Raw genomic sequence first — 63,007 nt, 5'->3', positions numbered from 1 at the left:
ATTATTGGTTAAACAAAGAATAATCAGATAGGCTTTACAAATTGTGTGGCCGAAACGTGTGACAAATACTCTGTAGCAACTATCCATCGGCTCGTTTGTAAGTAAACTTATTAAGAGGTATTCATTCACATGTCATAAATTTCACCCTTTTCAAGTGTCCAGTTCAGTGGCTTCAGTCACAGAGGGTGAGACTGTCACCACTAGCGAATTCTACACATGTCATCACCCGTGAAAAAACCCCTTGGCCACCAGCAAGCAGTCAGTATCCACATTCCCCTCCCCCAGCCCCCAGAAACCTCTAACCTCCTCTCCGTCTCTACAGATTAGTCTATTCTGGGCATCTTGCATAAATGAACCCTACAACATGGGGCCTTTTGTGACTGGCTTCTTTCACTTAGCACAATGTTTTAGGGTTCATCCATGCAGCCTGTGTCGGTTCTTCATTCCTTTTTATCATAGAATACGCCCTTTTGTTTACGCATTCAACCAAGCGATGGCCATTTGGGATTCCATCTTTTGGCGATTAGGCATAAGGGGGTTCTGAGTATTTGCATACAAGTTTTTGTATAAATGTAGGCTTTCAGTTTTCTTGCCTACGTACCTTGGAGTGAATTCGCTGGGTCATATGGCAACTGGACATTGGACTTCTTTTTAAGCTTATTTATTTTGAGAGAGAAAGGGAGAGCGTGAGGGGTAGAGAGAGAAAGAATCCCAAGCCGGCACCCACTGTCAATGCAGAGCCCGACACAGGGCTCAGTCTCACAAACCAAGAGATCACAACCTCAGCCGAGGTCAAGTCTGACACTTAACTGACTGAACCACCCAGGCGCTCCTCAACATTGGACTCTTTGAGGAACTATCAGACTTCCCACCAAAGCAACTGTACCATTTTTCACTCCCACCAGCAATGTATAAGAATTCCAATCCCTCCATGTCCTCGCTAACACTTGTTGTTGGCTATTGTTTTCAGTTTAGCCGTCCTATTGGGTGGGAAATAGTATCTCAGTGTGGTTTTGATTTACAGTTTCCCAATGAGTAGTGACATTCGGCATCTTTTTATGTGCTCACTGGCCATTTTTATATGGTATATGTTCATTTTAAGCATACAAAATACAAATTGATAAATATGGTATGATCTCAAGATGGTTCAGAAATGCAGAGGGGGAAAAATCTTTCGGGAAACATACCAAAACATCAATACTGACTATCTTTGAGTAATGAGATTATGGCTGATTTTTATTTTCTTTTTTAATCCCGTCTACATCTCTCAATGTCCTACAATGAGTATGAACCACTTTTATGATCTGAGACTAAAGGAAGGAAGGCATAATAGGGCTCTTAGATTGGGATTCCATCTTGACATTCGTCTGACCACAAAGGCACTGGGTAGTTGTGTATCATGGCCAACAGCGTGACCTTGGATGTCACCTGGCTGAGTCTCCTTTCACTGGAACCCTCGTGACTTGAGGGAAGAAGGCATGCATCAGAGGAAGAATGGCAGGGGATATTGATGAAGCTAGGGAATGCTTCTTGCTGGAGGCCAGGGAATAGGGCTGCTGCATTTCGCATGATAGATCTGCTGTGGGCCAACCAGGAATGGGAGAGATTTCATCCTGACCTGCAGATCCATTTCTGCCTATTCTCTGTACTCAAATCTCCCATCAGTCAACAAACATTTCCCAAGACAGCACCGGGTTCTCATTCTCCTCCCTCCCGCCAAGGAAGAGGGTGGGGGAAGGACTGACCACGAGGACGTGTTACATCAGGGGCCCTGATGAGTGGGGTGCAGCAGGCTATGGGCTCAGGAAGGCACTCAACAGAGAACATATGGGAAACGCCTAGAATAGAGAACACTCCACCCCAGGGGAAAATAAAGAAAGGGACCCAAACAATTTCCAGAAGAACAATCCCAAAAGGCTAACAGGCACTAGAAGAGATGCTCACACTCATTAGTTATCAGAGAAATGCAAATTAAAACAACAATGCGATGTCACTTTACGCCCATTTGACTTGCAAACATTAAAAAGCTGGGTAACGCCAAGTGTTGGCGGAGCTGCTGGTGGGGGTGCAGATTTTGCAAGCATTCTGGAGCGCAATCTGGCTCTGCTTCGTCACATAAGCAAAGGCATAAGTGATGCCCCACACTTTGGCTCCTGGGTGTGTGTCCCGGAGACAGGCTCACTTGTGCAAGTGTATGAGCAGACATGCATGTGAATAGTCACCTGCAGGGTGGGAGCAGGGGAAACAGGACAGGTCACATGTGGGCGATGACACCGTGTGGCACCATATGGCAGTCAGAACAAGAGACCAGATGAGCACACAACAACACGAGTGGATGTCTTAAAGCATAGTGTTGAGGGGAAAATGTTAGAAGCAGGATGAAGCATATAACTGACAAAATTTATGTAAATTAAAAGTATAGACACACACACAAAATACGACATATTTTGCAAGAACACACAGAAACACAAATATTCACATTAAACACATTGGAATGTTTGCCTGTGGGAGGAGAGGGGTGGGAGTGGAGATAGAGACAAGGAAGAATAAATTACACAAGAAGATGCTTGCACGGGCGAATAATGGAGACGTAACAGGAAAGAGGAATGATGAAGGTCCTTCTGCACCAGAGGCCAAACAAAGGCTGTAGACCCCTGCCCTGTGGAGGCGCATATATTCACTCCAACGAACTCTTGTATCTGTCCATTTACAAGTTTATTGGCTCCTCTGGCCTTGGGTTATGGCCCAGACTCTAGCAGAAGGAATTGGAGGAGAATGGAGACGGAGGAACCAAGGAGGTCAGAGGTAGAAACACAGGGACCTAGGGTCAGGTGTAGGACAAGGTAAGAGGGTTACCCCTGCCCAGGGCTGGGCAGCAGCTGGGGTGGGGACATGGCCCAAGGGCTCTCGGAGGCACTGGTGTCTCTTGCTTCTACAGAGGGAGGGGGGGCTATTGTAGCTGCCCGAGTTCAGGTGTGGACTCCAGTCACGTGATGTGGCCAGCCTAGCATACAGATGTCAACACCTTCACCCCAGAGCGGGAAGGCATCGTCCACTTGGTGAAGGCCCTCCGGGCTGGCAGCAGCTCAGGATCATGGCCATGCCACCTCCGTGAGATCTCAGTCCTCACCTCCAGGGACAAGGGAGAGGATGTTAGGAAGGCCCCACTGCTACTTCTGTGCTCCACCCCAATGGGACTGAGGGTACAGGGAGAGACCATGCAGGAGAAACAGACTTGTATTCCTGGGAGAGGAGAAGCCATGGTTGACTCAGTAGCCACTGCTAAGTATTGTCTCTGAAAGATACTACTTCCTCCTTCCTGTGGATATTTCTGGCCATTCCCTTTAGCTCTTTTCTCTAACTTTTAGCACTGCCTTTGGGTGGGTCCAGTTAAAGACATTTTCTATGGATGCTTTCTTCAGTTTCTGGGCAAATAACCACACTGTCCTCCATGAGTAGCTTAGACCATCCCCTGCTCTGGGATTCACTCCTGCCCTTGCCCACTGAACTGAACTATGGCCCCTGGGAACCTGTCCAGGGGATATAACCTTAAAGGAGAAAAGACTCAGAGCCCCGTCTAAGGAGCTACAGGTGAGGGGACTGAGATTCCTGAAAGAAAAGCAACTGGGTGGGGGTGGGGGGCATGGGAATCTGTATTGTCACATCTCCAAGGGGCTGTTGGAAGGCAGAGGGGGCTGAGAGTCTGTGACCCTCCTGACAGAGCTAAACTTGGGCTATAGTGAAAGACAAAAGGGAGACAGGTTTCTGTTCAACATAAATGTGGGTTTCCCCACAGGTGCCTAACAACAGAAGAGCTATTGTTAAGTAGTAAGCTCCCCATCACTAGAGGCATGTAACTATCTGGTCTCCAACATGACTTCTTGGGACGGATCCCTTCACAGCTCTCCACGGAAGCCACTTTCCCAGGTCCCACCAGCCTCAGCTAGGGCTGTGCCTCACCCTTTCAATGTCTGCAGGATCCATGAGCCACCACACAAAGATACTGCAGTCCTGTGTCCGCACCCAGACACCAGATAAGACTGTGTGAGACTCACAGAGGCTGGGGTAGAAGTAAAGAGTCACAGGGGAGGGAGCCAGTCTGGGACAGAGGTGGCAGGTGGGGGGCGAGCGCTGTTCCACAGCTGCACCCAGGTCTCTGGCAGAACAGAGCCCACAGCAAATCCATGCCACCAGAGGGAGCCCATGACTCTGCCTGAGCACATAGCGGGGCCTGGCTATCCAGGGCACTCAGCTAAATTCTCCCACCTCTCCCACAAAGCAAGTCTGTCCTAAGGGACAGATGCAAGGTGCCTTCTGGGTGGGATGTTTTAATTCTCCTCTCTCTGCCATCTTTCCATATTTCTATATGTGTATCAGCACCATCTATCTATTCATGGGTATGTCTATCTCTGCTTGGTCTGTTCTTTCCATCCATCTGTCTCTTCCAGGTGTTTCTCTCAGTATCCCCAGCTCTGCTCTCGATCATCCTCCCTGTTGCTACACCTGACTCTATTTTCCTTGTTCCCTTTATGTCTGCCTCTGACTTTCTCTGTTCTTCAGTCTCTGCTTTCTCTGTCCCTCCCAGAGCTGACTTATTCCCTCCTCCACTCTCCTTTTTGTTGTTTTAGAAACACAGAATTGGGGGATCCTTTTAGACTATCCTGGTCCTAAATGGACAGTATACTTGGTCCAGCCCAGAGAAGGGATGGATAAAGGATGTTTATAGGAAGCAATCAGGTTCAGCTTGATCTAGAAGCTCAGGACAGACTAAGCTTCACAGAGGATCACAGGAGTCAGAGTTTGGCTTGAGCTGGGATTTATAGGGCCTGGGAAGAAGAGAGGTGGCCTCAGGTCTGGTGGAAGGGAAAACTCAGTGACTAATGATAGCTGGAGAGATATATACCTCTTGGTTGAGGAAGCAATACAGGATGGCAACGATGAAGCCCTGTGGAGCCAAAGAGAAAGGGCCACATCAGAACTTGGTCTGACCACAAGGTGCCCAGAGTCTTTCTACTACCTTTTCCTGTGTCCACCCCCAGGCTGTGGCCTGGGCCAGGGCTTTAGGAAAAGGGAAGGCATATGCATTCATCTCTATGTGCCAGGCACATTGTCTCATGTAATCATCAAGCAAGCCTGCCAAGACTATACTGTTGATCCTGTTTCTCTGATTTCCTTCATTTCTCTATCACCCAGTATTGAGCACAGATCCTGGCACATAATAGGTGCTCAATAAGTGTTAGATGCATGAATAGATGGACAGATAAGGGGATAACAGATGCATAGGTGGAGGATGGATGGATGGATGGGTGGATGGGTGGATGGATGCATAAGTGGATGGATGGATGAGTAGATGGGTAGGTGAATGGATAGATGGATGGACAATAGGTAGTTAGATGGATAAGTGGGTGAGTATAGATGGGTTCAGGGGTAGTTGAATGAACAGAGATGGATGGATGAAAGATGGACAGACAGATAGTTAAATAGATAGAGGAGTGGCTGGAAGAAAGAATAACCAGCCTAGTAGCCTTCAACCTACCATGAAGTCAGTCAAACCTGTGGGCAGCACCACCTCCCTCCTGCCCAAGGACTTAGAGGGAAGAGTGCCTGTGGGGGCCCTCACCTGGAAAGAGCCCAGTCCCAATTCCAGAGGGAGGCGGATGCCCAGGCCAGCACTGTCGGGCAGAAAGTTGAAGATGACATAGTGAATTCCAAACAGCGGGATGAGGAGAAGCGTTGACTTAGAGAGACGCCTGCAGGAGAAGACGAGCCCTAGGCACCCAAGGCTGGAATAAGAAACTCCCACGTGCCCCCTGCTCACTCCCACTTCCCATCAGTTCCCCATATGGACTCTATGCACCAGGCACCCCGGATGCCTCGTCCCCAAATACACAGTGAGGTACAATGCAGGGCTTCCTTACTTCAGGACCATGGATCTTGCTGTCCTTGCTGCCGAATGCTCTTGTTTCGATTGACTCCAGTCAACATCTATGCATCTTTCAAAGTCTAGTTCAACGACCACTTCCTCCAGGAAGTCTTCCCTAACCATACCTTACCCCCATCCCCTCATCTAGAAAGGTTCTCCTTCTGCAGACTCCCATAGAAATGGATCCCAGGACTCATCAACCCATTTGGCCTGATAACTGGACGTTTGCCTCTCTCCTCCCTACATTGTGATCTCCTAGAAGACAGGGGCCAGATCTGATCTTTTTCTGGAAGCATGGCGAGGAGCATGGACCAGGCCAGTGAATGAAACAGAACCACACCAGCTCTCACTCCGGTTATGTCTCAGGCATCCCGTCATGCACACACACGTTACCGGTACTGAGACTGGGGGTGGAGGCTGCCCTGAGCTGGCTCCAGTTTCCTCAGCAGGATGCGGATAATATTGAGGAAAAGCCCAAAGTTCACCTATAAATAGAGGGGCAAGAAGGCAAAAGGCAAGAGTCAGGGGTGCCCCTGCTGGGATGGGGCCTCTTTGGGAATCGGAAACCCCAAATCCTTGAGACACAGGGATGTGCAGGTGGGTGGGTGTACGGGTCACTGCTCTAGAGCTTGTATCCTGGAGCCTGGGAGGTCCCACGTGGAGCTCAGGGGCTGAGGAGCTCTCGGTCCCCCTCGCTCTCCAGCCCAGGGATGAAGGGTGGGAGGTTGGGTCCGGTCATTCTGCCTCCAGCATCTCCCATGGTCTACTCTGGCACAAAGCAGGTGTCCCTCACTTTTGATAAAATTGGGGGAAATGCACACATTCACCAAGGCCACGCAAACCGGCCCCCGATGCCCTGTTTTCAACACAGGAGCAGGCGGTGGGTTCAGCTACAGCCCTCTTTCCACGCCCCACACCAGCCTCGCTGCAGTAGTAGATGATCTACAATCAGGGCCCCAAATTCACCACAACTCTGAGCTGGAAGGAGCCCAAGCACTGGTGGGGACCACCCCCCTAGTTTTACCAATGGGATATGAGGGCCCGAGAGGGCCTCACAGAGAATCTGGCAGAGCCAGGCTGAAGAACCCAGGTATCCAGATTCCCAGCCTGGAGTCATGTTTCCTTCTGTACAGCAACCCCTCGGCGGACCCAGGGAGAATGAAGCAGAGGACGCTGGCTGAACTGACCCCAACAGAGAGGACGATGGGCCCCTTGATGATCCACCAGTAAGGGGAGCTGTCATCCAGGTCCCAGCACCTAGGAAGAGGACAGGCTAAGACTGATTGGGGGGGGGGGGGCTGCCAAAAATACAGTCGCTGAAAAGCCCTTTTCTGTAGTAATCCGGCACCTTCCTCCTCTCCATGCCCTTCCAGCCTTATCTCCTCCCTCAGGCAGTTAGGCCTCCTTCCAAAGGGGTGCACCAATCCGTGCTGGGCTTACCCTATCTCTCTCCACCTAGCTGCTTCTTGCTGGCCCCAAAACTTCTCCTGTTCTAGGAGGCCCCTATTTACTGTGCTTCCCAACCCCCACCACTGCCTGAGCCCAACACCCTGAGAATCTGAGGCCCCCTTCCACCCCAGGACATGTCCCTTCCACGCTATCCACAACAGCCTACCCATCTCACACCCAAGCCTGGGAGTTCCCTGAAGGCAGGGCTGGGGTCTCCTCCTCCTCTCCCCAGCTTGGAGAATAGCCACACTGCCTGACTGTCCAGCCCATGCCCCAGGGGACCTGGTGCCGTGTGCTGAGGTCGCCACCCACACTCACGCAACATCCTCAAAGGCCACCTTGCAACACACCCACATGCCAGTGAAGAGCAGGGGGAGCCCTGTTGGGGGGCACAGGGGAGACACAAGTAAGGAGTCTGCATCCTCGGCTTAGAGACCTGCCCCCACCTGCCACCACCACCACCAGCGACCCAGGGCACCGGGAAAGTGGGACCAGAGGAGAGCCCAGGGGCTGGGGAGCTGGCCCCTACTTGCTGGAGGATTACAGGCTGTCCCTTCCCCTCTCTGGGCCTTGGGTCATCATCAGTAAGCTGAAGGGACCTTTGGATGAACTTCCTGGACATTCCCAGCCCTCCACTAGCCAACCCTGGTGCTCACCCCAGCCAGCAAGAACCAGCCACCAGAAGGCCCTCCTTGTGCTGGGCGACTTGGAGGCTAGGAGGCAGGTCAGGTACACAGCTTCCACCAACAGCCAGCTGAAGTTGGTCATGGTGGCAAAATGGGCGGTGGCCACGGAGACCTTGCACAGAACCTGTGGGCCGGGGGCCTGGGTTCTTCAGAGCTGGGTACCCACTGGAGCCCCTACCCCACTCAGGTCCCTCAACCGTAGGCTGCCCCAGAGGAGACGTGGTAGTATAATGTGGTGATTAAGAGCACAGATTTGGGATCTGGGTTCAAATTTACCACATATTAGCTGGGAAACCTCCCCATAGCTCAGCTCTTCATCTGCAAGCGAGGTCAAACTTCTAGAGCTGCGGCTATGGAACACCATTCATTCCTGCAAACATACAGGCACTCACCCATGCATACATTCATTCATTCAGTGCATGATTCGCTCTCTCAGCGCTGAGAAACACCGCCTCTGAGCTCAGATGAACCGAGTTTGGCCCCAGTCCCACTTGCGTACAAATGGGACTAAAATGAAAATGTAAGTAGGAAATAAAAGGTGGTAATATATGTAAAGCGTTTAGTGCAATGCCTCTACCTAAGTGCTCCATACACATCTATTATGTCTGTTCTAAGTTCATTAAGGTCATTGTTGGTTTGTCCGTTTGTGCATCTGTTCATTTCTGGCAGTTTTAGTGCGCCTGGTGTGTGCTGGGCCTCCACACTGGCCCCCAGCTTCCTTTTATTTTCATTCTCCGCTGCTTCTTCCACCTCCCCACCCCCATCTGACTTCCCTGGTTCTTGGACATGCTCCTGTCTGTGAGAGTCTGTTCACCCTGGTCCCTCCATTTAACATGTCTTCCCCCTTCCCTCCAGCAGCTCCAAAGCCTTCCCCCTGAAGCCCAGCTTTCAACCTTCCCTCCCCCACTGGGTGGTCCCATAATCTGGTGCATTCTGCCTCCCCAGGCACCATGGGTGCTTCTTGAGGGAGGGACCCAGTTCCACCCAGCCCGGGGCAGACCCACACCCAGCCACAGACAGGCACCCTAGGGGGAGGTACAAAATGAAAGGACTGGTGGGGTGACAGATGGGCTAGGTTGGAGTACAGAATAAGGCATGAAAGGGGAACCCGAAATATGGGAAATGACACAGATTGGCCCCAGGGTCCAAGAAATGGGATGGGGATTTAGAACCTGACTCTGGGGAGGGCAGGAAGGGAGAGGGTGTTTCCTGTTCTGTGATTGGCCATGGCAGAGCCCCAGAGTCAGCCTACAGGACCAGGTGGGCTGGAGGGGCCCTCCACCCCTGCATCTAGGTCTCTAACACAGCCTTCCCTCCCCCCCACCCCCACCCCAGCACCCTCCAGCCCCAGCTACTACAGTGGAGAAGCTGCAGTGATCCGTGTTCTCGCCGTGGAACAGGGTGGCGTCCTTCAGGAACACGGCTCCCGCCTTGAGGATAAAAGTGGCAAACAGCTGGGTGTGAATGTAGTTCCGGGGACAGTGGAGCCTCCTGGAGGGGCAAGGAGGGATGAGGGTGAGCATGGTGGCAGGCGAATTGAACTGACTTGGGTCAGATCAGGCTGGACTTGAGAGACTTCAGGGTTAGCCATGCAGGACAGCTGGCCAACCACGGCCCTAGGCTCAGCGTAGGTGAGAGGACAGAGTACCGGTCTCTGCCTTCAGGGAGCTCATAGTCTGGGGGACAGAGGCAGAAATGGCAGGAGACTGCCCAGGGGAGTCCCCTGGGTGCTCAGAGAGATGAGGTACATCCCCATGAGATAGAGAACAGCACAAGCCATGCTATGGGGCTCAGACTCTGAAGTTGGGGCTTGGGAGGGGGGCTTAAGAGGGGCAATGGTCAAAGGGTTGGAATAGTCAAGAAGGGCTCCACAGGGGAGGCCACGAGGATTCTTAAAGCAGATGGGACCTGGGCTTTGAATTTTGACAGATATAAATACATCAAGAAGAAAGCAGGTGGGCATGCCAAGCAAACAGAACAAGTTCCATAAGAGCAAAGGTGTAGCCACTGCAGTGAGCCCTCAAGTGTGAGGAGTGGATGAGAAACACTCTGGCAAAACAAAAGGAAAAGCGAGGAATGGCCATGGTGCCTAGATCCGGGAACCTCTTGAACATGAAGGCAAGGAATGAGGTTTGGCAATGTGGACAATAGAGAGGCAGCAAAGGCTCTTGAGCAGGTGAAGACGACCGCGAACCTGAGAGCCAGCAGGATGGCGATGGCCACGAAGAGGGTCACGGCCGAGATGCTATGGCCCAGGGTATAGATGATCTTCACTGCGGAGAAGTAGGATTTCTGGGAGAGTCAAGACAGAGAAAGTCTCAGCAGCCGCACTTTCTGGGAAAGGGAGGCTTGGCAACCAAGCAGGTGAAGGCTGTCCATTCTACCCCGGAACTCCCCATGGGGGGGCAGGGGCGCCCATGAGAACCCTGGCAAGCTCCCTCCTGAAGGGAAGTGTTGGTTAAGCCTGTCTTGCACCTGACCTTCTGGTGAGATGGGGTGGGGACAGGGGTGAGATGACCAACTCTCAGTATTTCTGGGGGTGGGGGGTGGTGGGAGGGGGACAAGGCAACAGAGAAACTACATTTTCCCAAGGAATGACAAAAGCCCAAGGGGAAATGGGGCTTGTTTATCCTGCTGCCTCACCATCTTGGGCATACAACATTCCCCAAAGAAAACCACAGGGACAGCCACAGGGAACAGTTATTTCTATGACCAAGTATTTAGATTGACCAAAGTCCAGCCTGGACACCATCACCCCCACCCCAACATGGAGATGGAGGGTGCGGGCCAAGGGAGGGGATTAGTGACCCCTGAGGGATGCAAACAATCAACATCCACATCTATCTTTTCATCTGAAAAATGGTCAGACTCATGCCTTCCCTTAGCTGAGGGGAAAGATATAGCGGATTGTGGGCATGGAAGCACCTTGCAAAGGCCCCACTCAATTCAGGCACGTGGGATGTGCACAGTACTCCACAGACTGGGGACTAGAGAAGGGAAGGAGCTTTTGCAGGACTACTAGGAGCCTTTGTTTCCCTGGAACCACTCAGAGCTCCTGTCCCTGAGGCCTGGGCATGGAGAGGGCACGCCAAAGAGAAGGCAGCCAGCCTATCTCCCACTCTGCCCTCTGCCTCCCTCTCCCCTAGCACAGGTGTCACCCTTGAGCAGATTAGCAACAGACCAGGGCTCTCTCTCTTCCAGACACTGCCATCTTCTGGAAACTGCTGTATTTAATATGCCAACCTGCTGGCTACAACGGAAATGGAGGCTTCTACAGTTGTGCAGTCCACCATCCATACAGACCTCCATGGTGACCTTCCTCTAAGATGCCAGGAGCCTCTTACCTCCTCAGTCAGCAGCTCTAGGGGCACAGGGCAGGCCACAGGGTAAGGTGGGAAGGGCTCAGACCAGCCAGTGATAGTGCAATCCCGCTTCACAGCCCCTGCAAGGCATGCCGAGGTGAAAACAGAAATTGGGTTAAAACTCCTACTCTTTCTCCAGGACAGGTGGAGGAGTCATGGATCATCCAGTGACCCTGGCACGGTCTGCAAACAGCTCCTCCGAATGGCAGAGAGAGGGTAGCCTTCCCTCCAGGGACCTGGATTCCAGGTCCAGCCCTTCCAGACTCCCCCCACTGGGCAGCTGGTAGCATCTTAGCAGTCAGACAGGCTCCGCTGCTCCCCTCCACCCCCACGGCCAGCCCTCCTGCTAAGATCCAGAGAACGTTTACTCGGGGTCCGGCTCTGGGTCCAGCACTTCCATGCCGTGCTCACCAATCCTTACCCCTCGTGAGGTTAATGTTCTTGTTTTCCCCAGGTCACAGGTCAGAAGCTGAGGGTCAGGAGGTTGACTGACTTGCCCAAGGTCACACGGGAAGAAGGGAAATGGTGTTCAAATCCAGATTTACTACGCCCAAAGCCAGGGATGAGCCTGCCATATTCTGGCACCATCAGATGAAACCACCTCGAATCCCCCCACCTCACCACCATGCCCAGAACCCTCACCTGGCTCTGAGCTGAAGTGAGAGAAGAAATCTGGGCAGGGGAGAGTCACCCACTCGCCAGAGCCTACCATTGGCCAGCACAGCAGTCCATCCCAGGTCCTAGGGCAGCCTAGATAGATGGGAGCAGAGCAGACTCAGGGGACAGACCCATCCAGCATTCAGAATGATGAGGCTGGAGGAGATAAAGGAGTCTAAGAAGCCACCCCCTCCCTCCCAAGCACCCTACCCAGAGTGGTGTTGGGCACCCCTTCTGCTGCTTGTAGACACAACCTCTCATCCTTTCTCAACTGGGTGATGAAGTCACACTCTGGGTGCACATGGCCCAATACCTGTAGGAAGGAGTTAATGGGGTAGGCCAAGCCAATTAGGTGCTCCTTTTGGTTCTCTGGTGCAAATGACCTTAGGACAGAGACAAAGCCTGATTCATTTCTGTGCCCCTGCTCCTAAGCCAGGGCCTGGCTCATGGCACTTATAAGCGTACTTGGTGGAGGAGGGACAGGAAGAAGAAAGGAGGGAAGTGGGGAAGGTAGTAGGGGAGACAGGGATGAGAGGAGGGAGAGAGGAAGAGAGAAAGATGGAGGTTTGGACAGATGCTTCCCAATGTCATGTCATGGAAGTAAGTTCTGAGACACACTAACCACAAGTCTTCCGAGGATCTCATGGAGCTGGCTGAGTCAGTGAGCCATGTATTAGGGCCTTTCCTCTTTCCCTGCACTCCTTCTCCCTGACACAGTCCTGCATAAAGTACCTTGGTAGGCTGAACAATGCCTTCCATACACACAAAAATGTCTATATCTAATCCCTGAAACCTGTGAATATGCCACCTTACACGGCCAAAGAGATTTTTGCAGCTGTGATTAAGTTAAAGATCTCAAGATGGGGAGATTATGCTGGATTATCTGGGTGGACCTGAGGTCCTCATAAGAGGAGGCAGGAATGTCAGAGCCAGATAAAGAGATGTGATAATGGAAGCAGAGGGGCAGGGGTAGGGAGATGAGAGAGAGTGTGCACTTTTACCATGGGGTGCACACAGATGAGAGGAAGGAGGCTCCCTCACTGCAGAAGGGAGGGCAGAAGTTACCTGCATGACAAAAAAAAAAAAAAAGGAGGGGGATAGGCAAAATAGGTAAAGGTTAGTGGGAAATTCAGGCTTCCAGTTATGGAATGAATACCACACAGGAAGGAAAGGTATAGCACAGGGAACAAAGTCAATGGGTTATAATAGTGTTATGTGGTGACAGATGGTGAGCACAGCATAACATACACTTATGAAATCACTATGTGGTGCACCAGAAACTAAGCTAAAAACTAAGGTATCATGTGTCAACTATACTTCAATTAAAAAAAAAAAGTTACCATATTGCACCCAATACTCAGCCCTCGACAGATCAGATCCCAGTCAATGCGCAACAGCCCTAGAGGGAAGATATGGTCTTCTTTGTCACAGAAGAGACAAGTGAGGCTCAGGAAGGGTGAAGAACTTGCCTGGACCACACAGTTCCTTTCACCATGCCAGGATTCAAGCCCAAAGGCTGTGCACTTGGGGGCAGGTGCCACACTGTGCTTGGAAGGTGTGGGAGCCCCTGCACACACATGCTGTCACACACGCACACACACACACACACACACACACACACACAAGCCAGTGGAGGAAAAAGGAGAGCTCAGCCCATGTGGGCTGAGCTTCCCACCCAGTACCTTGTATGTCCTGTCCTGGTCCCTGTGTCGCTTGCAGTAACTCCTAGAAAACATGCTGCGAAATCCCAGCACATTCAGGGAAGGCCCCTGTCCCCCACCCAATTCTGTAGCATATCAGTCTGCCAAACGCTTCTCCAGCCCCAGGGCATATCAAGAGAAGAATAGTCCCCCAGAATGTGGGAGGGGAGCAGCTGTTCTCCACATACTGTTCAGGCCCACACCCTCTTTTTTTTTTTTTTTTTTAATTTTTTTTTTTTCAGCGTTTATTTATTTTTGGGACAGAGAGAGACAGAGCATGAACCGGGGAGGGGCAGAGAAAGAGGGAGACACAGAATCGGAAACAGGCTCCAGGCTCTGAGCCATCAGCCCAGAGCCCGAGCCCACACCCTCTTAAGAGGCAGCAGCCAAACGGGAGCGTGGCCCCTGGGATGCTGGGGAGAGGGAGAGGTCTGGAGATTCTGTGGAGGACTTCGGGATGGGTAGCTCAGAGAAGAGAGAACGTGGGGGAGAAGGAGAGGCCCTAACTGCCTCCCCGATTGGGAGTCATGTCTTGGACAGACAGAGTCTCTGTGGCCCCCAGAGAGCACAGACGGGCCTGGGGGGAAACAACAGGAAACTAATTCAGCTCAGCCAGGTTTTCATAGTCAGAGCTACCCAGAGACAAGCAGCTGCCTGGGGAGGGAAAAGCAGGGGACGGGAGGGAGGAGCACCCATCTCAGGAGTTCTCCCAGCCACGGCCTCCGCAGCCTGCTTAGTAGGAAGAAACTTGTGTGGTGGGGAAGCCAGTGGGGATCCCCACCAGGCTCCAGCTGGACCCCCCCCCCGGCCACCCCCCGTATGGCCCTGTGGCTCTCAGGTCTGCAGCCCAGCAGGAGAGGCGGGGGGGGGGGGGGTGCCTACTCACAATTGGTAATGGACTCAGCAAGCAGAGGATGTAGGCAGCCCACGCCCTGCTGTCCATGGCGGGGCTCACAGGTGGCTCCCTCAGTCAGGTCGTCCTCGCTGTAAGCCTCGGGCCTCTTCCCTCCCCACCGTCCCCTGCTGCTGCTGCTGCTGCTGCCACAGCTTCTGCCTCCCCTACCCTGGTGGCTGTTTACACAGGCAGAAGCCAGCAAAGGGGACAGAACCAGCTAAATATTCACAGGATTATAGGACACTGTGCATAACTCAGCCCCAGCCCTGGAGCGGGCCCCCATGTCCCCAACAGGGAGGGGCTGGGCACCCCACTCCCTTCCGCTCCGTCTTTAAGTCTGCCTGTATGCCTGTCCTAATAGCAAAGGTCCAGAGAGGTGACGGCCACAGGCACTTCTTGCCCCGGCAGTTCAATATTCTTTACCGTTTCCTCCTCTGAGCCCACAGTGGAGAGAACACCCTCAAATGAAAGAGGCTCAGAGGAGAAGAAGACCTGGGGCCCGACGTCAGGGAGCCCTCGGTTTAGTTGGTGAGCCCAGCTTCATCCACAGGGCTGAAGGGTGGGCTCGGGGCTGTGGCGATGCAGCAGGGGTTGAGGGTAGGAATGAGCTTAGAAAAGGAAACACGGTCATGAAGCCCCTGCACGGGCTGGCCAAGAAGGTGTCCTATCAGCAGGACCTGGCTTGTTTCCCCAGAAAGGATGCCAGCCTGGAAGGCGGGGTGGAATCTACAGACATCGAGGCTCTAGACTTCACCCAGGGGCTCGTCAGAGTCTCCAGAAATCTTTATGGCAACAGGGGGAAATGAGCCCGAATGGGAGGTTTGCAAGGGGATTCAAGGAGCTAGATCACCCTGAGTAGAGCAAGACAACTGTTATCAATAGCAAAAACTAGAGGACTTACCATAGCTGCTCAAATGATTTTGAACGTTTGGAACCTGGTTGTTTTTATTATTGTTTTAGACTTTAAAACATGGAATCCCAATTGGCCGAGCTAAAGACAGTGTTCTAGGTGACACCGGATCTCGTACAGCAGCTGGGGATTTGGAAGCACGCTGTATCTCCCAGGGCCCTGAGTGCCACTGTCCCTGGTGGCTCCCGACATCTGTGTGCAGGTCTGCAATCCCAGAGCTTGCTGGTGACGGCAGGCCTGTTTACAGCCCGGACGCGAATCATGAATGATGAAGCCTCCCCCACCCCCGCCACGTCTAGGGTGAGGTATCATTTTACATCAGCGGGGCTTTATTTTTCCATTTGCATTCATCGCCGACACAGCGTCGAAGAAAAATATTTTGAAAAGAAAACATGCCCCACCCCATGCCCCAGACCCACCTGCCCTTTCCCAAAGGAGTTTCTGTGCTTCCCTGTGAAAACGGTGCGGGCAGGAGGCACACACACTCGGCTGGTCCTCGGGATGAAGCAGAGCTGGGCGGGGGGGCGGGGAAGGCCAAGTGAGGACTCACAGGTGCCAGAGCAGCGCTCTGAGGAGGTGTGATTGATTTAAAGGGAAAGCTGAAAAAGCTGAAACCTACCGTCCATCAGCTACAAATAAGCAACAGCGGGAGCACGCATGTTGCCACCAATCACGGTGGGTAATTAGCGTCAATGTCATTAGCATTAATCACGGTTCATAATTGATATGACACTTAATAATTATTATGTTCTAAATGGGAGCAATTTCATCCCCCAGGGAATATTTGACAGTGCCTAAAGGCAGTCTACGTGATCACAGCCAGGGGTGAAGGGTGGGGAGGAAGAGTGGCAAGGTGTAACTGGTGTATAATGGATTGAAACCTGAGAGGCCGGTGAACGTCCTACAACGCACGGGGTGACCCCCACGACCATACAACAAATTATCTGGTTTTAAAGGTCAATGGGGCCAGCAGGGCAGCTCAGTCAGTTAAGTGTCCGACTTCAGCTCAGGTCGTGACCTTGCGGTTTGTGAATTCGAGCCCCATATAGAGCTCTGGGTCAGTGCACAGCCCGCTTCAGATCCTGTGTCCCCCTCTATCTCTGCCCCTCCCCAGCTCATGCTCACCCTCGTTTTCTCTCTCTCTCTCTCATAAATAAGTAAACATTTTAAAAAATTAGAAAAAAAAAAGTCAATAGAACTGAGGTTGAGAAACCCTGATCCAAGGATCTCCCAAGTCCATTGTCCTTCTGAATAGACCAGGGTCACTGAACTCCCGTCTTTAACTATCTCTGTATCTACTTAGGCTCAAATTCTGCCTCCGCCACTTGCCAGCTGTGTGACCGTGGGCAAGTTATGTAACCTTTTTGAGCCTCAGTTTCCCCACCTGGAAAAGGGGCATGATACCCTCTTTAGGGTCAAGCTAGGCGTGACAAGAAAAGAAACAAGAAAAGGCATATAAACTACCTTACACAGAGCCTAGCTCACAGGGGGACAGTCACTAATAGCAGCATGTAGTAGCAAAAAGGTTAGAACAATCGATTCTTTCTTTCTTTGTATGGAAAAAATAAGATTAACTCTCTAGCTCACATTTACGAAATATAGATTCTACAATGTTTAAAGCCCTAACTATAAAAAAAAGCAAGATTTTTTTCCCCAAGAATGGAAATCTATTTTTATGACCTCAGAAGAAAGACAACTTTCTTATATAAAAAATAAAAACCACAAAGAAAGGATTAATAAGTTTGACGACATTTACATTTTAAAAAAATGTATGCTCCAGAAAGGACACCACAAATAAAACTGCAAGCAAGCTGCATACCTAAAGAAATATCTGTGACCAATAATGACAAATGTCAAAAACATTTAAAAAATCTACAAATCAACAGTAAGGAGAAAAACAACCCAATCGAAAAGTGAGCCAAAGATATAAGCAGGCAATTCAGAAAATAAGTAAATTACAGGACCAATAAACAGATGTGGGGATGCTCAACATCACTAATACTCAAGAAAATGAAAATTAAAATAATAATGAGCTGCCCTTTCCACCAATCACATTGCCTAAAATGTTAATGGCTAATGTGATATTTGCAAAATGATGTGGGCAGCTGATACTCATGCTTTGCAGATCGAGTGAACATTGGTGCACCCATTTTGAAAAGAATTTGATATGATCCTCTGGTTTTTAAAGTTTATTTATTTTTGAGAGAAAGAAAGAGCATGTGTTCAAGTTGGGGAGGGGCAGAGAGAGAGAGAGAGAGAGAGAGAGAGAGAGATTCTTAAGCAGGTTCCACCCCAGCAAAGAGTTCACCTGGGATTCCGTCTCACCACAGTGAAATCATGACCTGAGCTGAAATCAAGAGTTGGACACATAACCAACTGAGCCACCCAGATGTCCTGATCTTTTAAATCTGTGCATAAACATACTCAAAAACCAGAAGCTCCATTTCTGAATATTTGCCCCAGAGAAAAGTATTACATAGTAAAAACCAGATAACACAAATGTCCAATGATAATGGAATAGCAAGAGAAAATGTGATCTGTTCATATAGCAGAAGACTATAGAATATATTATTAAATACTATTAAAATACTATTAAAAGGATGAAATAATCTATTTGTATTCACATGGAGAGATTTTTTTTTTTTCAACGTTTATTTATTTTTGGGACAGAGAGAGACAGAGCATGAATGGGGGAGGGGCAGAGAGAGGGAGACACAGAATCGGAAACAGGCTCCAGGCTCTGAGCCATCAGCCCAGAGCCTGACGCGGGGCTCGAACTCACGGACCGCAAGATCGTGACCTGGCTGAAGTCGGACGCTTAACCGACTGCGCCACCCAGGCGCCCCGAGAGATTTTTTTTTTAATGTATTTGAAAATTTCTGCTTGCAGCCAAATCAGAGTAGCAGAGACGAGTTTACCCTCCTTCTGCCCTAACAATAGGACATCCAGGAGCTCCTGGGTGGCTCAGTCAGTTGAGCGTCTGACTTTGGCTCAGGTCATGATCTCGCAGTTCTTGAGTTGGAATCCCACATTCAGGCTTGCCACTGTCCGGGCAGAGCCCACTTCAGATCCTCTGTCTCTCTCTCTCTCTCTCTGCCCTTCCCCCACTTGTGCTCTCTCACTCTCTCAAAGATAAATGAACATTTAAAGAAAAAAGAATCTTTAAAAAAAATAGGAAATCCAAACAAAATATACAAAATTTTGGGTTTCAATAGGTGAAGAAAAAAGCACACATGATAATCCCAATTGATGCTGAAAACGCATGTGACGAATTTGAACACCCTTTCAAGACAAAAACGCTCAATATGCTAAGACTAGAAGGGCACTTTCTTAACATGATAAAGGCCACAAATGAAAAACCCACAGTGAACATCATGCTCAGTGGTGAAGACTGGAAGTTTTTCCCCTAAGATGAGGAACAAGACAGATGTCTGCTTTCGCCACTTCTATTCAGTGTAGTACTAGAAGTTCTAGCCAGAATAATGAGGCAGGAAAAGAAATAAAAAGCACCCAGTTTGGAAAGGAAAAAGTAAAATTATCTGTTGGTAGATGACATGATCTTATTTGCAGAAAACCCTAAAGAATACACACACACACACACACACACACACACACACTACTAAGGTTAATAAACACTTAAACAAAATTGCAGGATAAAAATTGACATGCAAACATATGTTGGTTTTTTTGTACATTAAAAATTAAACAATCTGCAAAGAAATTACGGGGTGCCTGGGTGGCTCAGTCAGTTGAGCGACCCACTCTTGATTTCAGCTCAGTTTGTGTTCTCACGGTCATGAGATCAAGCCCTGAGTTGGGCGCTGTGCTGAGCATGGTGCCTGCTTGGGATTCTCTCTCTTCCTCTCTCTCTGCCCCTCCACTACTCATGTTCTCCATCTCTCCAAATAAATAAATAAACATTGAAAAAAATAAAATTAAGAAAACCATTTCATCCACTTACAATAGTAAATAAGACGTTTTAAAAAAATTTAAACAAGGAGGTGAAAGACTTTTACAAAAAAAACACAAAACAAAACTGCAAAACATTACTGAAAGAAATTAACGATCTAAAGAAAGGAAAATATGTCTTGTGTTCATGGATTAGAAGACTTAATTTGCTAAAATGACAATACTGCCCAAAGTAATACATAAATTCAATGAAATCCTTATAAAAATGCCAATGGCATTTTTTTTCAAAAATAGAAAAATCCATATTAAAATTCATATGGAATTTCAGGGGAACCTTGAAGAATCAAAAGAATATCGGGGGAAAAGAGTTAGAGACCTCACACTTCCTAAGTTTAAAACTTACTACAAAGCCACAATAATCAAAACAATGTGGGACTGGCATAAATATACACATCTGGACCAATGAAATAGAATAGAGAGCCCAGAAATAAACCCATGCATGTATGGTCTATTGATTTTTGACAACTCTGGCAAGACCATTCAATGGGTAAAAGACAGTCTTTTCTACGAACGCTGCTGGGAAAACTAGACTTCCACATGCAAAATACGAAGTTGGACCCTTACTCACACCATATACAAAAATTAACTCAAATAGATAAAGACCTAAATTTAAGAGCTAAGACTATAAAACTCTTAGTGGAAAACATAAGGGAAAATCTTCATTACCTTGGATTTCACAACGATGTCTTAAATACAACACTAAATGCACAGGGAACAAAAATAAATACATTGGATATTACTAAAATTAAAAAATTTTGTCCGGCAAAGGGCACAATCAAGCGAATGAAAAAATCCCACAGAATGGATGAAAATATCTACAAGTCATATATCTGATAAATATTCAAAATATATTCAAAAAATATTCAAAAAATATAAAAAACGCTTATAACTCAACAACAAGAAAATAAACAACCCAATTCAAAAATGGACAAGAGACTTGAACAGACATTCTTCAAAGATGATATACACATAAAAAGAAGCTCAGCATCATTAATCGTTTGGGAAATCCGAATCTAAACCACAATGAGATATAACTTCACACACATTTTTTATTTTCAAAAATGAGAAATAACAAATGTTGATGAGGGTGTGGAGAAATTGGAGTCTTCATGCCCCACTGGTGGGGATGTAAAATGGTACAGCTGCTGTGGAAGACAGTTTGGCAGTTTCTCAAAAAGTTAAACACTTCTATCCCTAGCCATATATACAAAAGAATCGAAAGCAGGAACTCCCAATAGGATTTGTAGATCGAAGTTCATAGTGGAATTATTCACAATAGGCAAAAGGTGGAAACAACCCAAGCATCCATCAATAGATGAATGGAGGGGCGCCTGGGTGGCTCAGTCAGTTGGGCATCCGACTTCAGCTCAGGTCATGATCTCGCGGTTCGTGAGTTCGAGCCCCGCATTGGGCTCTGTACTGACAGCTTGGAGCCTGCAGCCTGTTTCGGATTCCGTGTCTCCCTCTCTCTCTGCCCCTCCCCTGTCCATGCTGTGTCTCTCTCTGCCTCAAAAATAAATAAAACATTAAAAAAAATTAAAAAGAGATAGATGAATGGATAAACACAACGTAGTACATACACACAATGGAATATTACTCAGCCACACAAAGGAATGAAGTAGTGATATACACTTCAACATGGACGACCCTTGAACACATTATGCTAAGTGAAAGAAGCCAGTCACGAAAAGACAAATACCGTATGATTCCAGTTATATGAGATAGCTAGAGTAGTCAAATTCATAGACACAGAAAGTGGAATACAGGTTACCAGGATCTGGGGAAATGGGGAGTTGTTACCTAATGGATGCAGAGTTTCTGTTGAGGATGATGAAAACTTCTAGAAATAGACAGTGATGCTGGTTGTACAACATTGTGAATACCTAATACTTCAGTACTTATGCCATTAAACTGTATGCTTAAAATGATTAAAAGGGTAAGTTTTATGTTACGTACATTCTACCACAATTTTTAAAATGAAAAAAATAATTGATTATTTTTTTTCATTTCAACATTTATTTATTTTTGAGACAGAGAGAAACAAAGCATGAACGGGGGAGGGTCAGAGAGAGAGGGAGACACAGAATCTGAAACAGGCTCCAGGCTCTGAGCTGTCAGCACAGAGCCCGACGCAGGGCTCGAACTCACGGACAGTGAGATCATGACCTGAGCCGAAGTCGGACGCTCAACCGACTGAGCCACCCAGGTGCCCCAATAATTGATTATTTATAGCAAAAGTAATAAAAATGTATTGTGGGATTTATGGCACATATAGAAGTAAGAAGTATGAAAACAATAGTCAAAAATGAAAATGGAAGAAAATGGAAGTGTATGTTTGCAGTTTGTATATACTCTGTGAAGCAGTGTAATATAGTCAAGGGTATACTCTAATAAATTAAAGATATACACTGGAAATCCTTGAGCTGATACACAGACACACGCAAACACACACACACACACACACACACACACACAAAACAAAGAGAAACAGTTAAGCAGCCAATACCAGAGATATACAATCAATCGTATAAAAACTGGTTAATCAAAAAGAAGAAGGAGGAGGAGGAGGAGGAGAAGGTGGGGGGAGGAAAAAGGAAAGGAAGAAAAATGAAACAAAGCGTACAGTACAAATAAAGAGAAAATAGCAAAACTGTAGAGGTAAATCCAACAATATCAATGAATACATTAAATGTAAATGGACTAATCACCCCAATTAATGAGATCGGTAGATTGAGAGAAAAATCAAGAAACAGCTAGAGACAAATCAAGAAACAGCTATCTGCTACCTGCAAGAAATTCTTTTTAAATAAAGGCCCAGGTAGGTTAAAATGTAAATAATGGAAACCACAAACTACACATGTATTAGGTTGGCTAAAATTTAAAAACTGACAAAACCAAGTGCAGACAAAGATACAGAACAACTAGAACTTCTGCATGTTGCTGGAGAGAATGTAAAATACTACCACTTTGAAAAACAGCTTAGCAGTTTGTTTTAAAGTTAAGTATACACTTGCCATCGATCCTACTTTTAGGTACCTATCCAAGTGAACACTTGTATACAATTGTGTATAGCAGCTTTATTCATAATCACCCAGAACTGGAAGTGACCAAGATGTCCTTCAACAGATGATGGTAAACAAACTATGGAGCATTCACGCAACAGGTAATAACTCAACAATAAAATGAGACAGGCTATTGATTCATGCAACAAGATGGATGGATCTTAAATCTACTTTAATAGGTAAAAGAAGAAAGCCAAGCCCAAAAGGCTACACACTCTGTTATTCTTTGCATGACATACTAGGGGAGAGAAATGACTGGGCCAAAAAGATCAGTAATTACTAAGTATGGGGGGTAAGAGAGGAGTCTGATTATATTGAAGCAGTATGAGGGAATCTGGTAAGTCAAAGAAGTGCCTGGTATTATAATGTGGTGTTGGGATATATGATTCCATGCATGTCAAAAATGCATTGAACTGTACATCTCAAGGAGTGAAAATCAACCAGAATGGCAGAGGTGTTCAGGATGTCATCCAGTCTATGGCAAATGAATCTGCCTGTATTACAAATATATGACACAACCACACTCTAGGGAGTAGGAGAGAAAGGGGTTGGCCTAAGTGTTTGCCTGGACACTGTGGGGGTAAAGGTGAAAAGTACCACACATGAATTCTGCACTCTATTTGGTGAATTTGTTTTTCACAAAGGTATGGGTTAGCAATCCTGAAAATACATTGCATATGTATAGTAGGGTGGAGAAAATAGGTAAATATATTGTAGATGATAAGATCCAAATGAAGATACTGTGGTTAATGAGAGCCAAAGAAGTTACAACTAAGTAAAGAAAAAAAAAGCCAGAATGAATACACAGGGCTGGATTGGGGTCAAAGGTATTAGTATAAAATCATGTTTCCCTTTAAGGATAGATATAGAGAGACAGGAAGAAAGGTATGTATGTTAATAGGTAGGTACATACATACATGGGTGTGAACATATATGGATGAGTATATGTTTATATATTTTCTAGCTCTGTCCAATGAGAGGGCCCAGTGTCATCCTATATTGGATCCTGGAACAGAAAAAGGACATTAGTGGAATCTGAAGAAAATGTGTAGTTTAGTTATTGTATTGTATTAATGTTAACTTCTTATTTTTGATAATTGTACCATGGTTATATAAGATGTTAAAATTAGACAAACTGTCTGCACTACCTTTGCAATTGTCCTGTATGTCTAAAATTATTTTAAAAAAACTTTTTTATTCTTTTAATGTTTATTTATTATTGAGAGAGAGAGTACAAGCAGGGGAGGGGCAGAGAGAGAGGGAGACACAGAATCCGAAACAGGCTCCAGGCTCTGAGCTGTCAGCACAGAGCCTGACGCGGGGCTTGAACCCACGAGCCAAAGTCGGACATTCAACCGACTGAGCCACCCAGGTGCTGTTAAAAATTATTCTAGGGGCGCCTGGGTGGCTTGGTCGGTTAAGCGTCCGACTTCGGGACTTCCGCTCAGGTCATGATCTCACAGTCCGTGAGTTCGAGCCCTGCGTCGGGCTCTGTGCTGACTGCTCAGAGCCTGCAGCCTGTTTCAGATTCTGTGTCTCCCTCTGTCTCTGCCCCTCCCCTGTTCATGCTCTGTCTCTCTCTGTCTCAAAAATAAATAAACGTTGAAAAAAAAATTTAAAAAAAATATTCTAAAATATAGCGTTAACAAGAGACATAGTTAAATTAAGAAGATGAAAAGGCAAGCCATTAAACGAGAGGAAATATTTCTAAAATACATATCTTATAAAGAAATCATACCTACTATGCACAAAGAATTCCCACCACTTAATAGAACACAACTGGATTTTAAAAGAATGGTTAAGATGTGAATAGTTGCTTCACCAAAGACGAGATGAATGACAAGTAAGCACATTTAAAGATTCTCAACAACATTAGCCGTCATAGAAATATAAATTTCACCACGGGGTCCACTATGCACACACTAGAATAACTACAGGGAAAGAGAGGGACGGTTTCTTTCTTCCCCCCATTGCTGTGGGGATGTCAAATGGTACAGGCTCTCTAGGGAAGAATTTGGTAGTTGCATATAAAGTTAAACATACACTTATATGACCCAATAATCTTACTTCCAAGTATCTATCCAAGAGAAACAAAAACATATGTTCACACAGGACTTGAACCCAAATTTTCACAGGTTCATAGGGATGGAATGTGAGGAATGGTCGAATGGAACATTTGCATTAACTCCAATATTGCAGTGTTTAAGAAAAAAATTTTGTGCACCCCACGTATACAATTAAAGCTAAATTTAAAAGATGGCTCGTGTTTAGTTTTTTCTCTCACCTGATGGGTCTGTCTGTCCCACAAGCAGGTGGGCTCCTTGAGGGCAGGGACAGGTGGGTTCTTCCCAGAGACCCTAGGTATCCCAGCACAGGGCCCAGATCCAGCGCCACTGAGGATTTGCCGTCGCTCCTGTCTGGTGCCCCCTGGTGGTGATGGTGAGCAACTGCTGCCTCTTCTGATGCCAGCAGGCCTGAGCAGGCTGCAAAGTGGTGTCTCCCGGCATGCCCAAAGCTGGGGCTGGGGTCTTGTAGCTGGTGGATGGGCCTCAGGGACGAGCTCCTGTTGGATATTTGACCCTGATACCCCTTCTGGGGTATGGCCTATAGGCACAGGGTACTTGAGCAGGCCCTATTCCTGCCCGAGTGTTAGCCCCTTTTCTTATTCCCTGACTCAGCCCTCCCTTCCCCCAGAGACAGGAGCAGTTGAGCACAGGAGTAGGGTCGGGGCCTCAGAATGGATCCCTATAGACAGAAATCCCCGTCTTCGGCCCTCTGAGAGGGCACCTCACCTAACTGGGGCTCTGCAGGGGCTGTGGCTGCTGGAACCATTGGCCGCTCTCACGCGGGCTCGTGATTCAGCTCTGCATGGGGCCAGGGTCAGAGCTCAGTCTCTGCCCAGAGTCAGAGTTCAGCCTGCGATCTATTTGGGGTCTGGGTTAGACCAGGGTTGAGACTCAGATGGGGGGGCGGGGGAGGGAGTCAAGGTCAGAGCTGAGTTGGGGGGCTGGGCCAGAGCTCAATCTCTGGTTGGGATCAAGAAGAAAACCAAGGCTGAGAATTCTGGGGGCACCCCTAATAACGCTGCTTAGATGCTTTGGGGTCTGAATGGTAAATCATTTTCTGTTATGAGGCTTTTAGGTCAATCTCACAATCCCAAAGTGATTTTCCTGCCCAACAGAGATTATGGCCCTGCAGGAGCACCTACTAAATGGGGGGCAGTGTGGGGTGGGGCAGGGTGAGGTGTGGACAGGCAGGGATGCAGGTAGAGCTCTGGCCTTCAGCCAGGCAACATGAGAACAATGTGACACTTTGTTTTCCTCCCACCAAAGAAGGTGCTTTGGTTTGTGCATGGATAACTTATTTCTTTATAAACTTTAAACTTCACCACAGACTTTGCCCTTCTTCTCCTCAGGCAGGCTTTCTCTAGCCACGCCTGACGAGAGGGGCTGTCTGTGAGGGAGACAGACCCAGCTGTCCCTGGCACACACCCAGCATGGATAATTGTCCTTATTTTGTAGAAGGGGAAACTGAGGGGCTGGAAGTTGCCTGGGAAATTGTCCTCTGAGTTGGGACTGGGATTCAAGTCTCCGGGTTCCCAGCCCCAGATGCTGCCTGTGCCCCAAGGTGCCCACTGTAATTCACTGTATGATTCTGATTCAAATGTCTGGTGGCTTTTTTTTTAAGTTTATTCATTTACTATTTCTGAGGGAGAGAGCACAAGCGGGGAAGGGGCAGAGAGAGAGGGAGACACAGAATCCGAGGCAGGCTCCAGGCTCCGAGCTATCAGCACAGAGCCCAATGCGGGGCTCGAACCCATGGACTGTGAGATCATGATCTGAGCCGAAATCGGACCCTTAACCGACTAGGCCACGCCAAGTGCCCCTTCGGTTGCTTATTTAGGTGTTGAAGAGGTCATGACACCCATGAAGTTGCTGGAAGCAACTTCCCACCTGCTCTCCCCCCCCCCCAGATAAAATCCCTCCCTTCCCTGCCTTCTCCCCTCCCCTCTCCCCACCCCCCCCCCACCCCCCACTCTACCTACTCAGCCATCCAGCTCTTTTCTCTGGGCACCTAGCACTGATGATCCTGTGCTTTCATTTGCACACCAGGGTGGCCTAGTGCAGTCAAGACAGCAGGGCCGGGCCTGGGAGGCACACAGAGAAAGCAGCTCGTCCCCTGCTCCTCAGGCCTCCTTCAGAGGTGCTGAGCCGTGGGTGGATACAGGAGGTGCTGGTGCTCGGTTATGATCTGAGGGGGGCCTGCCCTGCGGTAGGAGGGGGTGGTGAGTTCAAGGAGGACCCAGACGGCCGCCCCCCTCCCAGGGCCTTCTTCTGGCCTCTCTCTGCAGCTTGATCTGCACCCTCCCCACCCAAATCAGCTTGGCCCCACCCAGACCCCTTATTTATAAACCATATGTCCCTGTGTCCCTGCCTGCCTCTACTGTTTGTCCAAGGCTTCAGCTGCTTCCCCTGATAACCCGAGGTCCTGGGGAACTGGGAGGAGCCCAGGGCAAGCAGAGTTCAGGGATGCTCAACTGGGGCCCTCCCTCTGCTCAGGAAACTTCAGGGGCCCCCATGGACGTTTCAGGGCTTGATGCATAGAACTTGCTCAAACATCGGTAGCTGCCCCCATTTAAAAATCTAACTTCCGGGGCTCCTGGGTGGCTCAGTCAGTTAAGTGTCTACCTTCGGCTCAGGTCGTGATCTCACAGTTCATGAGATCGAGCCCCACGTTGGGCTCTGTGCTGACAGCTCAGAGTCTGGAGCCTGCTTCCAATTCTGTGTCTCCCTCTCTCTTTGCCCCACCCCCGCTCACACTCTCTCTCTCCTTCAAAAATAAAGGAAGATTAAAAAGAATTTTTTTAAATCTAATTTCCACTGTTGCCCCCAGGAGCAATTCCAGGCTGCTTGGCCAAACACTTCAAAGTCAACTGAGGAAATTTAAACCCAGAATGGGGTGGGGAGGGAGGGGTCACTGGCCCTCACTCACACAGCAAGGCAGTTTGAAGTTCTCTCTACCTCACCACACTCCCTTTCCACCCAGACAGTATGGAGAAAGGGAAAGAACTTGGGCCCAGACCATGGGTCTGAGCCCTGACTCTGTCCTCTCTAGCTGTGCAATTTTGAATCGGCTCCCTAACCTCTCTGATTTATAGTTTCTTCATCTATAAAATGTAAGCATTGTCTGTTTTGTTCAATAGTCAGTACCCAGAATAGTGCTTGACAAACAGTAGGAGCTCAGTAAATACTTCTCAGGTGAATCAACAAGTGAATCCCTAACCTCTCAGCTCATTTATGAGTACCAAGCAAAGCAATACGTGTGAGGTTCCTGTTCAGTGTCAAACACACAGCAGGACATTCCAAATGGGTTTCCCTTTGCCTCTTGACTGATCACTCTGAGGGCTCCTGCTGCCCTTCTGACCCTAGCCCAGGATCCCAATCTCCAAAGCCTAGATCCATCTTGAATTACTCAGGCACCGAGAGCCTCGGCCTAAGGAGTTTTCTCGGCACGCCAGGCTGGCCTCCTCTCCAACAGCCCCTCCAGCACATTCCCCCCAATCCCCTGCCCGCCCCAAGGTCCCTCCGCTCGCTGCCTGGGGAAACGGCTTCCCTGGCTGCCCCTCGGGGTCAAGCCTGCAAGCCCCCATCCCCTGGGCACCCCTTCCCTCCCTTCCCCTTTGTTCAGGGAATGTTTTCCTCCCCCCTGTAACTGTGGAGGGACACGGGTGGGCAAGCTGAAGGGGCTAGTATCTGAGCCAGGAGCCAGGGGAGTGTGGCCACCGTGCCTTTGGCACCTGCTACACTCAGGGCATCTCTAGGGGCTGTAAAGGCCTTTGCAGAGATGGGTTAGGACCATGTCACAGGGCCACGGAAAGGCTGAAATAACCTGAGGAAATGGCCTCAGTAAAAGGCAACCAGAGAGAGGCGAGGGTCAGGGAGCCATAGAAGAGCTCCAGCCCAGCCAAGAAGGCGCCCCCCACTCCCCACCAGGTGACTTTGGGAAGGCACCTTCTCTCTGGTCTCAGTTATCCCAGCTCTTTCATGAGGATGGCAGTATGGGTGTGGGGGTTTGAGCCAATTCCCTACCGCCCCTGACGGCTCTCTGGCTTCCTAGCATCATCACACCTGGGTGCCCCACCCCCACACGTAGAAGTGGCTGTCCCGGGACTCCCAGCCGGGCCAGCTAAGGAGTCCCTTCCCAACCCCTCGTCACTCCATCGGGCCCCAGAATCTGCCCTGTAGGGCCCACGAGAGATTAGCAGACTGCAGGAGGAAAGGGGGGTGTTGTAGCTGGGCTTTGAAAATAGTCCCCCCGGGAGTGCTAAGCCTTGGGAAGGGGCCTCTCTGGCTTCCCCCAGAGTTGGGTTGAGGCGCCCAGATGGTGTTTCCACCTGGATAAGCCCCAGGGCGTGTGGAAGGAGGGCCAGGCCCGTGAGGGCTCCTGCAGACCTCCTCCTCCCTCGGGCGGGGACTGGGACTGCACCTCAGGTGGCGCTACCAGGGCTGAGTGGCGCAGGAATGGGGGTGCCTCACTGACCCACCACGGGCTTTCCTCCCAGGGCTGTGCTGTGGAAATGCAGGGGGGGGGGGGGGGGTGGTGCCTGGGATCCCACAGCACGGCAGAGACACAGGAAAATGGGGAGGACAGGCAGCAGGTGCAGGAGGTCCCCCACATTCAGCACCTTCCAGAGGCGGGCTCCTGGCTGGCCGCGGGGGGACGTGGAGACTCCCCAAGCATGCTGGAGCTTCTGACGACAGACCGACGGCCTCGGTCCCTGTGTGCGTCTCCACAATAGAGCTAAGCAAGCACAGAGCCCAGGCGTCGTTAGGACAAGGCTGAGATACGAGCTGGGGTATGAATAAGACCCCAAAGCCAACGTGCGGGGAGAGATTCCAGCTGCAAGGTTTTAAAGGCTTCGGAGCCAAATCCTAGACCTGGGAGGGCTTTTCAGGACTCTCAACGCAATCGTCACGGTGTGGATGGGAAAACTGAGGTGCAAAGAGGGGAAGGGAGTCATCCGAGGTGCTGCTGCTTTGCTGTAGCCGGGAAGGAGCCCTGGTGTCCCGAGCCCATCCTGACATCCCTAGATTGGCCTGTTTCTGGAGGCTCTGGATGAGCTTGGGCTCACCCCCAGCCTCTGCCACCTTTGCCCATGGCTCCAGGAGCTTGGCATGGAAACCAGCACAAGCTGGTTCCAGCACAAAGGAAGGCCAGTCAATGATTCATGGAGGCTCCTTTCCTGGAGACCTTCTCTGGCTATACCCAGGCACTGCCGCTGGCTCCTGTACAAGTGCCCCAGGGTGGCAGGACAAGGCAGGTGGGGATTAATCAGTGATGGGCCAGAGGAAGTCGCTCTGGGGATGGGAAGTCACAGCCCATCCCCAGTCCCCAGTCCTCTCCCTCTCTCTTTTTTTGTGACTCTCAACCTTTGTAATCTTTCTGCCTCTCTTGATAACCGACCACCTCTATCTCTCACCTACCCCCCTCCCTCTCTGCCTGTCTCTCACGCACACAGGTTCAAGCACACTCTTATCTGCCTCTTCTTTCCCCCATGTCCCCAGCACCCTGACTCTGAACTCAGAACATCTCTCTCCTCCTTCGTCCCTCACACCTGCCCTCATGAGATGTCTTGATAAACTTAGCCATCCTGAGGATTTAAATAGCAGAATCCGAAAGCTGCAGGGCCCTCAGAAATAATGCCCAGGCTCACATTTACTATATGTTCTATAGAAAACCCGTTCTTCAAAACAGTAATACAAGTTACTTCCAAAAGAAAGGTCTGTGGACAAATAAGTTTGGTGAACACTGGCCTCAATAAGTGTATTTTTAATTGCAGGCCTTGTCAGAGCCTCTACTATAATTTCTGTGATGAGTGATACGGTCTCCAAACTTAGCCTAATCACCGTGAAAACCAGTCAACAGCTCCAGGAGCTGGGGTTCCCATTCTGCAAGGACCAGAGGGAGCAGGTGATCCATCTAAGCTCAGGTGACCTACCTGAGCCATTCACCCAGCCCTTGGTCAAGCATGTGGATAACACCGGCTGGTAAAAATCCCCACGGCCACTAAATTCGGTTTCAAATCTAACTCTCTAGGATTTCTCATTTTCCATTTCCAGAAAATCTCAAGGGCAGCCTGCGGTGACTTCACATTTAGGGAGAAGGAGGGAAATGGGCGGGGGAGCTAGGAGCCCTCGGAATTTTCTAGAACTAAAGCTTCGGGCCTCATGGAGGCCTTCCTAGGTTTGGTGTCTCTAGGTCCCACATTCCTGGAGGCAGATGCAGCTGATCCTCCCAGCCCGGGAGGTCACTGCCAGCAGCGGAAATTCTTGGAGTTCGTCTCGGATGGAAGGTGCCACTGGCCCATCAGTCACAATCCAGGCGCATCAGTGACTCCCGGAACTTCACGAATAGTTTAACAGAGCCATCCTCTCCCTAGAGCCCAGGAATCTTCTCACAGGGTATGGAACAGAGACACCTCTTCAGGTCTGCAGGAGAGAGGAGTGAAGTGAGGCAGGAGACAAAAAGATCCAGGTGTCCAGAGGCCCGGGAAATGCCTGCGCTGCCCTGTCTTTGTGAGACTCAGAAATGAGGGTGAATGTAGGAAACCATGAGTGCTTATTCCAGAGTCGCAGGCGCCCGCTTGACAGCCAGCAATGCCAGGTGGCCAGCTGAGGTTAAGGGGCCGTGTGCCCTATGACCACAGGAGAGGCTGCCTCTCCAAAGGCAGCCTTGGTCAACGTCCTGAGCCAGCAAGACACGAACCCGGCTCGACCCTCACCACATCTTCTTCAGCATGGAACTCACCTCCCAGTGTCTGGCTTCCCAAGGAATGTCTGCTGAGGAAACATGTTATGTGAAAATAGAGGTTGCCAGTATTCTTATCAAATATATAATTTAGTATACATTTCTCACTGGAAAAAAAATTCTCACCGACACACGAAAGAAAAAGAAATAAAGAAAGAAAGAAGAAAAAGAAAACCCCCACCACAGTACCTGCTGTCTAACTATCCAAGCAAGCAGCCCTGATTTGGGGAGGGAAAAGAGGGTGGGGGCTGGTCTCTACCACCCTCCCAGGAACTTGCTTTTTTCCCAGAAGGCAGTTCGACATCCACTGCCGGGAATCCAACAGATACCCGTCTACTCTGCGGGCCTGCGTACAGTGCCCTCATATTGTTCAAAATCTCAAGCTCCATTTAAGGGAGGTTTCCTAGGAGTTCAAACAAATAACAAAAGTTGTTGAGTCGGTCACGTCATCACCTGGCATTGTAGCCTGCACAATCCAGAAGACCCTGCAGCAGGTTCCTCCGGCAGCTGAGGCCTTCCTGGTACCTGCTTTAGGGGCTTGACATCATTGTCCCTCACACACACACACACTGAAGTGATATTCAGAATACATGAACACCCTCAACAGGCAACTTTAAACAGGTGATTACAAGTAAGTTTCTTGGTTTTGTAAGTTTCATTTGTTTGGCTTTTCCATTTGAGTTCCTTAAAGGCATAAGTTATTTCTATCTATTTATGTTGCATTATATGAAAAATATGTTTAAAAAAACCCCAAAACCTTGTGTTAAATAAGGGGGCATATTGGCCACATCTAGAATGTTCCAGACTGCTATAAATGGTAGGCTGCCATCCTTGAGAACTTTTGCATTTTTATGAATTTGGGGGGTTTGCTTTTGGGAGCGGTCTGGACTCATTTATTGAATTCTTTGAGAGTCTCTTTCTCTTTCTCTCTCCTCCCTTCCTCCCTCCTTCCCTTTCCTTTTTCTCCTCAAAGACAATACCTTTCTCCCTCCAACTTATAGATCTATTTGCTTACTAGCTTGTAGAAAAAATATATGCCAGTTTCCCCTTAACAAACACAAGCCAGGCCAGCCTTTTCCAGCTAATATTCTACATGGGGTCAGGCTGGCTTTAGGCAAACCAAGTATAGCACCTAGTGGACATGACTGTGGGCTGAGGACATTCCTCCAGCCTTTGACTATGTTGTAGGGACTGGTCGTGGGCTAGGCTGCAAAACTGGCAGAGTGCCGGGTCTGTGCACTTACCCAAAGCTGCGCCATGGTTCTCCCATGAGTGAGAATTGCTGCGAAGGTTCTCAGGACAGATCAGAGGACGACTCCAAATATAGTAGTATTACAGGAGTGCATTCTCTCTCTCTCTCTCTCTCTCACACACACACACACACACGCACACACCCACACTTTCTAACTTAGACCTTGGACCTCTGTATATATGAATTGCATATTTCTCTCTTTACTAGAGACGATATGCAAAGTATATAACAGCCACAGTGGTAATCCAGCAGAACTACCCCACAACTTCAGTGCTAAATAAGGTCCTTGAGGCCCCCGACTGATGGGTTAACCTTTTAAGCGCTGGGTTATGGAGAGGTCCACAGGAGACGAGGGATGAGAGAAGGCACAGGGTAGTCAGAGAGGCCAGATGTGAGGAGGGGTACATGAAGAGCTCCGAATAGATGAAAGCATTTTGATATTTAAGAAGTGGTGAGACCCTACTGACCCATATGGCTGGAGATCAGTTTGTCCTCATCTCGTTCCCCGTCAATACACTGGAAAGAACAGAAAAATAAGCAAAATCCTATATGCAGAGAATGTGATTTTATTGGAATGAAGTAGAATCACCTGAGCAGAACGAGCTCGTTAAAATTTGGGGGTACACTTCAGCAGTGGCCTCTCTGCACACCCAGAGCCCAAAGTGTTGGTGGGAACCAACAGTCACTTAAGGTCTGGGGATGATGGCCCCGTAGGCAAAAACCTCACCGGCCTTTCCCACCTCGAGAATTACCCCCTTTTCAGCACTAAGGGAAGGACAGTAAACATCACCACCTGTGGGTCCTCAGCCCCTAAGAATTGCCCCACCCTGGCCCCCAGCTCACAGCAAATTCCATTCATCGTCTTCATTGTATTCTAAACCTAAAGAAAACAAGGCATCGTGCCCAGCAGCTCGTCCATAAAACATTAATCACTATCCCCCTCCTTGAAAGGCTCCTGACCAGTGAAGGTGTGACCTCCAGGAGTGATGGAAAAATCCTAATGGGTCAGCACGAGGCTGGGCCACGCCAAGGGAAGGGGCCCCTGGCATCAGTTCCTCCAGTGCTTTTCCAGACCAGCCCCTGGCTTTGGTTCCAAGGATGCTGAGGACCATCCTGAGAACCCCCAAAGGGAGAGAACCATCCCCAAAAGGGACCATGGTCCTTGGGGCCAAGTGGCAAACGGCTGCCTTGAGCCACCCACACCCTTTCATTTGGGCCCTCTTCGAGCCCATGTGGGCTTTTGAGGTGGATAATGACACTGGGATCAGGGCCTGAGTCATAGGCCACCAACCCCATCGAGGCTTCATGGCATCTATGTCTGACCAGTTGCTACTGACCTCAGTCCAGAGCAATTCTTCTCCCATAGACCATTCAGCACCCCGCCAGGGTCTGGAAAGAGGAATCCGTCTGATTCCTGGAGGAGAAAGGGAAATATCAAAAGGGAACTATGGGTCTACAAAGATCCCAAATTCCTGGATATTTAGAAACCCAGAATGGATAGACCCAGTGCTTGAGGTCATACATATGTGTAGCACAAAGGCACCTTCAGGTTGATCTGAACATCCATCACAGGCCTCTGGCTGATGTTCCCTCAGAAGGGCTTTGGAAAATTATGCAATCCAGACCCAGGTTCCTTGGCCTCAGAACTGGTGGGGCAATTGTGGAAACACAACGTTTTGCTCTTGTGAGTTTCATGAAGGGACAAATAATCTAGGACTCAATGGCTGCCAAATTACATCCTGCTTCCCTCTGGGCCAAGTGCAGAGGGTACAACCTTCCGGGCCCACTGAGCCACCTCCACATGCAAGTCTCCATTGGATCATGGGGGAGTCCAGTGGAGGAAGCCATCTGTTGTCTAATCTCAGCAGGGACGCAGCTGAAGGGGTGTGATAGATGCTCTCCACCAAAGCACTTCACGTGTGTAGTCACCTGAATGCTCGGCAGCTGGGGACAAAGGCTGAGTCATGGAATCTTCCAGGAAAGTTACTCTCTCCATTAAAGTTTGATGAAGAAAACAGACAAGGGCTCTGGTTACCTCACTCCAGTTCCAGTTTTTCACCTTTTTTCTGTGCTGGGTTGGGCAGAACATGAGCAGAGCAGAGTGGGGATGACCCTTGGGGGTTGAGGTACCTGGAGCACTGAACCCATGGACTGGAAGATGAGAGGAAGTCCGGGACAGGCAAGCCCCAAAGGTTTTGCCCCAGGCCTGAAAGGGCATCTGAGGCTCCTTCAGAGTGCATCATTTTCCCTCAGGGTACAGCTTTGCCCTTCCCCTTCTCATATACTATGGTGACAGAGGGTAACCTCTGAACAAGCAAGTTTATCAGATATTTTCCTCCAGATAGAGGGGCAGTCAGGCCTAGGGGCTTCTGGGGAGGCTGGGATAGGGCCATTGTCAGTGGAGCTGCCTGGGACCAGGTGGTGCCTGTGTGTCTCAAGCAGACACCATGTCCAGCTGGATCCAAAATGAAATGCACTCTTCCTGGTGCTGGAGTCCCTTCAGCTGGCCATTCTCCTTCCTGCTTCTCACTCTCAACATCCTGCAGGTAGAGGAAGACCGGCTGCCTAGTTGGACCAGAGCCAAACTTCATGGAGGTCATGACAAAACAGGCCAGCACCACATAGTGGAGGAATCTTTGAAACCAGAAGCCAGTCTTTGGAACCAGGCAGAGCATATTCAAGTCCCAATTCTTCCACCAACTTGCTTTATGGCCTTGGGTGAATCATTTTGTCTTCAGGGGCCTCAGGGGCCTCTGTAAACGGGGGCAGGCAGTCATCTCTACCTTCCAAGGGTGTTATAAAGATTAGAAAGACTGTATGTGAAGACCCAGGGAAGTTTCTCACACAAAGTAAGTGCTCAAGAACTACCAGTTCCCTGATCTCTTCTTTAGGTCCTGTCTCTTAGCACTAGGGTTGTAAACATTATAACTAAATAATCCCTAAGCAAGGCCCTGTCCTAGATGGCTGGGGGTGGTGAAGGAAGACCAGGGATTGAGGTAGGGTTCCCAGGGCCCCTGGTGGGGACTGAGAGGGCTTCTCACCTAGGGAGATGGGTCAAGATAAGGAGACAAACCAAGAAGGGCTGTGAGAGATAGCCTTGGCACACCCTCACAGGTGGGCCTGGGTTGCAGTGGGCTAGCCCATATCCTGTTTTCATGGTATAACCATCACCCTCCACTAACACCAGCCTGTCCTCAGCCTGGGAGGTACAGGGGCACTTTACATGGGCTGACACAGCACAGATGCCCTTTACAGGGGCCCAGAAAACACTGGAAGAAGAAAGCTTGTTCCAACGGTACTGACTCAGCAGCCATCACTGGGGTGACCTAGCCCCTGGCCCTGTCTAGACACCCTTGCATTACCATCAGCCAGGCCTCCACCAGAGGGAGGCAGCAACCACGTGTCTCCCGGGAGCAGTGTTGGGATGCCAGGATCTTTGCAGACACCCCTCCCCCGATCAGCCCACACCTCTGGCCTGATGAGATTTCTAGAAGGTTGATGGTCCTCAGAGACTTCCAGATTCTAGGCCTCTGTGGGATCTACAAGCCCGCTAATTGGAATAGGGCCTGTTCCCTATTGTGGGGCCCTCAGTTTCCCAATATAGTCCCTGCTTTGAGATACCAGCCCTAAGTGTGTATGCAGGGGGCAGAGAGGTAGATATCAGGAGTCTGTGTCCAAGTCTCAGCCTCACACAGACTTGTCTCACTGAGTTTGGGGCATGTCTCACTGAGCATCCACCTCCCTTTCTGCCAAATAAGGACAACCACACCTGCTGTGCCTCCAACGACTGAGAGAGGCCCCAAATGGGGGAAAGGGTTTTGTGAGTTCCAGAGGGCCCAGAGCAGCCTTGGAGCTACTTGGGGACAGGTGAAAGAAGCATAGACAGAGGGGGCTTTTCACGGTTCCCTGTCACCCTCAAGGCAGAGGCCAGCCTGCTCTGACCTCGCTTCTCTTCCGCCTTGGGCAGACACCTTAGGATCTAAAGCTACAGACTTCTTCCACAGGAAAAGTGCACATCCTCACTATGTGTGGTACATGCTTTATGGGGGCTGAAAAGCCCACAAGGCCTCAAGGGACTGGGCTGCTCCCCGCTCTTAGCTTCCATAGGTCACCACCCTTCACCGGCCACCTGAGCATCACCTATGCCGGGCACAGCTTCACTCGGTTCTGATGGCCAAGCTCCCGGCAAAACCTTGGGTCCCATTACCCAACACAGGTGTGGGTGGGGTCAGAAATGTGAGTGGAGGGACAGAGAGAGGGACAGCTGATCTGCCCCTGGTGCTCCCTGGGCCGTGCTCCCAGGAGGGCAGAGGGACTGATGGGGCTGTCACGCTTCAGTCCTTTCAGGCTCCAGAAGCAAAAGTGGTCCCTATTAGGTGCAGGACCCTGTGTTGCTCAGATGGAGTCCTGTGAGGCTGTGTCCACCCACTGAGAGCAGAGATCCTGAGGGCAAGAGGGCAAGCAGTGGCTCCCCCCACCCAGACTGAGTCCCTAGAGTGGGCATCGATCTCCTCTGGGAGCCAGAGATCCTTTGTTGGGAACACGGTACCAAAAGAAGAAAAACTACAGGAAGCCTCGATGACCTTGCAAGTCATTTTCCTTTATTGTGTTAACATATAATGAAATTCCAATTCCAAAGAAACATATATGCAGAGCAGACAGATGCAGAGTCTGGTATGCAGCAGTGAGAACCAGGCAGGAAGTGGGTCTGCCCCCTCTCCCCTCCAGCACAGCCCTCACCCCTCCTGGCTTCTAACCACCGCCCAGGCAGAAACCGAGCAGCTGGGAATAAGAGGGGTCAGTCTCACGGTCCAAGGAGTAGCCAGAGACATGGCCTTGGTTGCCAGGCCTGGCCAAATCATTAACTAGCTGTGGGACCTCGGGCTTCAGTTTCCTTATCTGTTAAAAGGGCTAGAAGTCCCTGCTAGGGAATGGAGTGTGTAGATGTTGTGACGGGTTGGTGACCATTAAGGGTCACCTGGTTGTCCTGCTGCTTTGGGATAAACTGCAGATTGAATCACTTGGGTTTTGTCACCATCGTGGCTCCAGGCATGCCGGGGGACCTGCTCTGGCCCTGTGGGATTGAAGAGACCAGGTAGATGGCTGCCCCTGAAGCAGACCCTGCACTCTGAACTGTCCCTGGGCTGCACTGGTAAGCTACCTCATCAGGCCAGGGCTGACTGTCCCCTCCAGGTAAATGACAAGGGAAGGCTGTGCCTGGGGTGACACAGGGAGCCTGTGCAGGTCTCCCGGCTGCCCAAATGCCTCCAACCAGGACTTTAGCAATAAGGGGGGCAGGGATCTGCTCCTCCTCTCCCCTCGTCATTAGCTGAGGGCTTGGAAACCCCGCTAAGAGTCCAGCAAAGCCCATTCGCCTCTGTGTGCTGATCCGCACCACGGTCACCTGTCCTCAGGCTTAGGGCTTCAGACGACCAACTGCCCTTTAAGAAACACACACCTGCATAAGCGTGAGCTGTGTCTACACCGGCAGGAGGAAGTGGAGAACCGAACAGTGATCAAGATGATGCAACAACAGGTGAGAAAGGTCAACTAAAGCTCAGTGAAGAACATGGGTATTCCTCCTTTGTGCGCCCGCCGGCCTCATTCCGCGATAGCAGACCGTGTCCCCACTGCGTGGGGGTCAGCCCTGCTCCCCCGGGAGCCCTTCTCACGGCCTGGACTGCCTCTGCTTTGAAACATGTATGCATGTGTCCCTGTGTTCATACAGGTGTCTACGATAGCTACACATTTGGGAAAGAACCAGGGCAAGTGGAAGAAGGGCTGCCCCATACTACATCTTCTAGAACCCACGGAGTATCTACACTTACAGAACAGAGAGGCCTCAGGCCCGTATGGCTCTCCCTGACCCTGCCACTTTGCAGATGGGGTCACTGAGGCCCCGAGACATGGACGATCCCAAGGTCGCACAGCGAGTTTGGGGGGTGGGGGGTGCAGGTGGAGCCAGAAGCAAGCCAAACTGCAAGAATGAAGCCTGTGTGCCACTTGCCCCCCACCCCTGCACCTCCTGGGATCTCTTCCCCTCAAAGCACCCTTGGGGACAAAGTGCATGTTTGGGAAGAAGGAGGGCCACGCCCAAAGGCACAAAGCAATAACGGTGGCGCCCCAGACACCTGCAGCAGGTGAGCTGTTGAGCAACTCTGGGATGAGAGGGATTTTCTGGCATACCTTCCATCACACTCTGAGGGGACACCTTAGCAGAGTGGGTCCCTCTCTTTCACTTCCTCCGTGACTTCAAGGGAGTGAGTGGTTGGTAAATCTTGGTCCTCAGGAAGCCCAGAGGCCAGGAAACAGAGAAAGAGGAAGAAAGTGACAGAAACAGCCCCAAATCAGGCTTGACCACGCAGTTCTGGAGGATCTTTGGGAAGTGACGGTGGCCAGCCTGTCAGAGTGTCTAAGACATGGATTTCACCCCTCCCCTCCCTCTGCCCGCCCCTGCCCCGCCCCCGCGTGGGTGCCCGGGGCCAGGGCCTCTCTATTTCGGCTTCATCTCCACCCTGGAGTTGATGTCGTCGCCATCCAGGTCATACTCCTCCACCTGGCCGCTGGTCCACACCTTCACGCGGTCTGTGAGGTCACTGCTGCGCGGGGCCAGGATGAAGTCGTAGATGAGCACAGCCAGGGCTCCCCCGATGAATGGCCCCACCCAGAAAATCTAGGAACAGAGAGGGCATGCTCAGAGGGCGTCCACTGAAAGCCTCCTCTCCTGGGACGCCTTTCCTGAGTCCACCCTCCCCCCACCCCCGCCGACCCCATGGCATGGGTTCTCCCACCGGTGCCTGGGTTTAGAGGCAGGTGGTGTTGAACCCCAACATCCCGATTCCAGTGCCCCCAGAGCTGGTCCAAGCCAGGACTGTGGTAGCGGGCATCTCCTTGCCTTTATGTGCCCCAACTCAGGGTGCCTGGTGTGACCAGACCAGCCCCTTCTTCAGGGTGGCCACGGCCCCACCCTCCCCAGCTTTGGAAGGGCCACAGGAACATCTAGTTTGATCAAAGGTTGGTCTGAGACAGAAACATCCACAGTAAGAACAGCTATGTCCATGGAGTGCTGACTCTGTGCTAAGCTCAACCTATAGGCGGTGAGGCCACTTGTCCCAGTGCTACCCCCAGTGGGGGGTGCTACGATGCCCCACTTCACCGCTCAGGAAATGCAGGCACCACGAGGGCCCGGAGCCCGCCCCAGGTCACCCTGAATGGGGTGCCGCTGGGATGCTGGCAGGCAGCAGCCCAGCCTGAAGTCTGATCCCACCACCCCCATGTCAGGCCTTGGTTGTCCAATTTCCTTGGCCCTGTCTGTCTCCCACAGCCTCTGTGATGAGGGAGGACGCTGCAGGGTGGAGTTGGAACTGCCATTCGGCACCTCCACCTCCCAGGGGATGGTGAGACCCCTTACCCAGTGGTCCTTGAAGTTATGAGTAATCACTGACGAGCCAAAGGACCGGGCGGGGTTAATGCCGCAGCCTGTGTAGTCGATCTGCAAGGGGAAGGTCAGGGAGGCAGAAGGGGGAGAGCCAGAGAAACACAGACAGAGGGAGAGGAGGCGAGGCAATGACACACAGAGAGAAAACAGGGGGGTAACAATCAGGCTCAGAAAGAGGGGCACGCTGACCCAGAAAGATGGTCAGGGGGTCCCTGTGCTGCCCTCTCCTGAGCAGGACCCTATCCCCAGCCCCAAAGAGCTGATCATCCCACCCCCCTACCCGTGAGAGGGTACCCCGACCACCTCTGCCTGGCCCTGTTCTCCCCACCCTACCCCCAGCCAGGAAGACCCCACACTCACCGCGAGCAGATGTCCCAGGGCCACAGAGAGGCCGATGGCGAGGGGGCCCGAGCCCCCGAGATCACGGCGCCTCCTGTCAGTGGTGGCCAGCACACAAAGCACCAGCTGCAGGGTGCCGATGATTTCGATGCCCAGGCCCTGGCCAGAGTTCACACCAGGGGCCAGCTGTTGGAGAGAGGGACAGGGAGGTTGGGTGAGTGGGCAGAGGAGGGACTCTGTCTGAGACCCGCCCCCCGGGCCCAGGCAACTTGGTGTCCTCAAAGCCCATGACATCAGCCCCTGGCTAGGCCCAGAAGGGGCCAGGCCCCTCCCGAGAATACACCTCTGGTAGTGGACACCAGGCTCTGTCCCTTCCACGACTTTGAGGAGGTGCCAGCTCCGCCCCTGGTACCTGCCTCCTCCCTGCAGCACTCTGCCTAGAGGCCAGAGAAGCCTGGGGTGAGGCAGGGCATCTGCCCACCTCCAGCCAGCCAGAGTGCCCTGCGGGTACCGAAGCCATAGGCAAGGGGCAAGCCCCACACATGGGAGGAGACGGTCAGGGATTCTCAACCCTGCAGGGAGCAGAGAAGCAAATGGCTGGAGACATTGCTTCATACCCCAGAAGTCCAGAACATTCCACCCCATCTCCTGCTGCATCTACAACTCCCAGAGTTGAGAAGGGTCTTCCTCAGTTAGCTGGCCCCAGCTCCCTTAGTCTCTCTCCCTGTTCTGGTCTCCCGCGCTGCCCTGCCCTGTCTCCTACCCACCCTCTGTCTGTCTCTCCCGGTTCTGTGTCTCTCCCATTTCTTCTCAGCCCTGCCTACATTCCCCTCCCTCTCCCTCCTGGAACCCCCCCCCCACCAACTCCCTGGCCACATAGGCCCCGCCACCACCGTCTGGCTACCACTTGCTTTTGGGCCACTTTTAGAAACATGAGTCATGGAAAAAGAAGGGAATGGGAGCCGTCATGAGGTCACCGGAGCCCTCCCTCTGCAGCTGCACCAGGGAGACCCCTCCCCAGGGACCCCTGCACCCGCCCCTTTGTGGGGGTCCCAGGGGCCAGGGGCACCCGTACAGGAGAGCTGGGCCACATGAGCAAAGGCTCACTGGCAAAGATGCCTGGATGTGGCCATGTGGGCTGTCTTCCCCCAGGGCAGGGCTGGTGTGCCCAAATACGCCTGAACTTGAAGCCTCATCCTGGGGGCATGAAGGGGGCATCCTCCAAAGCCAGAGGGCATTTTTACAAAACTCTAGGTGGGGGGCCCTCCTCCACTCCCACGCCCAGTTTTCTCAGCCCCACCCTGAGGCCATCTTACAAGAACAATTCTCTTCCCGCCTTTGTCTGCAGCCCTGGGTCACAGGGAAAGTGACTCACATCCCCTCCCCTGTGTTGCAGCCCCAGATCTAGGCCTTTCCTGGCCGACCCCAGAGCTTTGACCCCTCAGCTCAGCCAGCCCGGGGGGCAATGCCCAGTTTTGTTCCCATCCCTGTGTTCAGGTCCTGACTCTCCTACTTGTGCTGCCATGGCCATGGCCTTTCCTCAGTCTGACCCTCAGTTTCCCCATCTGTAAAACAGCTTTTCCTGTCCACCTTCCAGAGTGGCTAGAGTTTCAAAGGCAATGGTGGGGGGTGTCTCGGGGCATCTGGAAAGGGCTGCTGAGGCAGGAGGGATCAGGACAGTTGTGGCTTTGTTCTGGTTCTTTCTCACCTTATCCCCAGGACTGGGGGACAGCCAGAAAGGGCGGGGCCCTGCACAGGGTTGTGGAGGCCGGAGCGAGGCCTGCCTGGAGCCAGGACAGGCTCCGTGGAGGTGAGGTTGGTGTGACCGGGCCAACTTGTACAGATGCCCGTCACACTCACACCTGCTGCTGCCCTCCTGCTCTTCCCGCTCTCTCCTCTGCTCCCCAGCGCCAGCCTAATTGCTAGCTGGCCGGAGTCCTGAAACCAGGCCTGGCATGCTGATTAATGGAGCCATCGTTCTAAGTGGTTCCTGCCTCCTATACTCCCCATTCCCCACCCTCTCACAGACTGGGCCTGGGCGAGCTCATCTCCTCCCCCAGTTCTTTTTTTTTTTTTTTTTTTTTTTAAATTTTTTTTAACGTTTTATTTTTGAGACAGAGAGAGACAGAGCATGAACGGGGGAGGGGCAGAGAGAGAGGGAGACACAGAATCTGAAACAGGCTCCAGGCTCTGAGCAGTCAGCACAGAGCCTGAGGCGGGGCTCGAACTCACGGACAGAGAGATCGTGACCCGGGCCAAAGTCGGACGCTTAACCGACTGAGCCACCCAGGCGCCCCTCCTCCCCCAGTTCTTAACGAGGTCTGAGTATCCCAGGCCCTGCTCTGCCCAAAGGCATGCCTTCTCATGTAAAGTGAGCAGAGCACAGGAGCCGGGGGCCATGCCCAGCACTCTTGAGTCCACAGGAAGCAGGAGAGGTGGCCACCCGCCCTGGGAACTCTGGGTTATACCCCCTTCCTGACCACCCAGGGCGTTTAGCTCAGAACCACGCAGGTTGACGATCTTCCTCTCCCGATACCCATCACCACCACCACTAGGAAGCCTCCCCTGATTGCTTCAGTATCTACTGGCTACTTCTGCTTTAACCACCAACGCACTTGTGTGACTTACATCTGGAAAAACTTGATAATTCAGAACTGAAAAGGATAGTTAAAGGTCTGTTGAAACTTGATGTCCAGGAAAAGTAGGTAAACATTCAAAACATGTTACTGTTTACAACCCATTCAATTGGAAACAATTGCTTAAATAAGGCTAATCCCAGTTGTGGTCACTTGGTGTTGGGAAAAAAAAAATATGTCTGCACATCCCCAGGTAGTTTTGCCCAGCCGAGGCTTTATATTTCACTGATTAAGCCCCCTTCCAAACAACAACAACAACAACAACAACAACACAGTTTTATGAATATAAGGATAAACAACAGAATAATCCACACATTTAATGTGAAGTATCAGAAAGACGCCAGCTCTGCATTTTCACATCAAATCCACTTACGCCCACTGTCAAGGCCCAGTTCAGATCCCACCAGCTCCAAGAAGCTTCCTCCTATCCCTGGCTGAAATTAATTTCTGCTACTACCCACTCACGCTGTTAACCCTCCTTCCTCCTCTGTAGGTCGTCCAACCCCTGGCCTGGGAGCTTGGTGAGGACAGAGTAGGGAGACTTTCCCATCTTGCTGCCCAGGCCTCATAGGGGACACTTGCTGAATAGCGACAGAAGTAGCAGATGATGCTAATTTTCCAGAACTTCTATCCTCTCTAGAAGCAGCCTGGAAGGGAAGCTCTCTGGTCCAGTGCTAGTTTATTTGCTTTGTAGCTTGGAGACCAGAGGCCAGTCATTAGTTTTTGTGGGTCTTACAGGGCAGCCATGCAAGCCTCTGTAAGAGAATGGATGAGGAGGCTGAGTCCCAGGGACAAGATAGCAAAGCCAGGATCTTTGTCCCAGCCAATGGTCCCGATGTCTACATGCCCAGCCAAGGGACCTGCTATTCCCAGCTTGGTCTGAGGAGCAGGCAGAAGATGGCTGTCTAGCTGCCAGTGTGCCCCAGCACCCAGGAGAGGGGGGGGGACAGGGTTGACCTGTCTAGACAATGGGTCCCTAGAACCATCCCTGCTGCCCGTGGACAGACTGACCAAGGTAGCTTCCTAGGCCCAGGGCCCCAACTTGACCTGGGCACCCTGGTGTCCCACCCTTGGGGAACAGCAGGCACCAGGCCTGGCTGCACTCTGAGCATACACTCTCAAAGAACAGGGGAGGGGAGACATCGAGGCCTGCCCTGCTCACCCACTGCCTCCAGGACTCAGCACTCACGTGAGGGGGACCTCAGTGGGTCCCTTGTGTCACTCCTTCATGGATATTCTTGTGTGCATGTTCCTGTGGGTATCCACGGCTGTGTGTGCCTCCGTGTATGTTTGTATGTAGGTGACCAGATGTGTCCGGGTGTAACTCTCTCCTTTTCCTTTTCATGAGACATTAAGAGGCTTATTACAAAATAATTGAACGAAAAAGTCTATCAGAGAGCTACATAAATTCGAAACCTGTATGCGCCAAACAACATAGCCTAAAAACAAGCGACAGTTGACAGAATATAAGGAGAATTTGATCAGTCCACCACCAGAGTGAAAGAGTTTAACAACCCTCTCGTAGAAACTGATGGACTGAAGCAGTCAGACAATATAAATAGCACAAACAGGAAGGATTTGAGCCACATAATTAACAAGTTTGATTTAAGGAAACTCTGTAAAGCCATCCACCCCAAATTTGAGAATATCCACTCTTTTTCAGCCCGTGTGGACATTCAGACGAACTAGTCAGGTATTGGCCAGTGTATCTCAACTTTCTCTGAGAATCCCTATCACACAGGGTGCCGCCTCTTACCAAGGTGGGCCCTGTGCATCTGGGGGTCTTTGTGACATGTGGCCCTGTATGTCCGTGCTGTGTGTCTGATGGCATTTCTGAGTGTGCAGCCCTGTCTCTTTGTATCACACAGCTACACACAGGGTCCACTACTTGGCTGGGGAAAGGGGAGGAGGAGGAAAGGAAGCCCCCTTGAGGGACAAAGAGTCACAGATCTCAAAGGGCCCTTATTTGCCCCCAGAAGCCATTTCATCTTCCTGACAAGAAACAATACACAAAGTAATGGCTTCCTCCTTCCCTCCCTCCTTCTTTTCCTTACTCCAGGGCAGTCCCCATCCTCCTGCCAGGGAAAGGAAGAGGCTCCATTGAGGAGCACTTACCCCACCTTCCTAGGATCCCAGGGCCCGAGTGGAACCACCCAGGCTTGAGGATATGCTCTCTACACCCATGTGTCTATGCCCCTATGTGCCATGTAAGTGTGTGTGTTGAGGGAGAGGGGACGTTAGTGAAGTGTGAACACGTGCACTTTACAGAAGCAGAAATAATCAAGGGCTGGGAGGCAGGCTGGGGGCATGGTCTTGCCCTGCCGTGCTATACAACCTCACAATCTCAATGCCTCTGTGGCCTCAGTTTCCTTATCAGTACAATGGAAGCCTCGGCCCAGATTTTAGCCCCGGACAGTCTCCAGGATTCCTCCCTGCCTGACATGGGACCCCTAGCCCCAGGACCCACAGTCACCCTCCCGGCCAGGATCCTGAGTGCAGGATTCCCACAGAGCCATCTGACCTGGGGTCTCAATACGGCACACTGTTGTACCCCCACACAGCCAGATGCCCCCAGAGCTGGCTGCGGGCAGATTCTCCTTGCACACCTAACGATAGGGAGCTTACTGGCTTGGTGGCAGCCCCTTCCTGATTAAAAAGAAAAATTGCTTCTTTGCACTGAGCAGACACCTACCTCTCTAGTTGTCCTGGCGGTGGAATTTCAGGCACTGAAAGGAGCTGCTAATGGGAACAGGGCATTTTCCAGGCTTTTCTACCATTTTTGAGTTGGGGTTCTTAACCCCACAGAACTGCAGCTCCTTGGTTACATAAAGAGAACCCCTCACTTATCCCCCTAAGCATCAATGTGGGCAAGGAGCCCCCCCCCCACACACACACACACACATCCCTGGGGAGAGGCCCGGGCTGAGGGGACAATGGCCATGACAACATTTTCCTGCCAACACCTGCGAGTGTGTTGGCTCAGCCCCAGCTATTCAGGAGACCCCAGACCCACTGGCGCTTCCAGAGGGCAAGGACCATGGCCCCCAGGGAGGCTCTACCAACAAGAACAGAGGGCTCCTGAGGAAGCCCTGAGCCAGTCCCTGAGGGGTGGACATACGGCACGTTTAAGCCACCTGGGGAAAGCCCTGGCGGCCAATGCTGAAGGAACCCTTGCTGAGTGGGGCCCTAGAGAAAGTGGGGAGCACTCTCTGGGACTGAGCTCAGGTTAGAGGGCCCTACATGCAATTGGCCCGCAATGAACTAATGGCTCGAGGTGTGAGAGGAAGGCTGTGACCCAGGGGCGTGAGGGTGAGGCGCGTCCCCTCAGACTGAGGCACTCCAGCGGGCCACGTCCCCTCTCGTGGCACTGCCCCTTCGGACGAGGATTCGCAGAGCGAGCCCTGGTTAAGGCCAGGTATTGGGGTGGGCAGCCTGGGGCTGGCAGGGCTGCTCCGAGGGCCCCCACAGGAGAAACAGCCTCAGAATTTTCTGTGGCGAGGGAAGTCTCCACCACAAAACTCCTGCCTCTCGATGCCCTCCCCCTCATCTGGTTCTGGCTGGAAACAGTAATTATATGTCCCAGCTGTGGCACCACCACCCAGCCCCCAGCCCCCCTCTCTGGGCACGTCCGTCTGAAAACTGGCTTCCCTTTCCCCAGCCCACCCCCAGCTCTGGAGGAGGCAGAGGGGCCCTCAACCCTGGAAGAACCGGTGGCCCAGCGCGGGGGTGGGGGGGAAGGGGGCCAACAGGGAAGGGACAACCCTCTGGCTCTGTGGTTGGGGAAACTGGGGAAGGGGAGAGTTTAGGGCTGAGGCCAGGCCCAGGCCGTGACCTCCCACTGCCGCCTTGCCTGTGCTCACAGCCTGTGCCGCCCTTTCTCTGCCTGCAACCCCCTTTTCCTGCCTCCACATTCAGGTTCCCCATGGAGCTTCCTCCCCGAAAGCCTTCCAGGTCCTTCCCACCGCTCAAAGGCAGAGGGGTTCCTTTGCCGCTCTGACAGTCCCAACACCTCTTATCACACCTGCCTCCTGCCCCATATCGTGGGCAGCTGTGCGCGGGGCTTATCTTGCTCGCCAGGGTCTGCCAAGGGTAGGGCGCTGGTGACTCAGCCCCCAGCTCAGCCCCCAGCAGTCCCATTTTGGTTTGCAGGGAGCATGGGTGAGTGAGCCAGAGAGGGGAGGAATAAAAAGAGCCAGCTAACAGTCAGGACTCCCAGGTCCAGGAGCATCTTGCATTTTCCAGAGCCCAGCCACGCCCTGCTGTGTCCCTATTTCACAGACGGACACTGGGGCCACACAGGCGAGCTTGTTGGCCTGAAGTGTTTCAGTGTCTGACAAGGACAGAGGGAGACCGGGACACCAACCCCTGCCTCTGAGACTGTTCACTTTGGGCCTAAATTGGGGTTTGGCTCTTAGAACCAGCCAGGATCCTATAGGCTGGACAGAGGCCCGTGGTCTCTCCAGGGTGCATCCCAAGTCCTGACTCAGTGAGAAGAGAGTTGTCCCACCATGCCACCAGGGGCACCCCCTGACTCACTCCAACCACTTCCTGCCTCCTTTCCCTATTTTCCTTTGAAATCTCCATGCCAACAAAGGGCCCCGCCTAGGTTTGGGCCAGGGTGGGGTCCGTGGCCCAAGGGGCTATGGGAGCCTCCAGCAAAGCCTGGGGGAAAGAATGTGTCACTTGCTGCGTAGACTGGTCTCTGCCCCTCTCGAGGCATTGAGGCCGCCTGCCGGGTCCCTTCAGATCCCTTCAGATCCCAAGTCCGGTGTCCCAGAGGAGGCCTTGAGAGAGATGCTCTCTCTGTTTCTAGGCCTAGAACTTGTGCTTCTGGACCCCAAACTTCCATTGTGTGGACAGGAGAGTGCCTGCACCCCACCTCAACACTCAGTATCCTTGTGTTCAGTATGGCCCCTCTTAGGCTCCTCATAGCCAGACCCTCCTGGGAAGGCTGATAAATTCAAGTCTGCAAAGTGAGCTTGCTGGTGGTATGGGCAGGGCCGAGAGAGATCTAGAGACCTGGGTTCCTTCTTGGAGTCTCAGGGTCCTCAGCTCCAGTGAAACTCAACAGGTGAGCAAGAGCAGGCCTTGAACACGGTGTGCTTGCCTCTGAGACCAGGGCTGGCCCCTGCATGAGCTTATCCCTTTTCCCCCCCTATCTGCAACATGCCCAGCCCAGGCATCTGGGTAACTCTGCAAAATGGAGGTCAGAGAAGGGAAGGGACACTGGATCAGGGTGTGGCCAGATCAAAATGACACCGTGGGTGCCCACCCTCCCCCACATCTGCCCGTGATGCCTGAGTTAGAGCGCAAGGTCTGACAACAGATGCCTGTCCTGCCTGTCCCTTGAGAAGGAGGGTCAAGAGGGGGCAGAAGGCCTGAAGAGATTCAACCCCTCCCCTGCGAGGCCCTTTTCCCCACCCCCTATCGCGCCCAGCCCAGCCCTAGTGTGAACCTGACCCTACCCAGGGGGCACGCTCCGAAGTCACCTGGCTCTGCCCCTCTGGAGAGGCTGAGGCTTGGAGGAACGTGGCCTGCCAGAGTTCTGTCCCTTCTACCCACCTTGGCCACGTCTTCCCTGACTAAAGTCTAAACTCCAGCCTGTAGGCTAATCTTCAATCTTGGGCTGAGCCACAGTTAGCTCCTCGGAGGGGGCTGGGTAAGATGTCACTGTGACACAAGAAGTGCTAATTCCCCCGTGGCAAGGCCATGCCCTCACCAAGCCTCCCCCAGCCGAAGCACCCGGGTCTGAACTTCGGCTGGGAAGCGAGAGAACGATTGCTATATAATCACCCGCCGAGGAGCCCTTGGCCGGCTCCCTCGCCGTCCCTACACCCGCCTGCCCTGCCCGGGCCTGGCCAGCCTCCTTTCTGTAGATCTGATTCCTCCTCTGTGCTCCTTCACTCTCCCCTTCCCTGGGACGGCACCCTCCAAGCCTCCCTCAGCCTCTCTCAGGCCAGATTCCCCCCTGCTGTGGCCCAAGCCAGGTCTGAGTTTGCACTTGGCTGAGGGTCTGGAAAAGCCCAGGTCCGCGACAGCAGGCAACTGCCGCCAACGGCCAATTAGCTGTGCTAAGCGGCCCGGGAGGAATGCTTCTCAGCAGCTGCCACCCAGTCGCCAACCTCTGCTTACCACCAGCGCCCCCAGCCCAGACCCCACTCAAGCCAGGAGCAGTGGGCACACACAGGTACACGCACACACCCCCACCCACTCACGCAGTGGCCCTAACTCTCCCAGGCACACTTCTAGACACAGACGCACGCGGGGGCACACAAGCTTACACAAGCTCAGAGACCCATGCCAGCATCCACGTGCACACACCACTCACACACACACACACACACACACACATGCGCGCCATGCCTCACAGTGCCCGGCGACAGAGAATGGAGCCCAGACAGGAGGCAAGATGTCCCCACGCTGGCCGCCACCCCACACTGCAATCCAGGAAAACCACCTGCAAACAGCCGAGAGAGTGTTTTCACCCCCGATCTTTGTCCACTCCCTGGGGACCAAGGAGCAGGAGGGGCTTTTTCCTTGAAGGCAGTTCGTTCGGGGCCCTGTGTGACCGTGGGGCCGCCCACCTGGGTCCTGCTCACGCACTGGCAGACCTGACACGGACATGCCCGGCATCTAGGTCAGGGCAGCAAAGGGACAGCGGACAGCGGCTCCTGGGGGCCAGGCTGTGGGAAGAGGGAGCTGGCTGCACAGGCAGAGCGGAGGGGGGGCCGAGAAACTACAGCCGAAAGGTGCAGCACCGTGGGCCCGAAGGTTAGCTGCCTCCAGAGCTTATTCCCCACAGTAGGTGCCCACAGGGGACATTGGCAAGACTATTGTTCTCTGGGTCTCGGCTTCCCCCAGTGCCTGGCAGAAAGCAGGCTCTGGGCTGCAGGTGTAGCTGAGCACCAGGCCCAGCTCCGCATGACCCCCAGAAGCCTCTTGTCCCCTCGGCTCCTCAGTGTCCCCATCTGCACAATGGGTGGAGGGGGAGACCTATGCCATCTCTGCCCCGTTCCAGAGCCCTGGTGCCTGGGACGACCTCACATACCTCGTTTCGGCCGAGCGAGTTGTCCGGCAGGGAGGAGGTGACGCCCGAGAGGATGGCAGTGGCCACGATGGCCCCCACGCACTGGGCGATGATGTACATGATAGCCCTGAGGATGCTGATCTGGCAGCTGAGCAACAGCCCCAGCGTGACGGCCGGGTTGAGGTGGGCGCCACTGATGTGGCCCACGCTCTGGGCCAGGGTGGCGATGCTCAGCCCGAAGGCCAGTGACACCTTCACGTTGTCCTGGGAGGCACCTGCTGTCTGGTTGTTCTTCACCGGGTAATTGAAGCCCAGGGCGGAACCGATGCTGATGAAGACGAAGAGGGTCATGGCCAGGAACTCGGCCACCACGGCCCTCCAGAAGAGCTTCTTCTTGAACTCGCTGGCCATGCTGGCAGGGGGCTTGGCTTGAGACCGCTGCCTGGTGCTCAACTCCCTCTGAGAGCTGAGCCACAGCCCGGGCTGGGCCTATTTATAGGGCCCCGGGGGCAGGAGAGGAGGGGGGAGCACAAAGGGAGGAAGGCCTCTCCTCGCTCCTGGCCCGCCCCACACTGCACGGGCCTCCTCTCAGCGATGGATGCAGACACAGCGCTGCTGTCGGCCTGCCAACTTTTTTCCCTCCCTCCTCTCCCTCCTCCCTCCCTCTCTCCCTCCGCCCTCGGCCCTGCCCAGCCCAAGGAGGCAGGCAGGAGGCAGCCACTGCTCTAATAGGCTTTGGGAAATTCCTCCAAGTTGGCCCCACTCAGGGGGCCACAGAAGTCCAGGTGTCCTTGCCCTATGTGCAAAGCTCAGGGGGTGCCCGCAGGCAGAGCCAGGAGCACTGGATGGGGCAGGCTGGACTCAGCAGGTGGACGGTGCCTTCCCTGGAGGCAGGGCACCATGATACTGCTTGCCTGGCATCCCCATCCCATCCCAGGGTGGCGTTAGTCCGGAGTCCCCGGGTCCAGGGGTCCCTGGGGGCATTCTGGGCCTCCTGCATCCCAGACTAGGCCTGGCCACTGGAAGTCACTTTAGGGATGTCCCGGGCCCCAGAGCCACTGGCCAGGTCCAGTTGATGGGGGCTCAGAGGCATTAAGACTCACAGAGAGCTTGTCTGTGGCCCACCCTCCACTCTGGGGTCAAGGGCAGGCTTTGGGGGCCTTCACGCTTCTGGAGAAATTTGAACCAATGATTTCAGGGCAGGTGGGGAAAATGGGAGCAGTCTAGGACTTTCCTCTCAAAGGCTGCAAGCCGGCAGACCACTGGGGAGAGAGAAGGGACGGCAACCTAGCCTGGAGACAGGAAGGAAAGAGGAGAAAAGACACAAGATAAGGGGAGAGGCAGAGACACAGACTGAGAAGGGAAGACAGACAGACAGATGGGAAAACAGGGAATGAAAAAGTAAAAGGGGAAGTAGAATCCCAGCAAAAGTGGAAGTGAAAGAGAGACATCTCCAGGCCAGGCCGAAAAGGAGAGACAGACAGGGAACACAGACAGAGGGTGAAGAGATAAACTAGAAAGAGAGGAGACAGGACTGGACCCAGAGGCAAGATACAAAGGGGGAAAGATGGGGGAGGGGACGAGGCTGCTCTGCAGACCCCTGTGGTCCACCCTGTGCCCTCCCTGCACAGCCTTAAGCCAGAGGCCCAAAGGCAGCTGATAAACTGTGCAAGCAACTAGACTCCCACGGGCAGGCAGCTGCTGCCCGTCCGCCAGCCTGGGGCAGTCAGGGTGTGCAGTTAGGGACAGAGCAGCCAGGTGGGGCCCTGGGAGGCAGGCAAGGCCCGGCCCAGGAGGGAGGGGCCCACTCTGGCCCTCTCCTCCCACCTCCCGCCTACCCGTCCTCAGTCCTGCTCCTGAGTATTGACTTCTCCTCAGTTTACAGGTGGCAAACTGAGGCCCAGCAAGGGGAAGGACATCTCTAAGTTCTGCATGTGCCAAGGGCAGGGCATGGATGGGCATGCGGGTCTTTGGCCTCGTGTCCAGGGTCCATCTGCCGAAGATGACACCATGCCCTGTTGGCCACCCTTTTGCCTGGCTGCAGCACGCGCCGAAGCCACCCTGGAGCGGCGACGAACCTCCCAGGGATCAGCCCGGGATTTGCCGGGAGCAGGAGGCCCCCTGGGGCTGGAGGTGGGGGGAGCCGTGGCCACCTAAGTGCCTGTAAGTACAGGATGGAGTGGATGCAAGGCATGGAGTTGGCACGGTGGCCGGAGGGCCCTGCACACTCAGCAAGGCCCGGCGGCCGGAGGTCATCGGTGCCTTATTAACCACCCAAGAGAGGGAGCCAGCCGGACTGGGCCACTTCCCGGAACCTCCTCCACATCCTTTCCTCTGGGCAGCACTTGCTCAGCTCTCCACACCCCAGGAGGCTGCTGCCTTATGCCTGGCCCGGGCCATTTCCCACGACCCCTCCGGCCCCCTGAGCGTCCTGGCCCACATCTGTCCCTGCCCTCCACTTGGTGCGGGGAGGAGTTCAGATGCTGGCAGGTATGCCTGGAGGCTTGAGGCAGGCAGCAGGGGGAGAGCTGGCACCAGGCCCACAAGGGCCACCGGACTCAGGTTCGTGCGGGGGTGCGGGACTTCCTGCTCCGGTTTCCATGACAGGCTCCACGGGCCGGGTCAGGATCCGTGAGGAAGCACCGTGTGCTGCTATGCACCTGAGAGTCACCTGGGACATTCTCATTTATCCACCAAATATTTACTTAGCGTGCCTCATGTGCCAAACTTCTCTGAGCACTGGGGTGACGGCTACAAAGCAGACCGCCCAGCTCCCTGTCCTCCTGAAGCCTGTGTTCTAGCATGGGCAGGCTCCATGTGGGCACTCCAGATGGTGGAGTTTGCAGCTGTGCAGGGCACACGTGCATGAGGGTGTACTTGCTGGGGACCTGCGTCCTTCTGGAGCAGGGCACGACATGGGGGGTTCCGGAGTAGCAAAGCACTTTCGCCTAGGCAAATTAGGCACCCACCCATCTCAGGATGATATGAGGGTCCTCGAGACAACACCCCGGACATCCACTGCATCTCCTGCCCCCTCCCCCATGCCCACCTGGCCTCTGACTTAAAGGCCACCCACCATTATACTCCATTCCTTTGGGCAAAGGCATTGCCATCACCAAGAGAGGCCGTCAGAGTGCAGACATCTCTAGAACAATGCCCACCTCCTTCACCCACCATCTCCCATAATGGAGAAGGGCCTGTGTAGCCATGACCTGACCATATCAGTGCAAGAGGGAGAAATGCCACTGCAGCCCAAGACCCAGGAAGGCTGCAAACCCCATGGCCTTCTTCTCCCTGGTCTGCCACAAATCCTGGCTAACCGGGAAATGGAGGAAGGGAGGAAGGGAAGGAGGGAACAGTCTCGGGCTGAGGGCTCATCTTCACCACAGCCCTGGGATGCTCAGATGTTAAGGGATTGGGCAAAGAATGGCAGAGCTAGGATTAGAACTCAGGACCACCCCCCCCAACCCCGGCCCAATTCCCAGAACCCCAGTCTGGTTCTCTGTTCGCCTGTCAGGAACGGCCCCTGATGGCCCTGATTACCAGACGGAAAGCCAAGTTCTGATGGCCCAGTAACAAGGACAGGACCGAGAGATCCAGGCCCCAGAATGGGCAGGGAACATGGGGGCAGAAAGGAAAGGGCCATCTCCAACCTCTCTGCACAATTGGGACAGGGTGAGGGGTGGATGGAGAAGGAAGCACTGAGCTAAGAGTGGACACTCAGAGTGCTGGGAGAGACCAGAGCCACCCCTGAGCCCTACAACCCCGGGGAGCTTGGGCTCTGAGGCAGGGTGTTACCCACACCTCAGCTCCTCCCCACCGCGTGGCCTGCCTCCGTGAGCTCCGTGTCCCTCCCACGGACAGTGGCACAGGCCCAGCCTCCAGATCCCACAGGCCCGAGCCAGGCTACATAAGGGGACACTGCTCCCCTCCCCAACTCCTGAGCCCCGGGCGGGGCTTGAAGCCACTCAAGGCCGGGCACTGTCTGGCCCTTCAGGAGCAACAGTCTGAAATCGTTTTACCAGATGTGCCTTATTTCTGACGTGCCCGGCGAGACCCACTTTCCAGTCAGAGCTGGCTATTTCCAGGACAATCCGGGCCATAGCTTCACCAAGATCCAGCGGGAGAACCTCAGGCTTTGTCCAGAGATGGGTGCACAGCTTCTCAGATGCATGGAAGATGGGGGGGGGGGGGGGTCCCAGGCTGCATGGGGGGAAGACACCCATGGGTGTGGTCACAGCCGTCACTCTTTCAGCCAGAAGCTTCTGTGGAGCCCCGCGCAGAGGGGCTGAGGGGAGTGGACCCTCCCTACTGGGCGGGGCAGGGGTTTCCCACCCACAGGCCTCGGTGTGGGAAACAATGACTTCATTCCCTCCGGGAGGCCCACCAGGAAGATGGAGCTGGAGGCGGAAGGGAATTCTGACAGCAGACTGGCTTTGACCATGCGGTCACCATCAGCTCACCAGCATGTTGGATGAATCTTCCAGAATCGGTCAGGCTTTCCTGAATTGAGGCAGGGTGCGCTAACAGAGGGTGGGAAGACAGGACAAAGTCCTGGGGAGGGGGTGAAACATAAAAGAATGCCTTCTCCCACAGAATCCCTCTGCCTCCTCGTGGCTCTGCCCCTCCCTCAACAGGGTGCTCGGTGCATCCCTCCCCTGAACTTGATCTAGGACCTGCCAGCCCTGGCTCTTGGCTGCACAGACGGGGCCTGTCCCCCACCCCTGCCCCCCCCCACCCCGCACCACTGCCTGGAAGACATGGGCCAGGGAGGCAGGGGCCAAAGTGGGGACTCTACATTAGTGTGGAGTCATCCGTCCAGTGAGGCTCAGCCAGACGCCCACCCCTGAGCCTGGGGGAGCAGAAAAGGGACCGAGGCCCAGAGACCAAAAAGAAGACAGAATGTCCCCCACACTGCTCAGCCCAGTCCTTAAGGCTCTCCACTCTCCACCCCTTCCCAACTCCAGACAAGGTCCCCGGCTCCTGTGCCACCAGGCTCCCTGTCCCCGGATATTTGCATGTCCTCTCTTCCTCCTGCTAGGCACCCTCCTTCCTTCCCCTTCCCAGCGGCACCTCCTCTCCTGACCCCCTCTTCCATGGCAGCACCCTCAGTTAAGGCGATGCACCTTGGCCCCCCACACCCCTGCCCCCACCCCATCCGCTGATGGCCCTGCTGGTGAAGCTGGGCTGCAGGACAGGGCTGGGGTCTTCTCACCCCTGGCCCACCATGCCCCCAGCAGAGCTGAGCTCAGGGGATGATCCAGGAGATATCTGCACCCTGACCATCCGATTTCCCTGAGAGACAAGCACCCACCTCTCAAAGCCTAGAATTCCTCCCTGACAGATAACTCCTGGCCATTTAGGCGTCACACGATCCCCCTTAAATCAAAACCGGATTTAGCGGGCCACCAGTGATTCACCAGGGGCAGAACAATTTAGTAATTTTAATTTTCCAAGCTACTTCTCCTCTCGCCGTCTTCCCCCACCCCTGCCTTCCCTGAGCAATACTGTGTGTGTTGGGGCTGGGGGCTGGGGGGGAGGGCGATGTCAAGCCTATTTCTGGAAAGTGGAATCTTCTGTTTGGATGTTCACTCAACCCTCCAGCAGTATCCCCGCTTGATGCTGCAGAGGAGGAGACAGAGAGACAAGATGGGGACAGTCGCCCCCAGCCCTGCTAGCATCCATGAGAGTTCGACACGCCACATTCAAAGATGGGAGCAGGGCTTCGAGGTGGGCTGGGCTCCCAGGACTGAATGAGGGTGCCTTGAGGACACAGGGCCGCCCCCTGTCCCACCCCCAACTCTGCTTGGACTGGAGGAGAAAAGAGGGAATGAAGTCACGGTTTCCCCAGCCCTGCCCTGCGGGCGAGGAGGCCATGCCGGGCCAGGAGGGCGGCATCCCTCACTTCCAGAAAATGCTGGTGGTGGCATTCTTGCCAGGCGGCCGGCAACACCCTTGGGGGCCAGGTAGGGCAGAGGGCTCTGCCTGGAGCCAGCCTCTGCAGTGTGGGTCCCTGGAAGGGGAGTCCTCGTCCTGTGTATAAGCGACTTAGGAGCGTTTCCTTGCCCTGGGCACACACACACTTCCCCTCTCCACTGACCTCACTGCTACTGCAGCTTCCGCTCTACTTTCCAGGCCCTTAACCCCTCCTGCCTGGGCCCTCAAAATCCCCTCTCTGTGCCTTATTACATCCTAACACATCAAGATTGGGAAAAGAGGCTCTGCTGGCCGTGGACCTGATGCCCTCGTTTTACACGTGGGGAAACTGAGGCTCGGAGAGGCAAGGTGGCACGCCCAGCATCCTTTTGTGAGTCAGGGGGGCGTTAGGACTAGAGTCCGGGTCTCCTGGTACCTGCCGAGGCCTGGCCTGCTAGCCACACCCAGCCTCTTCCTCCCTTCTTCTCTACTTGGTGAGAGGCTATCTCGTCCTTGGACTCCAGCCAGGACTCAGAAAAGCGCCTTCCCTGAGTAAGAGGAAAGAGACCTGGGCAGCGAGAACATATCCATGAGGGAGCCTGCCATCTACTCCCCCAGCCCGCAGGACCTAATGTTTCCATCTCCCAGCAGGGCCTGAGCCAGTGTACAGGTAGGTCAACCCCCCACCAATGCCATTGTCCCCCAAATGTCTAACCCCCGTGGCTCTTTCGAGTTCTGCTCAGTTTTCAAGGTTTCCCAGCCACCCTGCTCCCCTCCATCCTCCCCCTCGCCTATAGCCAGTGTCCCCAGAAGGGGTGTCCACATGCTCTCAGCAAGTTCTGCAGGCAGGAACGATGCTCCCTCTCCTCCTCCAGCCCCTCTCCTGGATGCCCCATGCCACGTGGCCACCTGGCCTCACTGCTCTGCTGTGGATCCCACGGCCACTGCTGCTCTCTACTATATCTTCCTTGGCCGTGTCTCTTCCCGAGAACCGCCACGGCTGCTGGCTCCTGCCCCAGCTGCCCCTTGGTCCCATCACCCGTGCCGGGTTCCCTTTGCCTCCTCTGGGTCCCGCTGCTGGGACCGGCTTGGCGCTTCACAGGGCCAAAAGCCTCACTGGATTCTTTGGCTTCTCCCCCAAGCAAGTGCCGGCTGGGTTCCCGCCATAGGAGCAGACGCGGGCCCAGGCGCAGCCTCCTGCTCCTTCCTGGGCCCGACAGCAGGGCCACTTAGGTGCCAGCCGGTAGCGGGGCTGTCGGGAAATTCCTGTTTCTCCGTGCTAGTGGCTGTTCTCACGACTCACCACCAGGATTCACCTGTTCATCTTTACACCAGCACAGTTGTAAAATTTAGCTTTTCATATTTGTTTATGGAGGCAGAGGCCCATGAACGCAAAAGAGCCCAGGGTCCGTGAAAGTGAAAACATGGCCTTGCCCCCCACCATGGCCGCCCCCCACCACTACGGCTAGACAGCAGTGCGCAGGGCAGGGACAGAGATGAGCACACTCCCGCCAGGCTCAGACTGACCCTTCTAACAAGTAAAGCATATTCCCAGGCTGAGCTGTGTCCCCAGCCCTCTCCTTCATGATGAGTCCTCAATCCCTCTCACTTGCCCTTGCCAAGCCACACCTGGCTGGGGTGCCACAACACAGGCTTAGCTGTCCCTTCCCCCTCCCCTGACAGTGCATGGGCTTGCATGCTCAAATGTGGGTGTATGTGCGTGCGTGCACACACACACAGACACACACACACAGCATGTGCTTGCACACACGTGTACATACGCACGGGCAATGCACACGTACACACCAGCATATACATCGGTTGCCTGCACAACACGTTGCACGCACATGTGTATACACATATGCAAACACGTGTGCATACTCAAACCCACCCAAGTGCATGCACAACCTCACGTGAGCACAGGCTTGTAAATACACAGAGCAGAGATACACATGGTGGCCATGAACCTTGTCCTCCTAAACCCTCTGCTGTGTATCCTGCGGACTCTGCTGCCTGTACCCTGAACCCTGGAGACTGCACGGTCTCTCTGGCACCTTCGAGCGCTCATAGCTGTTACCACCTGTGCTGTTCATAATCCAGGGGCCTCTCTCAACTCATCTCCTTATCGGGGAGCTGACTTTAGATGGTGGAGAGGAGGAGGCGTGAGCAAGAGGAATGCAGTGGTAGGCATTTCTGTAACTGCATGGCTCCAAGGTTCCTCTCTTGGGAATACACTATGTGTGTCCTAGTCTCTTCATTTCCAGCCAGGACCCCCTACCCTGGGAGGGGGACGGGGACTGGATCTGACCCAGCTCTCTGCTCACAGCCAGATGGGGAGCAGGCTCGGTGTACAGAGAAGCTCGGGAAAGTTTTCAACGGTGAAGAGAGCCAGCCATCTGCCAGCCCACCAGCCAGTGTCAGGAGGGGTGTGCTGGGCCCCCGTGGAGTGGGGATGGGCAGGTGCAATTCCGGGACCACCCTTTTCACTCTTTGGCTTCCGAGGATGTCATGATGCTGTGGGCTGGGGCCGGTAGGGGTGAGTCTAGGAAGGTGGGAGGTGCCCACCCTTGTCCCTCTCCATTGCAGACCCCTCCCTCTGTGGTCCGCTCTGGGGATTCTATTCATGTGAAGCCAACATTCCTGGAGCCCACAGGGCCAGCAAGATCATCTCACACAGGCAGATTGCTGTCTTGCCTAATGAGAAAATGATCACATGGCCCCCTGCCCCGGGCCCCTGCGCCCAGCCAGGCTCTGGCTCCCCAGCCCTCAGTGTCAGCAGCCTCACCCCAACACATGCACACCTCCCGCTTGTGCTGTTGTTCTACAGGTGTGTCCATTGGGCAACTCACAGGGTCCCTGTGGCTCCCCATCCAGAGCCCCCCTGTCACCAAGGGTTGGGCACCTCTGAACGCCCAGGGTGTTAGACCATTAGGATAGAAGGGCCTTCAGGTCATTAAGACTCTATTGCACAAAAATGAACTGAGGCCATGAGCTAAAGTGGCTTCCCCAGTGTCACACGCAGTGACCCCCCCCCCCCCGCCCCGTCCCACCAGCAGAGCAACAGCCACCAGGGCACACAGTGGACCAGGAAGGACTTGCAGCATGAGGGAGGCAGAACTCCCCACCACACACACCCTGTTTCATCACTGCACACCTCCTCCAGGCCAACCTCACTGGCAACTTTAAAGAACCAGGGCCTCAGGGGTTGGGGATACAGTGTCTGGAATTCAGGAAGTCCAGTCCCCTTATAGTGATCCTGCCTCTGCCCAGGCCAGGCCCAGGCCTAACAAAGGCTAAATATACAGTGTTGGCAGCATCCAAGGGGTGGGTGAGAGGCCTTCTCCCAAGCACTCCGTGTTCAAGAGCGAGAAGCCCTCGGAAGAGGCCATTTTTAGAGCCAGAGGCCAGGAAAGAGGCCTGGGTCAGCTGCCTGCCTGTATCTCCCACTCACCAGTCTAAGGGCAGGTGGACAGAGGAGGAGACCCAGGCCATAAGTTCTCTGGCGGTTGGGGGCCCAGACTCACAAATACAAGGCAAAGAAGAACCCAGGTGAGCTTATGAGCTGGGGGTGGGGAGTGATCAGTAAGGGTGGAAGAAATCATAGAAGCCTTCCTGGAGGAGGCATGGAATTTCAGGATCCGAAGGGATCTGAAAAGCTGCCTAAAACTGCACATCACCAGACCCAGGATGCTCTTCGATATCATTTGATATCCAGAGGGTCATGATGTCCTGTGTGGGTACTTCTTCCACTCGACAGCTCGTGGGAATGGTTACAGAATTGCTCGCCAGAGGGCAGAACCGAAGGTCAGAATCAAAGAGGGCTGGTGTGAAGTGGGGTCAGGCTTGAGCAGGGCCGCTGCAGAGGTAAATTTCTTTGGTAGAGAAGTCAGGGTAGGAAGGGGAAGAATCACTGCAGGTCTTATCTCATCTACCTTTTATATCTGTTCTAAAAGCACTTGGGGATTCCATCAGGGCTTCTCAGACTATACTGCAAACGTGAGTCCCCTGGAGGGCTTATTAAAACACTGCTCCTGATTCAGTAGGTCTGGGTGGGGCCCCAAGATTTTGCAGCTCTAACAATCTCCCAGTCGATACTAATGCTCTCTGGTCTCAGGACTTTGAGCGGCAAGTGTCTGAATTACAAAACAAGACAAAACTCCGGATCATAGTCTAGTTAAAATAAAAACACAGAGAGGCAGGAAGCTTCTTGTGACACCAGAGAGAGATTACAATGGAGCATCACTTTCCCTCTGAGCTTCCCGGAAGCCATCGCAAGAAAGGAAGACATGTTTACCAATGCTTCCTCTATGGTAATAGAGACAGCCGCCTGTGCTAGGGAGGAAGTTTCTCCCCAGATTCTGGCTGCTCAAGGAACTGATCAAGGAGACCTTATTATCAGGAGATTTGAGGAGCAGGCAGAGGCCGTGCTTTAGGGGCATTGTGGGCCTTTCTGTGAGAAGGGCTGAGCCCGGGCACCTCAGTGGGGTGCATCCTGATGGAGAGTCACAGTGCGGATAACACGATGCCCCTTGGTGCCCGGCCTGGGCTAGCACCACGGTCAATGCCCATAGGTGACCATCCTCCCACCACTCAGCAGCTCGGCCCCGAGCTGGTTCAAGTGGAGAGAAACTCACAACTCTGATGCTCCACCATGCAGCCCTGGGTGTGCGAGGCAGGGTAGCCGAGGCCCAGGCCTGAGGCTCAGGAAGGGGTGAGGTGGATTTGTGGGCAGCGGAAGATCCCCACCTCTTCCCAATAATCAGGAAAGGCTTCCTAGAGGGGGGGACATGGCAGACAGATTTGTTTATACAAAGGAAGGGAGGTGGTTTGGGAAGAGGAAAGGCCCAAGCAGAAGGATGGATGGATGAGTGGGCTTCTAGCCATGGCAGGGGTGGGGCGGTTCCCTCGCTGCCCCTCTCCCCAGGGCTGACTGAGACCCTCAGAGAGGGGCTGCTGGAAGAGGGATGGTGTGCTCTGTGAGTCTGTCTGGGCTTCAGAGCCTGAATCTCTGCTTTCTCTCCAGGTCAGCACAGGGAAGGAGGCCTGGGCCCCGCCTGCCTCAGGTGCACCTGGCTGGGGGCGCAGGGGCTCTGCCTTCGGAGAGCTCCTGGCCCAGACCGGTGTGGGCGGGGGGGGGGGGAGCTGGGGCTGAACGAGGAGCTTGAACAATTAGGCCTCTGAACGTGACTGTGGGCACAGCCATGGATGGGACACAGGAGATGACAGACCTTGTCAGCCTTGTGCCACATGGCCTTGGGAGGTGACCGCCCCAGCCAGAGGTTCTGAAGCAGCTGTGTTCCTATGAAAGGCCAACCTGAACAGTCATCTCAGCCTAAGGGGGTGTCAAGGAGAGCACAGCCGAGTCACAAGGTGCTAGGTTCTCAGCTTTCCTTGCTTATCCCTTCCCCGGGGGACCAAGGATATACCTCTCTCTTTTCAGACTCCTTTGTGATGAAGGGGACGTGCATAATCCTGATGACTTTCCAGGAAAGGAAATGGAAAATCTTTAGACAAATAAACCCAAGGTGTGTCTGTGTTAGTGGGGAAGAAGGAAAAAAAGTGCTTGGCGTTTTCGATGGTTGCCAAAGCCATCGGGGCTGGGGGACGACAGGAAGTGGGGTTTGAAGGAGACTCTGAAGCTGGATGCCTGCTCCCACCTTGGCTGGCCGGGCTTCCTCTGAGCAGGGCCAGGCAGGGGGCCTGGCCCATCCTTTTCTCTGGGCCACTGACAGGGAGCCATCTGAATCAAAGGGAAGACTGGGCTCCCATAATGGCTTGCAGGTATAGAAACTACGGTGCTCACAGACATTTCCAGAGGCCCTGAAGTCTCAGGCCTGGGCTGCTGACTGGGGAAAATAATCAAGGAAGACAGGGGATGAGGGATTCCAGGAAGTGTCTCGCTCCTCCCCCACCCCTCTGCTTGGTGGCCTTCTAGGAGGCAGGGGAGCAAGTAAGAACTTGACATCTGCCATCTATTAGCCTGGAGGCCCTGGGCGAGTACCTTGGCTCTCTGAGACTCAGTTTCCCCACCCGAAAGTGGGAGGTTTGAGAGAGGGGCCCTGCAGGTGCTGCACACAGTGCCTGCCACTGGTGCCCTCGTCTCAGTCTCAGGAGCGGTCGCTGCTTTGCAGAGCCACCTCGTCTGATGACCTCATTTTACAAAAGTGGAGGGGGAGGGCCATATGGGGTGACCGGAGAGGGGAGCACATATTCAGTTAGCCCAGAAGCTGCTATGGGGCCATGAGAGCTGGAGAAAGGAGAGGAAGGACTGACATTTGGGGGAGGGGGTCAGGGAAGAGGGGCTGACCTCCAGGGATGGAGTGGCCTCACCGTGTCACCCCATCCCACATGGTCACACTTCTTGTCTCTCCATGAGCTAGATCCACCCAGATTCCTGCATCCTCCCATGCAGCTCCCAGTCAAAGAGCCAACATCTGCTGGGTGCAGACTGGGAACGAAGCCCAGTTGCAAGCACTGTGCCCTTACTCCTATCCCAACCTTAAGAGGTACAGGATGTTATTCTCATTTCACAGGGAGAGAAACTGAGGCTCAGAGAGGTTTTTGGTTTGTTGGTTTGTTTCATCTTTTTATTGTTTTGCAACTCAAGCGACACAACCGAGAAGTTAGAGCTAAGATCTAAACCCGGGTCATCAAAGTCCAGGTCCCAGTTTATAACGCTCCCCACCCCCCGGCAGGCTGCACAGTCCCCTGACTTGGTACACAGCCCCCCGTGGGTGCAGCAAGGACCACCCCCACCACCACCAACCCAGAGGGAACACGGCAGACAAGAGCTTGGCTTTCTGACCCATAGGTTCCGGAGAGCCAGGGTCCAAACGACGGTGCACGTGAAGGAAGCAGGAGCCTCAGACCAGAGACTGGGACTGTACTTTCCTGCCTGAGAGCTTCCTGGTCCTCAGGAGAGGAGCAGTTTCCATAATGCCCACTAACACCCCAAATGGCCAAGCTGGGGGTCCTAGG

At 53.0% G+C, this 63,007-nt stretch overlaps 2 protein-coding genes across 2 annotated transcripts; both read right to left on the bottom strand.

Annotated features, from left to right (window-relative positions):
* Positions 1 to 2,693: 2,693 nt before the first annotated feature.
* On the bottom strand, positions 2,694 to 15,834 carry GHRHR (growth hormone releasing hormone receptor). The gene is made up of 13 exons (XM_043589197.1): positions 14,664 to 15,834; positions 12,288 to 12,390; positions 12,063 to 12,170; positions 11,403 to 11,500; positions 10,253 to 10,350; positions 9,417 to 9,549; positions 8,029 to 8,182; positions 7,691 to 7,751; positions 7,111 to 7,180; positions 6,317 to 6,408; positions 5,621 to 5,750; positions 4,904 to 4,945; positions 2,694 to 3,130 (listed from the first exon to the last, which is right to left on the bottom strand). The coding sequence occupies exons 1-13, from the start codon at positions 14,718 to 14,720 to the stop codon at positions 3,005 to 3,007; spliced, it is 1,272 nt and encodes a 423-aa protein (XP_043445132.1). The 5' UTR covers positions 14,721 to 15,834; the 3' UTR covers positions 2,694 to 3,004.
* A 21,418-nt stretch (positions 15,835 to 37,252) lies between these two features.
* AQP1 (aquaporin 1 (Colton blood group)) lies at positions 37,253 to 50,686 on the bottom strand. The gene is made up of 4 exons (XM_043589196.1): positions 50,135 to 50,686; positions 40,472 to 40,636; positions 40,085 to 40,165; positions 37,253 to 39,346 (listed from the first exon to the last, which is right to left on the bottom strand). The coding sequence occupies exons 1-4, from the start codon at positions 50,522 to 50,524 to the stop codon at positions 39,167 to 39,169; spliced, it is 816 nt and encodes a 271-aa protein (XP_043445131.1). The 5' UTR covers positions 50,525 to 50,686; the 3' UTR covers positions 37,253 to 39,166.
* Between the last annotated feature and the right edge of the window lie 12,321 nt (positions 50,687 to 63,007).

Source organism: Prionailurus bengalensis, chromosome A2, assembly GCF_016509475.1.
Source record: "Prionailurus bengalensis isolate Pbe53 chromosome A2, Fcat_Pben_1.1_paternal_pri, whole genome shotgun sequence".
In the NCBI taxonomy this organism is placed as follows: Eukaryota; Metazoa; Chordata; class Mammalia; order Carnivora; family Felidae; genus Prionailurus; species Prionailurus bengalensis.
The sequence above is the reverse complement of the archived record's forward strand: the minus strand, read 5'-3'. Positions and strand labels throughout refer to the sequence as shown.

Excerpts from the sequence above, each read along its gene's own strand:
- AQP1 (XM_043589196.1), bottom strand. The coding sequence starts at position 50,524 with ATGGCCAGCGAGTTCAAGAAGAAGCTCTTCTGGAGGGCCGTGGTGGCC. Across the intron at positions 40,166-40,471 it reads CCCTGGGACATCTGCTCGCG|ATCGACTACACAGGCTGCGG; the intron begins GTGAGTGTGGGG and ends TTCCCCTTGCAG. Across the intron at positions 39,347-40,084 it reads ATAACTTCAAGGACCACTGG|ATTTTCTGGGTGGGGCCATT; the intron begins GTAAGGGGTCTC and ends CTCTGTTCCTAG.
- GHRHR (XM_043589197.1), bottom strand. The coding sequence starts at position 14,720 with ATGGACAGCAGGGCGTGGGCTGCCTACATCCTCTGCTTGCTGAGTCCA. Across the intron at positions 7,181-7,690 it reads GTGGCCTTTGAGGATGTTGC|GTGCTGGGACCTGGATGACA; the intron begins GTGAGTGTGGGT and ends TCCTCTTCCTAG. Across the intron at positions 3,131-4,903 it reads ATTGCTTCCTCAACCAAGAG|GTGAGGACTGAGATCTCACG; the intron begins GTATATATCTCT and ends TTGTCCCTGGAG.